Here is a 72089-nt window from a genome sequence, read left to right on the forward strand (position 1 = left end):
ATATCCACTCATCCATCCATCCATGTAAATATTCGCATTTATAATATTAGTAAGATTTACTTTTGAAAACAAGTAAATACCTCACTTATTATTCATATTCACTGCTATGTAAATTACTAAAATTCTACAAATCATATTCGCATACTAATAACATATTATATAGGTATTCATTTCCTTAATTTACTTTATTGTAATTTCTTATGTATTATTGTATTTTGATTTTGCATGATCATTTGTCACGGCACACTGCGAGTGCAGGAAATGACATTAACATAATGTACAGTGTACTTGCTTTATGTAATGTGTCTTGTCACCGATCGACCTTGCCCACGTATGTATGAAAAATAATCTTCGTGAAAACTACGAGCGTGGAGCCAATATTTCACTCTAGAGTTACGATGCAAAAAAGGCAATGTAGTCACGTTTTTGTATGGACATAAAAGTAGGATTTTCCACGTCTAAAACATGCGTAGTTACTAATTTTCGTAGGTAGAGCATCTTGGGTTTGAATAATAACTATTGTGTTGAAGGATATTTTAGTAAAAGTTTGGCAGGAAATATTATAATATTGTAAAATTATCACGCTTAATTACTTTTTTTTTTTGTGAGTTAAAGAACTTTACTGATTACTATTTCGCTTTGGATATATGTATTTATTGTTGGTACTTTTAGTAAACAAGTTGTAATGCATTGTCACTTTTGTAAATAACAGTCATTATAAAATCCATATCACAATGTTTGTACAAAAGGTAAAAACGGATATGTTGATTTTTATCTCTGCTTAGAATAGAAACAGTATTTATATTGAAATTATATCAAAAGTAGTTATTTTGCTTTGTATACTATCTAAAAAACTTGTAGGTAACAAACGATACTAGTATAAAAACAATCCTAGCAGATAAGTTAAAGATGTGTTGCTTTTTAATGGACGGAGAAGGGGACAAAAGGTGGAATCTTATTGTCTTCATATATCTATCCCTTCTCTCGTTTGAGGTTGTCTAATATTAATTTTCGCTTCCGCGTCGGTAAAAGGACTTTAAGGCAAAAAAATTGGTCCTCCCGTGCCGGTTTTTTAACTCTTTGTTCCAGACTGAAACATAGAGTAAGGACTGAAATTTAAATAAGGAATTGATGTAATATAGAATAATCAAGTCATGGACATTTTTAATGTCATGAATTCTTTGTAATTAGAAGAAAACTATTACGTCATCAGTTATTAGTTAATAAACATGAGACAGAAATAGAAAATGAAGGAAACAAATGTCTCGTTTGCACAAAATATATGTACCTTAATGGCTTCCAAGCTATCGACCGCAAACCACTCGGTGCGACCTCTTGTTTACGACCTGTATAGTTCTAGATACTAAATCTTGTCTAAGGACTTTACTCCCACATAAAACTGCTTTACATAAAATTGTTTTTTTTTTTTTAATTTTAGTTTTAAAAAATTAAGGTCAGCATTAAAATACTTAGCGATTTTTTTTAGAAATTATTAGCAAATTTTTTTCATTAAAATCCGTACCCTTAAACCATTAGGCTATTAATTATTAATTAAAGGTGTAATAAATCTTTAAAATGAAATACTTGTTTAAATAATTTTGTGATAATCTCCCTTATTTTGTAGTCAGACTTAATATTGAATAAAATCTTGATAATTATATTATATTAATAAGTATACTTAAGCCGAATATGCCTAATGCTATGAAGAGATTCACAATAAGAAACTTTAGTATTTTTTTACAAAACTGTACATTGTAAACAATTATTTCTGAAGTCTCACGTTTCTATTGTAATTGAATGAAATAAGCGCGTTCCTTGTATTTACGAAGTTCACAATTGTTATATACATATTTATTTCATAATTAAATATTGTTTGCACATTAAAATAACATTATTTCCAGTACCAAAACACCTGAATTTTGAGCAAACCAATTTAGTTTGGTTCCGTGTTAAATCTAAACAAATGAGCATTTAAATTTATAATTCCTTTTCACAAAAATATCTTTTATGTATTTAGAGGTTAGAGTTTAAATATTTTGCCAAATAATCCCCGTAATAACATCGTAAAATATTAATAGTCTGTTACTAGCTATGATACATACATATGTTATAAGAATACTGGTTATTATTAAAATATGTAACATAGGTAAGCTTATCAGAGATATTCTTTTTTTTTGCCTTTTGAGGCACCAAAGAACTGGTATATAACTGTAAAATTTTGTGCGTGCGACCGACTTTCGGTCTACGCTACAGTTGAGTACGACCTTAGTGTGCAACTTATTACAATTAAAATCGTTTAATAATGTTATCTTACTAATATTATAAATGCGAATGTTTAGATGGATAGATGTTTGTTTAAAGATATCTACAGAACGGCTAAACAGATGTCGATAAAATGTGGCATACATATAAAACATAGCCTGGAAGAACAGATAGACTACTAATTATGTTTTTTTAAATTCCGCGCCGAAGGAGTCGCTGGCGAAAACCAGTGTTAAATACATGTTCTAATTAGATGAAGTATGTGGCTAAAAGTTATCGAACTATGTTTTGGGTTCCTATTATTTTTAAACGACTCGTTACTTAAATAAAATTCTTTTGCGATTATTTAATAATTTTTAAAAGAAATTCTGATCAACTTTAATCGGCTAATTCTTTAATTGATTTTAATTATTTTTTGTTAAATTCATAAAGTCTAAGTAACATACCGTTGAATTACATTTCGTGATTTTTAGTCCAAATAAATATTAGCTTTTCAAAGTAATTCAAAGTCAAGGAAAACGTCATAAAAGCTTCAATGTCACATATTTTAGTGTCATCCATACCATACTTTGCTTTCAATATCAAGTAGAAAGGACGACACAAGTAGGTTACATCGTAAAATTGTGAATTCATAAAAGACTTCTTTTAATCCCTTTTTTCCTATAAAATAAATATTTGCATATTATCGTACACATTGCTTATACAAATATACTAGCTGTATACCGCGACTCCGTCTGAGTGAAATTAAAAAAAATATTTAGCAGCCTATGTGTACTTCCAGACTATGTTCTACATCTATGCCAACCTTCTAACAAACATTCATCCATCAAGCCAAACTTTGGCATTTATAATACTAGTAAGATCATCATCATTAGCTCCCTATACGTCCCCACCGAGGGGCTCGGAGCCTACCCTAAGTTAAGGGTGATTAGGCCATAGTCAACCACGCTGGCCAAGTAATAGTAAGATACTTCACGTTATTTACACATCACATGGATGGTCTGAAACGGTACGTTCCAAGAAAATATGCGACATTACTATCATAAATATTTTATAAACTATCTACAATTTAGAAAAATTCTCTAGAATTCTACAGGATGTAATTTTGTTGATCGAGGAGGTCTTAGTCACTTTCTCATTATATTCACTAACCGTGGGTTTCATAGCCCAAAATACTCGTTTAAAACATATTGTTATGTTGTGTCAAAGATAATAACAGAGACGATGATATGTTTAATACAGAAATTTTAGTATCAGAAACCAACGGTAGATGCACCATACAACGCGTTTATCCCAACTCTATATCTGGTTGACATACTTTTTTGGCAAAAAAAAACTTGTATTCCACACCATAAATGGTAACTTGAGTTTAATTTAATTTCTGAGTTATGTGCAATTTTTATGTTAGTTATTGTTTTTTGGTTTCAAATTTATGAGCTATAGTAAAAACTTTTCTTTCTCTCTCTCTCCCTCTCTTTCTTTATTTCTTTCTTTCATTACTTATTGTCTCTTAATCCGTTTGGTTTGTATATTTTAAAAGGTAAAAATTAAGGTCATTAAATTATAAAAAAAACATAAATAATTTTCACGATACATTATAGTGGCATTCTAAGGCCATCAAAGTTGTATATTGCTTCATATCATGCGAGATTTATCTGAAATAATTGCAGTCATATTAACAGCTGCAATTAAATGTTATCAAGTAATCATATCTTATTAATACAATATTTATTTTGCTTGAGTTAAATACGATTATGAATGACCCTATTATAATGTAAGATATGTGAAATAGGATGTTGATGCAAAATATTAATTTTTATTGAATAATTAACCAATGATTTCGGAGACTAAAATCTTTGTATAAAACATATTATCATCCCTATCTTTCATCTTTGACTAAACAGAGATAACGATATGTTATAAACGGGGTTTTTGGTCTAAGAAACACAAGGTAGTAAGCTGAAAGCGAAGTTAATCAATTAAGCAATAGTAAATATTACAGAAAATAGAGTAACAATCTTAAATAAAATAAGAAGCGACTGAGATCTCGCGTTTTAAAATCAAATCAAGTAACTAAAGACGACACTTAACAGCCATACACATAAATACCATACTTTAAAAGAAAAATTTAACATTTCATGGACATTAATAAGTAAAATGATTTTTTAATGCTGATTTAATAATTAAGTTATCTGTGGCCATTATTAGAATACTAATAGATATCCTCATTGTAGCAAGGCTGAGTAAGTCACGGATACACTTAATTAACTTCCAATTACATGCGTAACTTAAGTGACAAAATGCTACGTCACTTGATTATTTCATTGTAGATGCTTTTACTCAGTCGAATTAGAATTCTAAATTAAAATTAAAAAATTCATCATTCGGATTGTTATTTGGCGCTTATTTGTAAATAAAACATTGCAGTATTTTTATTATTTAAAGAAAAAAATAATTAAAAACAATAAACCACGATACGTCTATTTTGGGCAATTTAATGTAAAAGGTTAAGGCTTTATGTAATAAGTATTAATGGTTATGATTTTTTCCATTAAAAATAATTTCACTCGCTTACGTATAATTTACTAAATTTATTTTATAAATTTTTCACATAAAAGGTAGTTAGCTAGTCAAGTTAGCTTGATTAACTAAGTAAGCCTTCGAGCGTTACGTCAGTTACTTGCTTTTATCGAAAAAAAAATGACAATGAAAACAGCAAACGTATAGTCCGGACCGTTATTGTTTATAACGTTGTAGTGTCGGAGAAGACGGTCCTCTGTCGTGATACGTCCCGATAATTCGAAATTTAAAAATTAAAATGTTTTATTAAAATTAATTTTGAATTTCTTTAACTAGCACTTTTTTTAATTATAAGTGTGTTATTTTTTTAAGTTTAAAAAGTGTTTTAAACCAGTGATAATGTTGGGAAAACATTCAAAATTATTTTTCTTTATTTCTTTCTGTGCTCTCATTGTTGCTATTGTATTAGCTTCGTGGGGCTTCCCGAAAATCGTTAAGCGGCAAGTTCAAAAGGTAATTGGTTTATTTATATGACTAACCGTCGGTTTGTAAAACCAGAATCCCTGTATAATTGCTGTCATCCCTGTCATTATCATTAATAAAACAGAGATAACAATATAACCATATTAACGGTGATTTTGATCTCAGAAACCAGCTTTTAATGTATAAAATTATGTCTATTATTTAATTACAAAAATAATGCAAATTAATGAAAGGAAATTAAAACGAAATTAAAAATATTTTTTAATCAATCATGTGATACATTGGCGGAAAGTAAAACACACATATATATTAAAAAAGGGTCTTGACAGACAGACGGACGGACAACAAAGCGATCCTATAAGGGTTCCGTTTTTTTCCTATGAGGTACGGAACCCTAAAAATACCTCTATTTACTTTGCTTCTTTTTATCTCGGAATCCAACATTAAACTCTTGTTTCTACTTAGCACATAATATGCTAAAACATTCATTACGATAGTCAACAAAGTTAGTATAATAAAAAAATGCATATTTTACACATTTAACATGTATATGCTATGTGGCACTTAACATAACTAATTTATGTTACTTTTATACTACAATTAGCTATCGCCCGCGACTCCGTCCGCGCGGAATTAAAAAAATTATTAAATAGCATAGGTGTTCTTCCAGATTAAATTCTACATTTATGCCAAATTTCAGGAAGTTCCGTTGAACCGTTTCTGAGATACTTTCTAACATATACCTATCCATCCATCGAAACATTCGCATTACTAATGTTACTAGCCGTCGCCCGCGACTACATCCGTGTGGATTAAAAGATAGCAGCCTATTTGTTCTTCCAGACTATGTTCTACATCTATGCCAAACTTTCGTATTTATAATATTAGTAAGACACTTCATTTAAACATCACATGGACGGTCTGAAACGATTCGGCCAAAGAAAATATGCGACATTACTATCATAAATATGTGTGCCAAATTTCAGTGAGATCCGTTCTGCCGTTTTGGAGATACCTTCAAACAAACATCCATACATCTAAACATTCGCATTTATAATATTAGTAAGGAGTAAGATTAAGATTCAGGTATCTTATCACACTACCTGTCTGGTAGAATTTTCCGAATAATCTACCATTTAAAAAAAAATCATTCTTCCTGCTAATTTGGGCCAATACTAGTTTTCAAATTTATAGGTTGACAGCAGCACAAAAAACTCTTAACATAAAAGCTTCGATTAAAATTTAGTATGTATATTGTCTTAGCGTGACCTCTATATATTTATATATATGTATATGTACACTACACAATGTCGTCTACAGTTTTTTTATGCCTTTTAACAAAGTAATAATTGCAATTGTCAAACATCTCACGTCTCAGTGATATTCAGATATCTTTCATCTTTATCCTGTAAGTTCGTTATAAATTATGCGACTTTGTTTACATTATTAAATTAAATAAAGATTCAAAATAATTTATAATTCATTTTAATAATAAAGAATTATTTTATTATTATTTCCCACGCATGTGTATTATCACATTATGAATATATTGTAAAGAAATTGTTAAATTACAAATAAATTCAGTATGATTTTATTTTATTCTTTTTAACGAAGGAGTTTAATAATTTTTTTATCAATTGAAAGATGGATTATCTAGAATAAGTGCACTAAGGCTCTTCGAACATAAGACAACGTAAATCTTCAAAACCCGAATAAGTAACGATGTTACCCGCGACTCCGTCCGCGCTTAATTAAAAAAAAACATAATTATTAGCCTATGTGTTCTTTCAGACTATGTTCTACATCTATGCCAAGTTTCAGAAGGATCCTATAAACCGATCCAGACATACCTTCAATCAAACATCCATTCAGCCATCGATCTGACCTCCACGAACATTTCACGACCAAGATAAGATAAATCCGTTTAACCGTTCTCGAGATTTAGCGAGACTAACAAACAATTGAATTATACAGGGTGTCCCAAAAGATTACGTACATAGGAAGGGGGATGATAGGGGTGGTCACAAGGGTCACCAGAAAAATAAAATAAAAATTCCCCTCTGGGTATTAAAAAAAAATAAATGGCATTTTTTAAAAAACTTAAAAATTTTACACCTTCTGGGGCAACTTTAATTTTCTTTAAAATCTTTGTTAGTTGTATTGTTTTTTTATTTCATATTGATAAAGGGTTATTGACGATAACACAATAGCTTTTTTTAAATATAGCAAAATTTGTAGGTCATCGGTTACAAAATTGCCCCAGAAGGTGTAAAATTTTTAGAAGGTGTAGCCTTTTGGGACACCTGTATATACATATATGTATATAATTATTACAGACACATCCACATTACGATTAAATACAATCAATATATTATATTTAATATTAAATCCAGTCTAGGTTACTCCAGCAACATTAGATTCAGGTCGAGGTTGTTACTCCACAAGACACCTTAGGCATCGTTTACATACGCTAAAAAAGTTATAAGTATCAAAAAGATTCTTTCAATTAGATATTAAAAACCAGCAACTTAAATTTTAATAGAATGTATATGTCGAATCGTTCATGTGCGTTTGCCTTTTATTTAAAATATAAAGTCGCTAACACCCGAACCTAATAATTAATCCTTACGATCGATCCGATGATAACTTTGTTTTATACGCCTGGGAGTGCAAAATGTTACACAGATCAGGTTTTTCAAGTTACATTAAATAAGCAAACGGATTAATTATATTAATTGACAATATCTCAGATAAGCAAAAGGTAACTTAAGCTATTAAAAAGTTGTATAATTATTGTAAAATATTCAAATCTAATAGAAGTATTTATTTTTCTTTTTGGTTGGTACTTATCAAACACTAGATGGCGCTGAGTCAAATGGTATTGTATTTCTATTGTTTGAAAACGTAAAAGCACATTTATATTAAAAATTCATGTATTTAATAAGTCAGGAAATTGTAGAATAATAATTATTTAAATTGCAATAATAATGTGGATGAATATTCAACTAGTACTGGCCACCGAGAATGCAATAGACAAACACGATTAAAAAGAAAACAACCAAAGTGAATTAGGCGCGAATCAGATGTGAAAGCAAAAACGTATTATAATAATATTTTGTTTGTGATAATGCAATTTTGTTAGTTATTGTAAATATTAGAGTGTAAACAACAAAACAAAGAAGTATTTATCAATGGTACTAAATTAAATTTATAAACTTTTAACATACGATTCACACAGGTGACGCCGACGTAACTGTTTTCTTTCCATAAACCTTATTTATCTTAATAATAGACGAAAAGTGACGATGTAATATTATAAATAAATACGGTAAAGTTATTCATTTGTCAATAATTAAATACAACATGTTAATATGTAATCCGTAATGCAATAAAACTACTTCTTGCGTAAGATAAGATTAGAATACAATTGTTTATGACTATAAACACCTACATTGTGTTTTTAATGTCGAAAAACTAGTACAAAAACATATTCTTATCCTTCTCATTTAATCAATAACCAATGTTTAAATTAATAGATAGATAACTATGTTATGTTTAATATATTTTTTGATTGATAGATAGTGTTATAGATTAATTAGACTCCACATACGTTGGGAACGCATTGTGAACAAATATACAAACTGTATACATTGATATTTCTTTATATAGATAAAATAATACTGCGTCAAAAGTTAAAAACTAGTTTTAAAGTGATTTGTATTACTTAGTGTTAAGTAGTGATTTTTAACATCTTATTAATACATTGAATATTTATGAGATCATTTGTGTTACAAAAAGTTGTTACAACTTTTTATCGTCATATTGAATCTCTAACCTGTATTTGTTAAGATAAGACGAGTAAGACATAAAAACTTTTTCGAGCTCAATGTTTGAGTATAAGGTCTAAACATGTGCCACAGAATTGAAAACAGACGTCTTAACTAAGTAATTACAATTATTTAATCTATAAGAGAAATGTTTAAATACTTTAATTTGAAAACTAAAGAGGCAGCGACTGGACTTTTAATACAATCTTGATGAAAATCTCCTAGATTTATCTTAATTAAATCTAAAATCAAATTTGATATTATTATTTTCTTTGCTAATGTTCTTTAGCTTCTTAAATAAATAACTCGAACATAACGACATTTGTCCATTTGACATCCATGAGATCCAATTGCAATGAAATTTATTTTGAATCTTTCTTAAAAAAAAAACATTTTGACGTAAAATTCAAATTTAAAAGGTTCGGATTAAATATAAAAAGATCGAATATTTTTCCGGTGAACCTCTTTTCTTAACATATTTTATAATTTATCTCTATTACTACTAATAAATTAAAGAAAAAAAATATGAGATAATTATTTAAGTTGCCGTCAGATAATTATTTAAGTTGTTTACAAGTTGATCTTATAACCTTAAGTAATTACACTCAATGTAAGTTACTTGCAGTTTCCGCGACTTCGTAACTTTGTTTCTACTATTATTTATACTGTCATCAAAGATTATGTTTGAAAACTTTTTTTTAGAAATTTAATAAAATTACATAATATTTTTTCAGAATGTTCAAATCGAAAATTCCTCGAAGATGTTTGAGAAATGGCGAAAGCTGCCGATGCCTCTCACATTTAAGGTCTATGTTTTTAACATTAGCAATCCAGAAGAGGTTAGCGAAGGAGAAAAACCTCGTTTACAAGAAATCGGACCTTATGTTTACAAGTAAGTTAATACAAAATATATTTTTTACTAATATGTCATTTAGTAATTAAAAATTACGTCTTAACTCGCATGTCTCAGTTAAGCCGTACAATGTCTGCCGAAGTAAGAAGTTTAGTTTATCTAAAGATTCAATAGATGGCGTTACAAGTCGATACAAACTAAATTAGAAAACTTCTGTAGTAATATTTATCTTTTCATAGAGAGCCCAAATTTAAATAATTTTATGTTATTGTCTGGATATGTTACGTATCAGATATCAAATAGTTAACCTTTTACCTTATATTAAAGTAATTAGAAAAAAACACGGAAAATAAGCGTTATCGTTAACAATGCAAAGCCAGGAAAAAATCAATAATGCCAACGTCAATTCATAATTGATTCTAAATTAGCTGGTGTTTTTTTTATAACCGATGCGTATCAAACAATTGGTACCAATTACGTAGCACTCGTAATTTTCCATATCGCATTTTAAAATCTAAAATAAATTATATATGTATGGTCAATTACTAAACGAGTACATAATATTAAATTACATAAACATGATTATTGCTTAGTCATGTAAAAAGTTACTTATGTAGTTTGTTTTTAATATTGATATTCTAGAGTGGAGATAAAAACCCTCAAACAAATTCCATATGTGTAATATTATTATGATGTGCGTAGAAAATGTTCATAGCAAGTTGGAAGTATCATAGGTCGAATTTAACTTAGTTAAATAATAACAGTAATAGGAGCGTCGGTGGCTCAGTGGTCTAACGGTTGACTTGCAATCTGCAGGTCCTGGGTTCGAATCCCGCCATGTACCAATGTGTTTTTCGATTTTCGATTTACATATGTACATTTATCCGACGTTCTTACGGTGAAGGAAAACATCGTGATGCAACCTGCACGTATCTGAGAAGAAATTCAAAGATATGTGTGAAGTCAACCAACCCGCAGTGGGCCAGCGTGGTTACTATGGCCTAGTCACCCCTAACTTAGAGTAGGCTCCGAGCCCCTCGGTGGGGACGTATAGTGAGCTGATGATGAGTAACATATTGAGATCTTTATTTTAAATATGAATTTGGAGAAGTCCATAGACTTAGGCCTTAGAATAGAAATGATTGTGTTAACGTGGCATTCTTAAGAAGAAAGTAAAAACTGAAATGACTAACCATTGATCGATTTGGAACACAAAACTTGTGCTGACCCCACATAGAGTTGAGGAGAGGGATATGACGATGATTTTATTTGTTATTGTGTTGTTTCTCAATTCTATCGTCAGATCATATTACTAGTGCTGTTAATATTTTAGAGAATATCGAGAGAAGACAGTTCTGGGTTACGGCGAAAATGACACAATCAAGTACACGCTTAAGAAATCATTTGTGTTCGACGCTCAGGCGTCTGGCACTCTGAGCGAACATGACGAGCTCACTGTTATCAACCTTACTTATATGGTAAGTATAGTACACTACAAACTTTATGGTTGCTCGCAATTTAGAAATGCTGCGCTAAAAACACCAAGCGACCGATCGCAAGACACATCCGCAGTGACCCAACATATGTATAACTGGGTTCCGAAACTATAGAACCGATTTGAAGAATTCTTTCGCAGTAGAGATGGTACACTATCCCAGTGTTCTATAGGCTATATTTATAACTAGTTTTTTTTTAATTCCACGTAGACGATGTCGCGGGTAACTTATAGCATATTATAAAAACATTTAGTTTATGTCTCGGAGTTTTTACATTGTAATTCTTTTCGGCAATTATTGATGTTACGTTTTATTACTTGTCTCCAAGGTAAGCTTTTTACAACCGATACTCGATTTACGACCTATCACATACTGAATCTATGTTTAACACTAATTTATGTCTTCCAAAGAATTCAATTTTTCTGTACACGTGAAAATTTATTATCCGTAATTTTACTGCAGGAAATTAAATCTGTATTAAATCTAACCTTCATCCTGGGATTTGACCTAAAGTCACCTAAAGGTAACCTAAGAAAAACTCTTTGATTAATAATACACATACAACCTTTTCTGATTTTTTTAATACCGTTTTCTATATAACACTGATGGGTCATCTGACCCTTGGTCACCTTTGTAGGTTTATTGGGTGAGTCGATTTTTCGTCTTTCAAGAGTCAAATACTTAAAAAATACTTTTGCCTTTTTACGAAAATCTTGCGACACTTGAGTAATAAATTACCAAGTAATAGATTAGCAGAGATACGAAAATTCCTAAAATATTAAATACGGTAATAACAGCGAGCTCTAAAGCCAAACTATTTGTTTTCAGCGGTAACCGTGTTAATTGAGAATGTATGGATGACAAGCTGTCGATCGCGTCTCCGTCCGCGCGGTATAAAAAAACTGTACATGTAGCCCATGGGTTCCAGACTCTGTTCTGTATTTATGCCATCCATCCATACATCTAAATATTCCAATTTAAAAAAATATAGTAGGACTTAGGATCCTTCAGGAAGCGAGCTTATCACTATCTCAAAGGCCGGCAACGCATCTGCGGTTCCTCTGGTATTGCTGATGTCCATGGGCGTCGTTGAACACCTCGGTGTTCCCGCTGCTCGTTTGCCCCCTTCTGTTATTAAAAAAAAAAGTAAGATAATTATTTCATCATATGATTGTCTGATAAAAGTTTTATTTTTTTTTTAATTTTAGGCTGTAATATTAACAGTGAATGGTATGATGCCAGCTATATTGGGATCTGTCAACAAAGCATTGGAAATATTCTTCGGTAATAATCTAACGGATCCGTTTATGCGAGTAAAAGTAAAGGATTTATTATTCGATGGTATCTTCCTCAACTGTGAAGCCGATAATTCCGCTTTAAGTAAGTATAAATACATACAAATGATTAGTATCAACACATGCAATGCCATTCAATCGTAAGTACGACATTATTTTAATATGTGCAAATCATAGTGGCATTTAACGTGTTAAAAATACATTAAAAACTGCTAATATTCTTAAAAAAAATATCCGTAACGACTAATATTTTTGGTTACTAGATAAGGTAAAGAATTTTGAATCTAAAATAAATGCATAAAATAATGATTATCTTTCCTCTGAACTAGTGTTGAGAGAGTTGAGTTACATATGCAAACTCTTTGATGAACGAAGAATAATCACTCTCCCAAAGAAGTGGCACACTGACCAATAAGAACCTTTGCCTTTTAGATTAAAAAAAAATTGTGAAAAAGAGACAAGACATTCGCGCGGGAAGTCGAAGTGTTAACGAGGTGTAGGAGTGAATTGAATTTAATGCAACTTTCAATGTAAATATCTATATAGTTTTAATATAAGGTTTTTAACAACGTAATAAATGCACTTTGGCCGCCGTACTGCTGTTTATAATTTACATAACTAGATGGTGTTGCTTTATAATGAACTATTAACCTTTAAATTAAAAAAATTCCAGTCGCGATCCTCGTGTTACTAAAAATACAAATGATAATTAATGTTATGTGCATGGGTAATAATACTTAAAGCATGATGCTATTTTGTACATGTACAGTCAGCTGCATTAATATGTATACATTTATAAAACTTTAAGAACTAGTTTACTCCTTCTGTTTCAAAGATATTTGTGCACGTTTCTGTGCGTATTCTTCTGTTAATCATAACATGTTATTAACAAATTAGTACTTTAGTATTTTTGAAACCGAAGACGTAAACAAGTTTATAATGTTTTGTATAATAAGTGTATACATATTTATGCAGCTGACTGTACTTAAATTGTTTTACACAAAAATATCTTACTAACGTTTGATCGAATTCTTCTTTGGCTACGCCTCAACCAAGTCATTATTACTCTTTATAAATAAAACCAACATAATTTATGAATTGGCACGTCGGACAGAAGAGTTATCTTGTTTCCGACGTGCCATATCAGTTTACAGTATACATATTAATCAATTTTTTAAATACTTCCAGGTCTGGTGTGTGGAACATTGCGCGCCAAACGGCCAACTACAATGAGACTCGCGGACGATGGCAAAGGATATTATTTCTCAATGTTTGGACATGTAAGATATTTTATTACTAAACACGTATACCTCTAACACTAAAAATAATAGCTTAAATTATTTTGTGTTCTTTGCTAATAAAAAAAAACAAAAAGCCTGTGACCCTATAACACTCAAAAGAAGAATATAAATCGAATGACACCCTACTTGTCAAAAACAATATATCGTGAGTTTCCGAGACCAAAATATCTGTTTAAATCATTTTGTTATATCTGTTTTGTCAAAGATAATGACAGTCACCATGATATGTTTTATATAGAGAGGTCTCAGAAACCCACAGTTAGTCAAAAGTTAAAACATAAATACGCTCTGAAACCGTTTCCAAACTCATTCAGTCGGTTTAAAAAATAACGGTTATCTTTAGAAAACGCCTCAATTTATAAAAAATAAATTCATAAAACAACCGTTGTTTTTTTTAAATCGATATACGTATATTTTACTACGCGTGGATATTCTTTTAGGCCATACTTGCGTAGTCGTGGTATAAAGCCTTAACAAAAAAGTGGGTTATTGTCAACTCGAACCTGTTATTCATACGATGCAAATTCCATAGTGTCAATGAACGAAACTTATCGCTCGTAACAAGTTTAAAGTCTAAACTGATATATAAACACGGCTGAACACTCACGTATATACGTCCGGTGGCGGCACCGACTAGTTTCTAGCCCATCGGGGGCCCTTCATCAGGATGAGTGGCACTGGTATTATTTCGCGGACGCGGCCCGTCGCTCACGTGAGTGCTTATATATCAGTTTAGTATAATGTCTCACGAAAGTTTGAATAATTTAAGTTTAAAGTCATAAATTATTTTTTAATTCTATAAATATACGAAGAAATAAGACTATCAAGGTAGTTTATTGGCTCACGATTCTTAAAATTTTTATCATACAGCCAGCTACATTTTTTTTAATCTTTTTTGTAATACTTTGTATTCGTGGAAATGGATTCTAATAACTTATTTCTATAAGCTATAACTAATATTTTTCATAGTATTTTCTAAATTTTTATTTGAAATAATAAAATAAATATATCGTAGAGAAACAGGGAAAGTTCTATATTGCTCAGTTCAGTCGCAGGAAATTACGTTCCACGCGACTGCCATCTTTGAACTGTCCGCTTCCATTTTCCATTTTCTCTTCTATACAATAAGTTATTTAAATATCTTAAGCTATTGTAAAATCTACAAACTGCAATTATATGAAAAAGATTCCCTTTTCTAAAATATCTGGCTATTAAATATAGAGATGCTCACAGATCAATTTGAGAATTAAATTCCAAAATTCTGATCGGAATTCGATTTTGCCAGTGTCAATTGAATTTGTAAAAGTCTGATATTGGAATAAGAAATACATTCGAAACAAAGAAACGAGGAAAACGGTCGTTGATTTGATATCCAGCATTCCTATTGTCATGTCCTATTTTCAGAGCTTAGTTTTTTTAACAGTGGTAGAGCGAGCTTTAACATCTTCGCACGAATAGTCCCGGCTCGCCCGGTGAAATACCACGATCACACAGAAGACAGGCGTCAAGTGGAAGCTATTCCGTGTTTCGTTTTAAGAGTGTGCGTCCCGGAGGCCTAATTTAGTCCTCTTTCTCTTCCCACCCTTTTTCTTATAAGAAAAGGATGGGAAGTGGAAGTGGACTTTCCGGATGAGAGGATGCATGGAAAGGGAAGATATTTTCTTTCTGTGCATCCTCTCCTCCGGCGATTAAAGGTAGACAACGCATATGCAATTGCGTATGTCTATGGTCAACGGTCACTTCGCTATTTCAGCGATTTCAGGTGGCCGCTCGCTCGTTTGCCACCTTATGATATAAAAAAAAATAGTTAAGTTACGCATATCATGATCATCAGCTCACTATACGTGTTCACTTAGGTGCTCGGAGCTTACCCTATGTCAGGGTTAACTAGGTCATAGCTAACCACTCTGCAACCACCAATACGGGTTGATTACACATACATTTAAAAAATATATAAATGTTATACTTCTTGTCACTTCCAGTGGAACAATACCCCGCTGGGTCCATTCGATATGGTCCGTGGTACAGAAAACGTGTACGAATTGGGTCACATAGTCGGGTACAAGGACAGACGCACTATGAAGGAATGGGGCGACCCTTTCTGTGGCATGATCAACGGATCCGATTCATCGATCTTCCCACCGATCGACGAAAACAACGTACCTCAAAAACTTTACACTTATGATCCTGATATTTGTAGGTATGCAAACTTTGTAACCCTCATACAAATATTTTTGTTCTAACATATCCTAAGTTTAAACCCCATTTCCACTGACTTAGCCTTACAATTTATCTATACTATACTAATATTATAAAGCGGAAGTTTGTTTAAACGCGCTAATCTCAGAAACTTCTGGACCGATTTGAAAAATTCTTTTTTTGTTGGATAGGCCATTTATAGAGAAAGGCTGTGTAACATATACGCTGCGACCAATAGTTTTTTTTTAATTCGCGATAGAGATGGAGTCACGGGCGACAGCTAATATTTAATAATAGAAATGGTATACCCATTACTTGATGAATTTATAGTCAATCTGCAGAAAGAGGGATTAAAAAAGTTATTGCGTAATATTAATGTCTGCATTACATTTATTGGCGAACACAATATGGAACATGGGGTGGAGGGTTGTTGCCAACATACTTTCCTGCCAAGTGACGTCATCAAATGATACATAAAATAGTGTAACAACGCGCAACATTTTATCACTAGCAAAATGGCCCATAACTATAATATATTTCCTTTAATATTTAGGGTAATAAAGCAATTAATACCCCATGTCAAATATCTATTAAAAAGAAAAGTAAAAAAAAATATCTTAAAAATATAAATGTATTGGTAACAACTAGTGTTAAATGATCTATGTGTAGTAACATTTTGTACCATCTGGCAGATCTTTGTCAGTGGACCTGATGGGCAAGCGGTCGATATTCAACATGAGCGCGTACTACTACGAGCTGACTGAAACAGCGCTCGCCTCAAAGAGTGTTAATCCTTCAAACAAATGCTTCTGTAGAAAGTAAGTTTTATATTTTTTAGTACACACACAGTACAGGATCCACAAAAAAGTTATATTTCCTCTAACTATAAAACCCCTCTCTCCTTAAATTAAAATCTTCTATCGCTTTACTCTTTAGAAATAAGTAGAAAGGATAGAATTTGTGGTTTCTGAGACATTCTTTATAAAATATATCGTCATCCCTGTCATATTTGACTAAACAGAGATGTTTTAAACGGGCATTTTGGTCTCAGAAACCCACGGTTGGTCGATTTTACTTTTAAATTAATAAGTTACAAGAACAATACACTATGAACTTATATAAAACGGCTAAACACTGACGTTTATTCTTCCGGTGACGGCACCGACTAGTTTGGAACCTATCGGGACGCGGCCCGTCGCTCACTCAGCGAAAGGCCGCGTCCGCGAAATAGTACCACTCCCACTCACCCTGATGAAGGGCCCCCAATGCGTTCGAAATTAGTCGGTGCCGACACCGGACGAATATACGTGAGGGTTTAGCCGTTTTTTATATCAGTTTATTATACTCACGAAAGTTTAAATAATTCAATAAACTATGTTCTTACGCTTTCAACTTAAATCATATCTTAAAATCATGATTATCGCATTTAACAAACTAAATAGTTATAAAATATTTAAGACGTAACAACTTTGTTGAATAGTAGTTAGTGAATAAATCCTAACGCCTCGTCTAACAAAGTTTATATAATGATGTTACTTAAAACTGTAAGACGTAATCCTTTGAATGGTCTCCAAAGTCCCTGACAGTGATAAATGTTTTGTTTTAAATATCCAAAGACTTGTGGCTGCGTCAAAATGGCACTGGATGCCAATAATTTGCTAAGTTAATTAACTCGTTTATCAGTCGCGGAGAGGAAAAGGGTCTTTTCTTGTTAATTTCAGATATATATATTTGTTTCTTAGATACATTAGTTCGAAAAATCGTTGTTAAAATAAATTGAATTATTTTTATGAATCAAAATAAATTTAAAAAGGTTATAATATCGTATTTGCTGAACAATGTAAATGGTAGAAGCGCCTATGCTCAGAAAATAGCAAACATGCAGATCTACGATAATTACATCTCAAATTCGCTGCAGAACAGTTTTTAAATGACACAATGAGCAACGTGTAGCAAAAATTTAAATCCACGAGCATTTCATTCAGATCCCGACAAATGTAATAAAAGTATATTAAAATTATAATATAAACTTGTTCCGCGCACTCTGCTCCGCCATTAAAATGAATAAGTCGTGTCGGCGCGCGTTACACTTTAGCAATATTTTAAATTAACGCTGCACTGAACTTTATGTTCTCTAGTTTTATTTTATTTACAGAAAAAACTTATGTCCATGTAGGTTTAGCATTTAGCTATTATTTAAGGTAAATGTATGAGGAAATTCAATACTAGAAAATGCTTTTTAATACCCGATTGAAACAAACATAACATATAAAATTTTATGCAATTTAAATCCAACAAAAAACATATTCTGAGTTTCTGCTTTTTACTTTATTGATGTATTTACTAGACTCACTAATTAGATTAACAAAAATAACTTAAACATCGTACAAATAAAATACGACTTATTTGAAACAATGTTGAGGAAGAGGAAAAAGCAATTTAAGCTTTCGTTTTCAAATTGCGTTACAATCATAAAAGAGAAACTTTTAACTGGTCATAAAAAATACGTTAAACAAACAAAATAAAATTTTATATACAAAATAGATATAATTACAAATTGTAACTCCAAAATCTATCCAATGTTTTTTATTATACTTTTAGAAAATATTGTTAGCTAAATTAGCTAATTGCAAATTATTGTCATACATCCAATAGTCGTGTGTATCTTTCTAAAAGACTATTTTATTTTACGCGTAACAGCTACGATCTAAGATAAGCTTCGATTTATTCTAAAAAGAAAAGTTTTATTAGAGTTTCGATTGCGTGAACATTTTTTTGTATAGACACATATTGTCTCTGTTTTATCCAAAAAGATTGTAAGAGATGACAATATGTGTCAATAGAAGTCAAAACTTACGTCAGATTACAAGAAAAAGTGACTCGTTATCCAGATAGAGAGGGAGAAATAGAACAGTATGTTGAAGGAGGTGCTGTATTCATCCGTAGGAACTGGAGTGGCAGCCACGACGGTTGCCTCCTGATGGGCGTGCTGAACCTGATGCCGTGCCAGGGCGCGCCCGCCCTCATCTCGCTGCCGCACTTCTACCTCGCCTCGGAAGAAGTCCGGGAGTACATCTACTACGGACTCTCCCCGGACAAGGAGAAGCACAAGAGCTTTATATACTTAGACCCGGTTAGTAAATACCAGTACTAGGACTGTCTTTTAAATACATAGGTTTTTTTCTTTTCATTTGATTGCAAATATTTCATTGTTATTTTTATTCGATTGTGTCAAATAGTGTTATGGATAGAGGCTGATTGTGTTTAGTTATATTTAAAAATAATTATTTTATCGACTAGTCTTTTACTTAGTTATTTAAACGATTGAAAATTTATGGACATTCATAATTTTTTGAAATGTGAAATTTTACTTTTGGTGGTTATCTTGAAAATATATTAACTTAAATAACACTTGAAGTAACACAGACTGAAATGCTGTTTGCACGATATTAATCTATTGTAACGTTGACACAGAAATAACTCATAAACATTCACAAAGGAAAACCTTAGTGACAATTTCATCATCAATTCGTTGTAAGCGTCAATAGCCTAATGGTTAATGGTACGGATTTCCGATCACGAGGTCGGGGTTCGAATCCCGCCATTCGACTATTGTCGTAAACCATATCCTAGCACAAGCCTAGAGCTTAGTTGGAATGGTAAAAGAAATATTAGTAAATTTACAACAAAATCTGCTATTTTAAAACAAAAAAAAAATTTCATCCAATTTCGTTACAAGTTATGTCATCATATCATTTTTATACACCCTATATTCTATTTTCTAGTAAATATTTAAAACATATCGTTATCTCTGTTTTGTCAAAGATAATGACAAGGATGACTATATGTTTTATACAGAGGTTGTGATCTGAGAAACCAAATGTATCATTGCATAGTAACATAATATTTATAAGAAATTAATATGTCCTTCATATAAGTTTGCTTAAATCTGATAAATTAGATAAAGTGAAATAAATAAACATAGAACGTATGTTCTGACGTAACTACAAATACAGTTTTACGGAAAACGTGTTTCATTCATTACACATTTTTATACACTTTATTAATAGTCATCGCTTTTTGGGAAAACGGGAATAAAGTAGCTATAACTATTCTAGATTAGATTACATTCATTATAAACGATTACTTTTTATAGTCCTGTTTAAAATTTGATACACCGTTGGACTTATTTATAATCAGTATGTTTTAATCGACGATTGATGATGATGATGGTGGTGATGATGACGGCAGGTGACAGGTGTGGTGATGAAGGGAGCGCAGCGCATTCAGTTCAACATAGAGTTACGCAACATGGCCAATCTCCCGCAGCTGGCTAAAGTGCGCACAGGAATATTCCCTCTGCTCTGGTTCGATGAGGTAACACTTCAAACTTATCCATTTAAAAACAATACCGTGTAGTAGTTCTATATTGATAATTATGGTTATTCTATTCGTTTCGTTCCCAAAAGTAAAGTTTGCGTCAAATCCAATTATATCAAACCCTATTATAATCATTAAGTATAGGTACTTTGTATTAAAATTCCCTTTTTTAATGATCATTTCAAATGGGCAAATCATATTAACTGGCTCAGTGTATGGATTTCATTTAAATTAAACGGGAACCATTTAAACACACGCGTAACCACGTCCCATTCATCTCAATTTACACTTCTCAATAGAATTAGATACGTTTGTAACACCCAAACTGATTGATATTTAAATCGAATGGTTAATTTACTATATGATACTATACTAAATTGCCAATAATAATTAAATTTATATCAAATTTAACTTTATTTAATAAAATTAACATTCAAATATTCACGATATTATATCAAGAATATATTTAAACACAAATAGAGGCTCGATCTTTTCATATAAATGTCTGAATTTAAAAACGTCACCAAAAAGCCGGAAATTGTGCATTATTACAAGACTTACGGTGGGTTTCTAAGACCAAAATATATTTAAAACATATCGTAACAAATAATAATAGGACAACGGGATTTTAGTGCCAGAAACCCACAGTTAGTGAACAAATACTGATTTCTAGGGTGCGGAAATAACTGAATCTATTCAAGAGGAGCTGAGACACTCGCATACATTGCTGGGGTACGTGGAGACTGTCAGGTGGACTATACTGGTGATAGCTTTTGCTGCAGCTCTCATCTCCGGCGTCGCGCTGGCTCGCTCCGGCGCTGTGCCACACTGTCGCAGGAATAACAGCATCAACTTCATCACACGACCTTCTAAACCTACCTCACTCAGCAAACATTGATATTTAATTATGTCTAGAAGAGATAAAAGATTTTTTTGACTAAAATAAAAAAAATATATAAATTCCTATTTATTTTAAGTGTTAAACATAGAAATACAAATAAAAAAACAAACTATTCCAAATCTTAAAGTGTAATTAATTTTATTGATCAAAGTTCAAAGCAATAACAAAATTTAAAGAATGTGCATCTTCTAGTATTGTTAGTTTAGGAAGAAATGTTAGTATTTTTATAATTGTTGTTTTTTGTGCTTCATTGTTCAATCTCACTATTGTTAAATGTTGCCTTAAAGTTTACGTAACTTTAAATCTTTGACCATGAGTTTCAGAGACCAAAATCTCCTTTTAAAATATTATCTCTGATTTATCAAAGATATGACAATGATGATATGTTTACACAGATTTTGGTGTCAGAAACCCACAGTAAATATTTGTTAAATTGACTCAAAATATTATAAGATAGAAACAGTAAATCAAAACTTGGATAACATATTAAGTACATATTTGTTACCGTGACTTTACACTTTTTAATTGTTTTCACTAAAATGCATACAAAACTAAATTCTCATTTCATTCTTCTTGAGAAAACATAAAATAACAATTTTGAAACTCGGTAGTGGAAGCCGACTCTTATGATGGTTGATATATATAGATATATCTATCAGTAAATCTGTTTGTTAGATAACACGACCGACACAATATATTTATTTTAATATAGTTAAAATGGATCAGGGTAGAGATCAATGTACTGTGTCTTACTAGACTAACTACGGAAGCATCATTTGTGTGATTTAGTTATATTTGTTAATAAAATCTATTTTATATAAACGCATGTTTTATTACCTTTATATCGAATTAAATAATACTGTCCAAATAAATGTTATTTTATTTTAAAAAATAAACTGAAATTAATTTAATTCCTTTGTTTTTGACAAGTAAAGGATTCAACGAATCGAATTATCTTCAACCCGCATTCTCTCTTGTCAATGGCGTTTTGTTTTACGTTTGATACATTGTTCAAGATTACATAAGCCCCGTTTCAATTGTACAATGATTAAAAATACGTATAAGAGCGTAATAATTAAAAAAATAGTTAAAATACTTTGTATGTTTGCAAATTTGTTTTAATATAAAAAAAAACATGTTCAGTGCCACACAATTGTATATGAAAGTGGTGGCACTGAATGTGTTATAAATTATTCAAAACAAGCGCTTAACTTGATGACCTTTAAAAACCTAAATCTAACACAGCAATTGATATAAATGGAAAAGTTTTATGAATGTTATTAGGTAACTCCAAAATGGCGAATTTGGATGAAATTTGGCACAGATATGACTGAAACAACGCTATTACTTGTTATTTTAATTCAGCACGAAGTATGTCGCATACAATACGGTATTAAAATAAAAATGAATATTGTAAGTATAAAATCATTTTATTAACAAATTTATTTAGTCTGTGTCAGAGAAAGTTCCCCGACCGCTGGATTCATTGTCGGTGTCCATCTCGACATCTTCTTGTTTCGGCGCTATCTCAGCTACTGACTTTATACAGCGTATTGTATATTTGTTGAAGTCACATCTGAAAATATTTGAAATATATTATATTTGTAATATATATGTACTTCTAAATATCAACCTTTGAATCAGAGTTTTTTTTTACATTAAGAGTAATCCCTAGTTTACATTATGCCAGTACAGTATAACAGTAGGGCTCAAAAATTAAACACTAACAGCGCATGTAAGCCAAATCTATTTATTCCAGGCCAGCGCTACTGGCCTACTGTACTGGTATAATATAAATCAAGCATTTTCTTGTGACTGACGTCATCGGACTTGAGACGCAGATGACGATTAGTAACCTCGTTTAAGAGTAACGAAGCTCAAGTTTTCGGGCTATTACTTAGTAAACCAGTCATAAAAACTTGAACATAATATACAACTGAGGCCGTTTGGTATTATAAGTGAATTCACATAGTATATTTTATAAGTTTAGTGATTCTTTCCATCTGACAGTGTTATCGTGTTTATCATATTATCACACACTTGACCTTATCGCACGTCGGCGGGTGATTGATGCCCAGCTTTATGTAATGCATGCGAACATGTCTCAGGAGATTTCCAATGGTTTTAAAAAAAAATTTATATTACAATGGAGTCCCATCGAAACCCTCGGCAGAAGACAAGCTACAAGTTATCATAAAACTCTAACCAAATATTTAGATTGAAACACTACTCTAATAACTAAAAAAATTTGGTACCCTTATTTTAGTATATATTATCTTACTTTATATGGAATTTGACGTAACTCCGTTTACGTAATTTATGCTTTCAATCGAAACGTAAGATTTACGTATAATGTGCTTGAATATATAATTTTTTTTTATATCATAAGGTGGCAAACGAGCGAGCGGCCACCTGAAATCGCTGAAATAGCGAAGTGACCGTTGACCATGGACATACGCAATTGCATATGCGTTGCCTACCTTTAATCGACGGAGAAGAGGATGCACAGAATGAAAATATATTCTCTTTCCATGCATCCTATCATCCGGAAAGTCCATTTCCACTTCCCATCCTTTCCTTATAGGAAAGAGGGTGGGAAGGGAAAGAGGACTATATAAGGCCTCCGGGACGCACACTCATCAGACTGTACGCGGAATGGTCGTGGTATTTCACCGGGCGAGCCGGGACAATTCGTGCGAACATGTTAAAGCTCGCTCTACCACTGTTAAAATATTATTATTTTCAATCACTTTTTATTTCCTTAATATTTTACTACGGAAGAGATATAATATTAATATGATAAATCTACCCTAATGGAATTACTAGCGGTCGCCCGCGACTCCGTCTGCGCGGGATAAATTAAAAACATTGTTATTAGTCTATGTGTTCTTCCAGAATATATTCTTCCGTTCCAGACATACCTTCAATCAAACATCCATCCATCCATAAATTCGCTTTTATAATATTAGTAAGAAGTAAGATAGAACTCTGAGTGCGATTTATTAAAATTGTAGATTGGGGAGGTGAATAATTAATAAGATATTTATCTTATAAAACAGTAATTTGAAACAATATTCTGCGAGTATTGTTCAATGAAATTTCGACTTAAGATGTTATTAGCGGAAACTTCTTCGAATACAAAGTCAGTATTAGTAACTTTGACTTCCGTAATCTTATTGAATTAAAAAAAAAAGGTTACAAAAGTAAATAAATGTAAGATATTTTGTGTTTACACAATAACAGGAAGACAATTGCTCAATTGAATCAATATATTAGAAATCTGTTTTCATAGGAAACAACGGAGTGGTAGTTTAGTAGTGTTTTTTCGGACCGATTGATCGGTAGGTAGTAGGAATCGCAGTGGACTTAGCACGAATATTTATGAGAATATTTTCGTAAAGTCATTAATTTTTGTAATAAAATTTATGCAGTGGCAAATTGTCGTGACTTTGTGTCAACGTGACGTGTCGCGTGTCGTGACGTGACGCGACCTTCACGTAGCAGCTGATGTGTTACGTAACGCTGTCAGATGATTGACCCCAATTGAAGGAAGACTTTTAAATTGTTTGATCTCTTGTTAAATTGATATATTAACATTTTATTTTATACAAAATAATTTCTTAATGTTACTTCATTAATTTATTTCTCATTTTTCATATTTTCATTTCATGAGTCATAAGTCATGGCGGCATTTTCAAATGGCGGCCATTTTGAATCATTCAAATTCTGTTCTAAAAACCCCTTTATTTGATACTCAGTTCGCATCCTTCATTAAAATACATGGCCGATAAAAACCATACAACTCGGCTGCTTTCTAAGAGGTCGTCCATCAAATCTTTAAAACATTAGTACATATATTTTATTCACTAAATTTACGTGGTTAGTAAGAAATACACGTGATATCTTACTTTAAACCCCCCCCCCCTCCTCACCCCCCCCTTAGAACATGACGTGATGAAGAGATGAACTTACATCTTGCTCAAGTGTGAATATTTAAGAGTGAGGACTTTCTCGAGGGCGAGCAGCACGGTGTGCGGCAGACGTCCCCCGGCGAGGAGGGCGCGCGCCCACACCAGCAGGTGCTCGAGGTGTCGGCTGTCCTGCAGCAGGCGCGCCACGCTGCCGCCCACACGCTCGCGGTACTCCTCTTCCAGGTCCCGCACTGTCAGCTCGACTGGAGAACGTGACAAACATATGCCTTAAATACGATTACCTCAAGCGTAGCATTCTTTTAAACTGTACAAAGAAACATTTTAATTTAGTTTTAAAGTTGATGCGTTAAGTACAAAAAAATTACAAAATTCAATCCATAATCGTAATTTCTAATAATAGCTCAGAGCCACTCAGAATGGTTAATAGTGCGCTAATAGTATATCCACGCTAAGGATAACAACTAAACGATTATGAGTGTGGTAGTAGACATAGGAACTGACTATCAGCTGGTGGTATGGCTTCGACACACTGCTGTATGAGATGGTGCTCGTTGAGCTGCAGCGCGCCGAGCAGTGCGCGGCCCCAGCTGCCCTCTTCTAGAAGACTCTTCACCGCTGCAGGAGTAGACCCAGTCTCCAGCCGGAACGGCCTATTGTACATTTACTATCTTATTAATATTATAAATGCGAATGTATCTATGTATGTATGAATGGATGAACGTTTGTTAGCATGTATTTCCAGAACGGCTGCATGAATCCCGCTCAAATTTGGCAAAGCTATAGAAAATAAAAATGGCAGAACTCATAAACTACTAATTGTTTTTTATTTCGTGCGGACGGAATCGCAAGCGACATCTAGTGTATAATATAGTCAGAAAAACAGTTAAGCGGCTTAACAAAGTGTTTTAACACCGTCGCGGGTGACAGCTGTTCTCAGTACACAGCAAAGCTATAAAATATAAGTTTGTGTGTATGTTCGTGTCACCTGAATGTGCCATCAAGACCGGCGTTCTGAGTGTACACGAGCAGGCCCTCTGTGGCAGCCACTGCAAAGCTCTCTCCGGTCGGCGAGAACCGCACACATTGCACGCGCACCTGCATATAACAATATTTATATTACAATTAAATAAATAAATTATTATTAAATGTATGTAATTATATATTTCGAATATTTTTTTAAATGTTTGCAATTAAATTAAAAAACAAGCGGTACCATAAACAATACATTTTATTTTTAATCTATGTCTATGATTCATAAATTCTTTATTATTTCACAAAGAAAGAGATAATGTGTTGTTATACATGTTTCAGCTATGTAAACATGATGACGAGTGTTACCTCAGGCTTGATGTTCCTCTCGGCCATGTCTCCGGCCTGCACACCTGGCAGCCGCACTCTCACGTCGCCGCCCTCCAGCTCGCCGCGCTCCTCCACCAGCGCCATGTTCCCGAACTCTGACAGCAGACGACGGTTCACCACATCCTGAAGACGAATGCTTTTATATAAATTAATTAAAAAACACCAGTTGATCTTCTACACGACACTAGTCAACCATCTCATTTGATAACCATATTGAGGTGTTTGTACAAAATACGTCATCCTCCATTTTGAAATGGCGGCCATCTTGGATTTATTCATAATACCAGTATGTTTGTGAGTATTGTAGGTTTTCACAAACAAATATGACAATATCGTTTTTTATCTTGAAATTTTTGAAGAAAATTATAGCCTAATTTAGTTTTCGTTATAAACATAATATGAATAATGTAGTATGTTACACTGATGGCATCGAGCGATCTGTTCTGCGTGATGACAAACTTCTTGATGAGCACGGCCTCCTTGACGCTGTAGAGACACACGTGCTTGGAGTTGCCGCCGCCCAGCACGCTGTTGCCGTCCGCTGAGTAGCAGATTGTTGTGAATGCTCTGAAATTAATTAACTAATATTATTTCAACTAATATAAACATCTCATTTAAATTTTGAGAATATTTTTTTTTAAAATTATTTATATGATTCGACCACACCAGAGAACTGTAGATACGTTGTCAGGTTTAAAATGAAGACTTACTTAGATTTGAGTTGTTGTTTAGCGGTGACGAGGTCTGTGTCAGCGCGCCCGGAGCCGAGGTCGTTGCGGCCCTCGATACTACTGGTCTGCTCGCAACTGGTCGCGTTGAAAAACGTTATATTACCGTCCAACGTCGACACCGCAATCTGGACCGTAATAAATAATAAGACACAATTTTCATTGAAAAATACGACTATACATTACATAATGGTTGTCAACTCAGGGGTACTGGGTTCGAATCTCGATGTACCAATGTGTTTTTCAATTCACATATGTACATTTATCAACAAATGTTATGGTGAAGGAAAACATCGTGATGCAACCCACCTGCATTTGGCCAGCGTAGTTGACTATGACCTAGGCACTTGGTGTAGCGTAGGAGCCTCAAAGTGGGGACTCAAAGTGTGATTAAGTTAACTTTATAATAATACCTCTTCACCATCCGGCCTGTATGCGACTTGAAGTGCGTCAGAGGTGAGCTGTATGACCTCGCAGTCAGTACTGGTCTCTATACAGTTCCAGAGACGCACTGTCTTGTCCCAGCTGGCGGACACGAGCCGGGAGCTGGCTAATGTGGGGCTGAAGGCCAGGCTCACCACCGGAGCCTCGTGACCACTCAGCACCTGCAGGTCACAAAGAGGTGAGGGTAGTCAAAGAAAAATTACGCATTGGTTAGAACTATTGTTACTCTATTTTATATTTTAATTTTTATAAATAAAGATTTGTCATTTTTTATTTAAAATTGCCACAGTGACGCATCTGGAGTTTCTAAGTTATAGACCAACAAGGATGTCTGAACCGGTGGGTATAAGTGAAACTAAATTAAAAGAGCTCACTAGCGCCACACTGTCAATGTCAAAGAGTGTCACAAAATAGTGCTATAACTGTCATGCCGCTGCCGATAGCAGCGCCTCTCTCACCGGTTCAGACATCTTTCGATTAAATTAAATATTTTGAATTTATTATTTATTTTGAAATCAACTCTACTGTCTCTAATTTGATAAACTCCTGACTTCGATCTTTCATTTGACACAATCATGAGCAATCACTAAGGTATGGTACTGACATCGAGCAGCTTGCCGAACTTGAGGGACCAAAGGAATATCTCGAAGACATCCTGTCCCCCGGCGGCGCACAACTCGCTGCTGGAGTCCAGCGACACGCACCCGAACTGCACCAGGCTGGGAGACGTCAGTGTGCGGAAGTTGCGGTACCTGGACAAAACATATACAAAACTAGTCATTACTCAAAAATATATACAAATGCAACAACAAAAATTACTATTTTCTAATTTATTATAAGTTTTTTAATTTTGTCACTGTTTTTAATTTTTAAATATTTAGGTAATGAAGTAAATTATAGGGAGCCTATAGTTATAATACTCATTAACCGTGGATTTCTGAGACCAAAATTTCCATTTAAAACATTTTATTACGATTATTTTTACATATGTTTACAGGGCTTTTGGTCTCAGAAACTCATGATAAATGAGCCACAATATAGTTTGCCAAAAAGTGGAATAACTACCACGATTGCTGCCAATTTCAATTCTACCAGTTTCACTCTACCTGCTATTCTTTAAAGCCTTACCTTGTCAAATCATAGCACCTGACAGTGCCATCAAGCGATGAGGACACGAAGAACTTCTTGTTGGGGCTGAAGACAATACTGGTGACGGTGGAGGAGTGCTCGCTGAAGGTGACGAAGCAGAAGCCGGAGGAGGTGTTCCACAGTTTGACTTTGCCGTCGTACCCGCCCGTCACTATGTACTGCCCGTCCGGTGAATACGCCACGCACGTCATGTCCTGCGAGTGACCTTGTTGCTTCATCACGTATTGCTCACCTGGAATAAGTCATAATATATCATTCAAACTCATTTATTGTGCGTTTCTGAGACTAAAATCCATGTTTAAAATATATTGTTACGTCGATTTTGTTAAAAATAATGACAGGGATGGCTAATCGCTATTATAACACGATGATTGGGGGAGGATTGATTACCAATTTAGGAGAGGCTTAACTTACATGGAAATCAATATCAATAATTTTTTTTTAATGCATACTATAATTTGTTAAAACAAAAAATTTCTCCTTCTTGAAGTTGGATAAAAAAAAATGTATTTTATACTAACTCTGCCACTCCCAGACGAGCAGCTGTCCGATGTGGGGGCAACCGAACGCGACCCAGTCCCCCTGCGGCGACACCGCCACGCTGCTGATGCGGTGCTCAGACACACTCAGAGTGTGCACTAAGTTCACATCCGGCATCTCGTGCAGGAAGAACACGCCATTTGAGAAACCTAGTATATTCACCTAATTAATATCATACATCCTTATTGGACATCTGCCGATGTTTATCCACAGTTGCAGATGCGTTGTCTAACTGTAATCGACGGGGGAGTGGACGCACAAAAAGAGAAAGTTGTCCCTTCCCATGCGTCCCTTCCTCCAGGAAATACACTTCTCTTTCCACCATCTTTATAATAATATTTATTTTTAACCTGATTACAAAAATCCATGTAATAGCATTTGAGATAAAGCCCCAAATAGAAAAAAATAAACTAAGAACTTGGTTTGCAACAATTACATACTAGATTTTATGAAGTAGGGTAGTTAAATAAAAATAAAATTTCACCTGTGATCAACATTTTAGTAGCTTTGTGGTACTGCGCAGCTGTCAGCTTCACCCTGTAATTGGCATTCCGTATTGCATCTCCTATGTAATGTCGTCCCAGTTTCGTGAAAACCAATCTCTTTTCTTCCTTTACTTTGATTTCTTCTTTAGTACTTTTCTTATCATCGTCACTCTGCTACAAAACATATAAAAATACAACAAATAAATTATTTTATAACTATGGTAACAACTAATAGTGGAATATGCCAGCAACGACATTTGTTGCACAAAAGAAGTGGACTTAACAGAGGAGGGGACGCATAGGTAAAGTAAAGTCCTCTTCCTATGCGTCGATTAAATTAGGCAACGTCCATTAAAAGTAGGCAACGCATCTGCAATTGCGAATGTCTATGATCTGTGGTCGCTCGGCAATTTCAGTTGGCTGCTAGCAACCCTATAGTATGAAAATGTTATGTTTTCTTACTTTTTTAATTCCTTAATATAAATTAAACTTACATAATCCTTGTCTTTTTCAATAACATTTTTTTCATCAATATCATCTTCACTATCATCTGCCTTTTGCAGTTTTCTTCGTTTTCTATGCGATATTTGTACTTCCGATACAATCAAGTCATCGGGGTCTATACTAGCCTCCCACAAACAAACCTGTCCGTTCCTACTCACAGTTATCAAATCCAAGCTTTTTCTCTCAAAGAATACACCAACAATCTTATCTGTATGTCCTCCTAACGAAAACATGTTAATATTGTCCAAATAGTCAACTGTATAGATTTTCGTTGTTGTATCTTTTGAGCCAACCGCTAATAGTTTTGAACATGTTGACCAGTCTAAGCATGTTACATCATCATATGCCTTTTGATAGACTCTCTTCATGACAAAAGAACGGAATTCACCTGTGTAACTGGTTGGTGCTGTCATTATGAATACTGAAATTTGATTTAACATTTTATTAAAATTATATGACATAGATTTTATAATAATAGCTAATAATAACTTTATAACAATTACAGTGTTGCCATTTGCTACAAATGAAGTTACACATCTAATATATCTTGAAATCTTCTACACAAATATAGTAAAGATAACTTTTTATTAAATTAACTATAATAAATAAATATAGTAATGTCACCTGTATCACCACAACAAGCTGCAAAATATTTTCCATCTGGACTAAATTTGACCGCATTTACTTGCTGTTTGAATTTATATTTGTGTATTACTGAGCATGTCACCAGACTTATCATTTGTGCTTCACCCTCTGAAATCAACAAAAAATGTTTGACATATATTGTTGCAAAATTGCCACAGGAGATTTCTAAAGACTGGCAACTTAAGAACCTTAAACCAGCTTAGAACTCCTCCTACCAATGTTTAGTTCTACTTCTTTCTGGCTAGCATCTTACATGGTGCTGGAGTCTGCTTACCCTTTTTACTTCCTTCCATTTTCTTTTATCCTCTACATCTTTGTTACTGACTTAGCAGTAGACATATATAAATCAGCTTTGAATAGACTTGAACCTTATCAACACCTAAACTGGTAGCTCACAGCTCATGACAAAGTACTATAGCTATGTGAGCCATCAAGAAGCAAGCCTAGTGACTCATAGTAATGCAAAATGTAACCTTCATTGACAAAAATTGTTTATACAAATTGAAATGAGCTGAGCTTCGCATATGTGAACTGTGAGCTCAACTGCACTTGGGTTACCCATGACTATTTTGAAGGCTTGGTACTATTGAATATGAGTAAACACACTTACTTTCATTAATAGCCAAGAGAACAGATCCATTTGGTGAGACATCTATAGCAGTGTAATTGTAATGACTTTCCACAGATAATGTGATGTTTTTGTTTCTGGAAAAATAGTGGTATTTATCATCATACATTAAACCATATTAAAACAACATATCAGTAATGAAAAAAATATATAGATCGTAAACTTTTCTTTTTTTTTCTATTATTTAAAAGACAGTTTTTCCAGCCATTGCCATAAGTTGTTACATCTTTGGTTTGTATGTTAGTAACTTATTTGTTGGTAATACTTATTTAACTTACTGTTTTAAATTGTAAACTGTAATCCTGTTTCCCACAGGACTAATGACACTATTCCCGTCATGACTAAACACAATATCTCCTTTTCTATAGACTGTTCCCAGAAGGTTTTGGAACTGAAAAAAAGTATTTTTTACAGATAAGCTCAATTTTGAAATACTAAAATATCGCATATTACTTTGATGGTCAATATATTAATTTTAGTTGACAGTTACTATTATAAAGAAACAATAAAACAACTTGATTAGAGAGCACCACTTTTTAACCTATTTTAAATTTTATTGGAATTATTTAAGACATGGAAATACTAGTAAATTACCAGGAACTTACCTTATAATTAAACTTCATACTTGCAATCACTAGAATATGAACTTATCATTTATAATTTAAACAGACATGAATGTTAATGCATCTGAGAAACAAAAACAACGTGAAATCCACATGATATTTGACAGCTGACAGTTGACAAATGCTGTTGACAGTCAAAGCTGACATTTTCTCTGACAGGTAAAACAATGACTAAAAAAGGGTAACATTTAATTATTTTCTAACATTCAAAGTATTCTTCCTTTAATCAATGCTCCAAAATAGTATAACTTATTTTATTTTTTATCACTGGTGAATATAAAAAACAATTACAATATAATTTCCTAGCGTAAACTCAAAGTTTACGTCTTCACACCAACGCTTTAAGAACTGTGGCAACTATATTGATTTTTCAAAAAAACATCTTTTTATTTTTTTTTTAGAACATTAACAACTTTAACATTGTAATAGATATTTCATTCCAAATAATTAAATGAATCATAATTTTTTTAGTAGCCATTTTTACTTTTTTCCATTTCTACAGCATTAAAAATTTGAAAAAAGTATTTCAACGATCAATCTGCACATGCGCAAAATAAATCTGCTGGCCAGCGATCCACATCAATGTTGGACGTCACGTCGCTGCGAAATCTCTAGCTCGTGATTGGTTGCGCTTTTCGGAAGTGACGTAACAAAGCCAATCAGATCTTGGGGCATATCGAGCACTGCCTTGAACATCAATCGTCATATGACCCATTCTATCGAGTCTGCAAAGCTTGGGCCATATTTGTCTGTGCTGAAATAGTTCCGTGGAGTGAGTGTGTGCAGATAGTCATCACAGATTTTGGGACCTGTAAATACTCCCACACAACACATTCAAGATGTCTTCTGGGCCAACCGCTGATAGTCCCATCTATGGACCCTTCTTTGGAGTTATGGGGGCGGCGTCCGCTATTATCTTTAGCGGTAAGCATGAAATATATCTTATTTGTAATGGCTGTCTCGGGTCGTTATCGATCTTCAAATTTTGGCACGATAGACATTCTTCATTTATTGATTGCTTATTTCATTGTTTATTGAAGTAACCAACGTTAGAAAATTGGAAACTGGTTATTTTAAGAGTACTAATTATAGTTACAGCATCACCTTGTTTCTGTCTAGACTATACGTAGTTAATTAGTTTGCGTAAAGTATTGATGTTTCATGGCATTCCAGGTTTAAAATATTGGAGGGCGTTACTTTTTCATAAAATGTGAATCATTTATCATGTGACTGATAAATATGTTGGTAGCATTGATATAATACAAGGGAAAAAACCTTTGTTGAAGTGGAATTTCACATTACTCGCAATCCAATTTGAGTATGGTTAGTTGCCGGCTGTAGTATTTACGGCCTTATAACTAAAGCTGAATGGTTGAAATTCATATGATTACGATTTAGCATTGAATGTCTTTACCCGTGACCGATCGAGCGCGTATTCAATGAAAGTAAAGTTAAAATCTTAAGACACAACAAAATTAGAGCAATGTTGACATGGGCGTGGTAATAATTTATGGAATGTTAGATTTGTTCTGGCTACATTGTATAGATTTGACCTATATAAAAATTGTGACCTATTTTCTGTCTACGTTTTGAGCACTGGCGGCGGCGCTACTTGTGGGAAAAATCAATAAGTTGAATCACATGATAACTTCATCATGTGACCAGTCAGCTGCTCATCTTGTAACTTAACCCAAATGTCTATGGTTAAGTAACAAGTCCAAATCATAATTGTTATATCATGAGTAATTGAAAAATCATGTGATTACTTCAAATTTTTAATAATCTTTGGATTATATCTTGATTATCTTACAAATATGTCTTGGACCTATATTACATAATTTTTATAACATCAATTACTTACAATTTAACACAATTAGGTTCCAGTAAATATAACTACACAGCCCTTTTATTATATTCAAGTTATACTGGATTGCTTTATCATTGACTACATACTTCTGGATATCAAGTAGATACATCAATTTACTAAACTTATTGAATAATATGAATACCAGTGGCAATTGCTATATATACCATGACATAAAGATCAATAAGCTAACAGATTTCATAAATATGAAAACCCTATTTTAAACATCACATGACAGAAAATCCCATCTTTAATTGAACTTTATCTTGTAACAGCATGGTGATAGCAAAATACAAATGGATATTGTCTCGTATTTTAGTAAAATTACAGTGGATTTACATACTTTATTCCAAATTTTACATTCATATCTATATTAAAGTTCTCACACAATTAAATGGTTTGGGTGAAGTCTATTACTCTGGTTCTCTGGTGGGAGTATAATCTCCATGTTTATATAACAAATCACATGTGAATCAAATATCAACTTTTAATAAAATAATTAAGACAAAATCCAGCAGATTAGAAAAACTCTTAAACAAATATTAAATATTGGCTAATTTGATGAAAAGATTTAATACATCTTTCATCTTTGGACGGATGGATAGGAGTAAGATATGAAAATGAAGTTTATAACATTCTATTTCATGCACATAATATAACTGAATCTGTCTATTAATAAATATACTCAGATTTATTGACAACCTAAAAATGCATTTGCTAGGATTATACAACTGTCATTTTATAATTAATATTCAGAATAGTACACATCTTTAAAAATTAAAAGATGTTTAACACATTAGTTGTCAAAGAAAAACTATTTGATATCTCTTGCAAAGTTCATCACTTGCTTCTAACATTCTATATCCATACTCTAACCAATTTAAACTATTGCAAATTATATTTGCCTTGTGGGTAACAAGGCAAATATAATCTGCAATAGTCTCTCTGAACTGTGTATATGCCAGCATCATACATCAGAAAACAATTTATAGTTATTATCATAACATCCTGTTTCAAGCCATACTAACACAGTTTTACCAGATCATTAGTTACAACAAAAATTATGATTGTATTTTCAGCGCTGGGAGCTGCATATGGTACCGCTAAGTCGGGTACCGGTATCGCCGCCATGTCGGTGATGCGGCCTGAGTTGATCATGAAGTCCATCATTCCCGTTGTCATGGCGGGTATTATTGCCATCTACGGTCTGGTCGTAGCTGTGCTGATTGCCGGCTCCCTGGAAGCCCCACCTGCGTACAGCCTCTTCAGGTAATTAGCATTTGAAGTCTAGGTAACCTAACTTCATTGCCAGCTTTCTGCCTAACTGATTTATGATAGATATTTTGTTCAGATCATTTTGTCCATTTCCCAAATATAGGCAAATACAAAGATTATAGATTATTTTTCGTAATCTTAGCACTACTGATCCATAACAATAATTTTAACAGTTAGTCTTCACAGGCTATAATATTTCATGGTTGATCATATTTCCTGATATAAGAGGCCTTGATTTGAAAATGTTACAATGACATAAAGCAAGGTTAGAGGAAATTATAGCATTTAAACTTTTTTTTAAATGATTAGTGTCACAATATAAATAAGTTGTTAGACCAAAACAAACTGTGTTGCACACATTTTTCTGACAAAGTTAAACTACCACAGATTGCACTTTAACGCCATTCCTATGTAAATTACAAATTTGTTGCAGTCTTAAATTAGGAAGTAATGCAATATATATTCATACTTTTCTGTTACTTTTAAATGAGTGAAATGATTTTGTAAATTATATACTATTGATAAAAATAGTTTGACCATCAATCAATTCTTGATATGGATATAAAATATGTACCAAGAGATTAGTAATTTACTACTTGCCTACTACTACTCATGAAAAATATTGAATTAAATACATTTTAATCATATTGTATTCCTTTATCTAATATGTTTTAAGTGTTTAATGTACTTAAAATATGAATTTTGTAATTGCAGAGGTTTTATCCACCTTGGAGCCGGTCTCGCTGTCGGCTTCTCTGGTCTGGCCGCCGGGTTCGCCATAGGCATCGTGGGTGATGCCGGTGTCCGCGGCACAGCGCAACAGCCCAGGCTATTCGTCGGAATGATCCTTATCCTCATTTTCGCCGAAGTGTTGGGTCTATACGGTCTCATCGTCGCCATCTACTTGTACACGAAGCAGTAAATCTGTACACACCACCTCGTGCCGTGGAGTTCTACGCATGGAGAATGTTCTCGACGCGCGCACAGGGACGTCGTCGCCGGTAGCGGGGCGTAGAGCTCCACGGCAACCCCATCCTGTATAGTATAACCTGATTAACTTCTCCACCTCTTCGCACTTCTCCGGCGTGGCGTCGCCATGATGCTGCGGTGGCGTCCCGCCTCGAGACCGCGATCTGTATAAATAATTTTTCTATTCAAATTTTTACTATATTGCTTCGAGTCCCAATCATGAGTTTCAAACGCTACCGTGCGATGACGGAGTAATTTATTGTTAAGTTATTTATCTGCCAAGTTTTAATTTGTTGTGAAATAATTTCACGGAACCCCCCCTCGCTCCGACTTGTATGTTTTGCGCGTTTTGTCCCCCCAAACGAATCAAATTACGTCTGACGATATATATCAATTTTAGATTATTTTAGCGATAAGGCGAAACTAATGTACAGTTAGAGTAGAAAATTAAGTCCAAACAAGTTATCTTAAATAATTTATGAACCGTTGAAGCCCCGGGGTACCATGTACCGCTATCTTTGCAACTGAGAATGTTAGGTTGGACCTGGCTTAGTATCGCGCTGCGGCTTTCGGTGTTATAGTGGGTGTATTGTATACTGTTATTGTACTGTTACTATCCATATTGCTGTTGCTAAGTGACTTTACTGCGACCTAAGTATCAAAGCCGGTCACAAACGATGTATTGCCAGGAATCAGTTAATAAACATGATTTGTACATTCCAGATTATTTTGTTTCTACTTGTTTTGTGTTTTATTTTCCTCTACATTTGATATAAGCTTCATGACATACCGCTGTCGTTCTATATTAAAAACTATTTATATACTATAATAGTAGACTTTCTGATGACTTACTATATGAAATATATTTCAAAGTATTTTTATTATGTATACCTCATAGTCGAAATGTTTGAATGATTATAAATTGGTAAGTAAATAGGTGAAATTGTAATTTAGGTTTCATGTTAGAGAATGTTATAATATAATCTTTGGTGTTATTGAATGAATTGTGTTAATAAAATATTTTAAAAATTATTCTAAGTTATCAAGTCTTTATTCTCACACTTTTATTTGAATTATTTTTTCATTGAATAAGCTGACCCTGAAAAACTGAACAATTTTAGCTATAAATTACAAATTTTAAAATTAGTTGTTAAAACTTTATATTTGGATTGGTCGAAAAAAGCTATTATAATAAAGAAATGACAAAGTTAATTTCTGTTCCTACAGAAAAATAACCTAAAGAAGCCCATTGCCGGAAATCTTGTGATACTAACACACCCTTAAATAACTCAGAAGACAGTAACTTGTGATTATTTAGGGCATTGGAATTTTACAGTTATCAAATACACAAGAGCACAAAAGTGCTTGCAATCGATACATATATAAAGGGCTTTATTTGGCTTGGATTTCATGAATACAAGCTGGTTCACATTTTATACATATCCTAATAATCAACGTATACCCTACCTGGAAACCCACTGTTACGACTGCTCGGGTACCTGGGCCCACATCTGATTGAGAAAAGGACGTGCACTGGTTTTCCGCCGCCTCTTACGGCTAGTCCTGTGCGAATTTGCAAGTAGTCATAAATTTAGATGGACATCTAAGCTACTAAAGTAATCTCATATCGGTGATTTTTAATACTTCAGAAACTCATCAGTCACTAAATTTTTTTCGCCACTCCTTGCTCCGCTTTCAGCGCTCGACAACCAGTCGACTAGCATCACTTTTTCCCTTCGAACATTTCTTCCATGCTCAGGAGGTTCATTTAATAGGAGAAAAATGGATTGGAACGGGATAAAATAATTCAAAGTGATAAACGATACAAAATTTGGGTTTGGTGATAGTCAAATACTAGCCGAGTGGATGCAAAATTGATCTGGGTGTCCGTCCCACTCCGAAAGGATGTTTACAAACAAGCCGTACTACATTGTTCATTAGAAATATAAATTGCTCGTGTTAAGTTTGGCTCTGTGGAGAACTCGAATTAAATATCTGGCTATGTTTGTTTGTCTGTAGCTGATCACAGATTAAATTTGTTGACATTGACAGTTTTTTTTATCAAATTCAATTCAACATTGTTGGCGCTTGGTCATTGGTTTCGCTTTTTCGTTTGTAGTTTTATAAAATTCTCGAATAAAACTTAAAATGAGATTTAAACATTACTTGATTTTTACAATAGTGTTAACATTCTATAAAATTGATGCACAAACTCGTGCAAAAGGAGTAAGTAATGTCTGAAATTGTAATCGCCCGGCGATTGTTCCTTAACTTTTCCTGACTGTTGGTTTTTTTCAGCTTGAAGAGAAAGTACAACAATTGACTGATTTAACAGCAAAGAAGTCGATAATATCTTTAAATTACAACCGATTCAAGGATTATGTGAAGGCTCCACCTAGGGATTATTCATTTGTTGTGATGTTCACTGCTATGGCTCCATCAAGACGCTGTGCTATTTGTCAACACGTTTATGATGAATTTTTAGTCGTGGCTAACTCATTCCGATTTTCACAAATTTACAATAACAAACTATTCTTCGGTATGGTTGACTTTGACGAGGGGTCAGATATCTTTCAAATGGTAAGTATGGCTGAGACATTGAACCAAAGAAGTATCAAATATTTCTAGCTAATTTATATTTTAGAACAGTAAATTAATTTGACTAACAAAAGTTTATTTTATGCTGCACTACACACACAAATAAACAATTTCTGTTTCCAGCTGCGTCTGAATACGGCACCAGTAATCATGCATTTCCCAGCAAAGGGTAAACCAAAACCTGCTGATTCTATGGACTTTGAGAGAGCTGGTATTCATGCTGAGGCTATCGCTAAATGGATACAAGATAGGACTGATGTGCAAGTAGGTAGTTTCCAATATTAGCAGGTTCAGATTACCAAAAAAGCTTTATACATACTTAACAATAAAGACACAATAGAATTTTATAATAATAATTTGATGAAAACCATTAAATAAAATATAGTTTAACTAGATGCATTGACTTCAGTACAGTACCATGACAATATTGTGTGAAAACAAGAGTTTACTGGAAAAATGTTTCAATCTTTTACAAAATGTTTTTCAATCTATTACAGATCAGGGTGTTCAGACCACCAAATTACTCAGGTGCAGTGGCGGTTGCTACGCTGTTTGCCCTAGTAGCGGGATTCTTGTACCTCCGTAGGAACAACCTGGAGTTCCTCTACAACAAGCAGATGTGGGCAGGAGCTGCTTTGATGTTCTGCTTCACAATGGTCTCTGGCCAAATGTGGAACCAGATTAGAGGACCTCCATTCTACCATCGCTCAAAGAATGGTCCTGTTTATATTAATGGAGGCTCTCATGGACAATTTGTTTTGGAAAGTTACATTGTTGCTGCTTTGAGTATCCTTTTTAATGGTTTATTTATTCCTCAACTTTACTATGCAAAATATTTATATAATAAAAAACTTTTTTCAAAGCAAAACATCATCTTATAAACTAAATTTCGAGACAAGAGCATTTAATGTTTGCTGCTTTACTTTGATTAAGGTATTAACTAAATGAAAACTGTTTATAGCCGGCCCATAGACTGACCTTGATCATTATCCGTTGCCATGGTTATAACAGAGGTTACTAGCTGACCTTTCAATAACTATTGTGACCTTAATTCAACAAACTCAGATTGCTCAGTGGTGGTGGGCATGATTGCAATGATAGAAGCTGCTGGAGGTGTCAAAAACTCGGATGTTGTCCGATCCCAGGTTGACGGGAAGAAACGAAGATTCCAATCTGTTGTAGGACTTATATTAGTATGTGTGTTCTTCTCTTTGCTTCTGTCAGTGTTCAGAGCAAAGACGCAAGGTTATCCTTATAGGTAAGAATTTTTTATAAGTATTTTTATATGACTATAAATAATTACTTTCATTTTGTTGATAGAATTAATTTTTATGTTACTATATCTTACATCATATTATAAATGCGAATATATGGTGAATGATAGAAGGTATCTCAAGAACGGCTGCATGAATCTTGCTGAAATTTTGCATAAATGTAGAACATAATCTGCAACAACACATAGGCTACTCAAGTTTTCGAAGTCGACATTAAACTAATAACCATTGGTTTCTGATACTAAAATTTCTGTATAAAACATATTGTCATCCCTATGGGGATTTTGGACTCGGAAACCCACACTTATGCAGTTTGTTTTTATGAGAATTTTTACTAATACTTGTTATTTCTTTTGTTGCAGTTTTTTATTTAAATAAAAGAAGAGTGAAATATTTTATTTATATAGTGTGCAATTTCACCTATCTGTTTTTGACATAAATATAAGTTTAAATAAATAAGTTGTTACTTTTATTACGGTCTGATTTATTAATTTTAAATTCTGTATCACTTAATGTATCTCATGTAAAATACAACAAAAACTTCATCCTCCAGCTAAAGAAAATGAAGTTAATTAAAGACAATATAATAAAAATTAAAACAAGTTCTATTTGATACAAAATTATTTTATTTAAATTATAAAACTGGCCATGTATCGTACATTATGGTATACTGAATATTTATATAAATATTGAAACTATACCATGTTTGTGGACAAAAAAATACCTTGGTAACATACCACTAATTAACAAAAAATATAATGGCGATAAAAAGTAAAAATAAAATAAGTTTATTCAAAATAAAAGCAGTAAAAAACGTAACGAATACCGCTCATTAATTATCACACAAAAAGTTTTACAATAAATAAGGGAATATTGCTGTTCTGTTTTTTGGATAATCTTTGAATGTCCTCTTGTACCATTCATGGGCGTGCACCGCGGACTGAATCTGAAACAAGGGTTTCTCATGTTCAATCTTCACTGTGATTGTATTGCGACAATATTGCCTTCCCTCTCATTCTCTTAGAAGAAACAGAGATAGCAATAGTGTTATCGGTAGAAGGTTCGGGCGATCGCCCACTACTTCGCGCTTCCAGGGGCCTCACGTCTTAAGCTGAAATTTATAGAGCAAACGTCGATTTTGCTCAGATTTATCTTACGAACTATTAAAAATTAGCAGTTCGCCACTTAAGGGCCTATATACCTACAGCATATTATTATTATTCTATGTATCCATGAAAATAATGCGTTTTGAGATTTTAATCTAGAGAAAGTAAATCTTGTTCAAACTGACCTGATTACAGAAAACCCAAAAACACATGATGAGCATCGTCCTTGTGGGCGTCAGTGTTGCCAACACAACGTATAAGACGATCTCGCATAGTCTATGCGGACTGGAGACGATGTCGAACATTTTACCGCGAGGTATTTTGTGCGCCTCCGTCACTACCGCACCCGTCTTGTCTCTACGTAAGTTCGCAAGCACCACGTTGCTATTGTACTGCCCGTATGAAGCGAGGAGGAATAGAAGTATGCAAGGTACATACACTAATTTCGTCCAGTCGTCCGTCCATTGGATATCCCCTTTTTGTTCCCCTGAAATGCAGTACCAACATAACATTACTACCTACTGCCTACGATTTTAGTGGGTTGGTAAATTATAGACCTGGTTTAAGGAAAATAGATGAAGATTCAAATGCATATTTATATTGGGTTTCGAATTAGTCGACAAATAGAACTTAGTCAAGCTTTTAGTGAGCTTAGTTAGCTAATTGTAGTGGTCAAAATAGCAAATTAAAAATAATCTCTTTGATTTCAAAGTGTTAGTAAACTTACCACAAAACAACGGCGCTTGTCCAACTGCGATCAGTATGAGGGCAGCGTAATGGACAAAAGCGGTACCGTAGAAAAAGAGGTTGATCTTGCTGGTGCGAGCGAACACTTGCAGCTTGTGCGACTCGTAACAACGTCTACAGCATTGTAACGTCAGCAGGCTAAGGGTTAACAATGCCGCCATTGCTGATACTGGAAATTGAGTCATAAAAAAGATCGGCTTTCAAGACCGTACTACACAATCCTGACACATCTTTCTTGCTTCTAAAATATTAAAGAAAAAATATTTTTGTTTAAATGCTAAACGGGTTACGATAATTTCTTGCGATTAATAAGCGGCAGACTAATGGTTAAGTAGGATCACCAATAGCGGTCGCAATCAAAAACAACGTTTGACAATTACCATGTACCATATTCTAGCACAATCTCCAAGCTTATGTAGAATGGAACGATTTACTGTTAAGGGTTTAAAAAGCGACATAATAAAATGTGATTGCGTGGATGAACAATCATATCGACATACTCACATTTAAAATTGCAACCTTTTGCGCAAAAAGAGAAAGCAAAATTGCTGTCTTAAATATCTTAGGTCGGTAAAAAAATTAAAGGTTCGTATACTTTTCAACGTAAGACAATAATGTTAAGTTATATGAATGTAGTTTATGGTGTCGTGTTTTTTTTTCGATAATATAAAATGCAACCTACCATCGACCTTTTAGCATTCGACAAAAATAATGCATCAAACATAAACAGATATATACGTAAGCGAAACTGTATACCCTCGAAGGCAAACTTGATCCTTGCATAAAGGAAAGAAAACACCGGTCGTTCAAACCGGTCAATGGAAGCCGGTTGTTAGTATTCAACTTTGACTTTGATTGTAATTCGTAAATTGGTTTTATTAAATACCAAATTGAATTAGATCGATAAACATCGGCTAATAAATTTTTCTATGTTTTCTTAATCGATATGCTACACAGGTTTGTTAGACACTTTAATAAGCAAAAAAATGTTTGAGGATTCATAGTGAGAGAAAGTGACTGTACTTTAATACTGTATTTTAGTGTACTTTTTTATGAACTCTCTGAATGTGTACTCTTATTATTCAGAGTTAGAGAGATATATTTGTTTACATTAAGTTTTGTGCAACGAATCGATGTCTTTTATACACTTCTGATAGTGCATTATATACATCAATTCGTAGATATCGTTCAAGATAACTTCTCAACGTAATGCAATCACCGTACGCTCAAGTTCTGCGCACCGTAGTATGGTATCAAGAATCAGTCCAAGATTTGATCCCATAAAACCCTCATTATCATCATCAGCAGCTAACTATACGTCACCACCGAGGAACTCGGAGCCTACCCTAAGTCATGAGTGACTAGGCCATAGTCAACCACGCTGGCCCAGTACGGGTTGGTTGACTTCACAGATATCATTGAATTTCTTCTCAGATATATGCAGGTTGCATCACGATGTTTTCCTTCATCGTTAGAACGTCGGATAAATGTATATATGTAAATCGGAAATAAAAAAACACATTGGTACATGGCGGGATTCGAACCCAGGACCTGCAGATTGCAAGACAAGTGCTTGACCACTGTGCCACCGACGCTCATAAAACCTATTTGTTATTTAACGTTAGTTCACAATTCCAATAAAATAAACATGACATTGTTTGAATTGTTTATATTTTACGTACCTTTAGGTTCCTCGTCTGTAAAAATTCGCGCCATAATGATTTGCACAAATGTATTTGCCGGAAAACTTAGGAAATAAATCGAGACCATGTAAATTAATGTCACAGCACTAAAAACAGCGGAGAACACGTAAAAATGTCTGAAATACGACTTGGGCACTTCAATTGTTTTAAATAATTTTTCATCCTTCCCTTTATAAGCGAAACTCCCGTATCTAAATAATTTAATTAAAAATACTGGCACATGTTCCTCGTAGTTAGTTATAAGACTGCCTACGATCACAAAAGTTATCGAAAAATTTAAAAGTATTATATCTAAAATATTAAACATTTTTAATTGATACAAAGTTGTTGATTTGTAAAACCCGCGCGAACGAATGTGCAAGGCCGTGAAAAACGGTACAGTTTTATTGCATTACATATTATTAAGGTCCATTTACACGAATCAAGTTTCTCGCCTGTTGTATACAATTAAATTTATGCAATAATTGTCTTGTGATATTTAAGGATAGTATCGTATAAATGGTCCTTAAGAGAACAAGGATGTTACGTGTTTGGACCATACAAGACAATTCTTGCTTCAATTTAATTGTATGCAACATACTCTTGTATCTGGCATCGTGTAAACGGGCCCTAATGTAAGTATCACTACGTCGCTTACGATTTTTTTATTTTATTTAAATAATTCGTCTTGATCGAATTTAAAGAAATGATCACAGACTTTAAATTGTAATAGACATGAGACAAACCGAAATTATAAATTCGTATAATATATCAAGACTTATTATTGACTCTTGTAAATTACGTCATGTTTTACCAATTTTTAATTTGTATTTACTGATTTAAGTCTATTCTAAATTGTTTAGGCTATTGTGTGGAACGTCACGGGATCATAAAACATTCGCAACAGCGACCACGATACCCCACTGAAGGCTCTTAAGTCACTGACAACCTTAATTGTCTCTGATTATCAAATAGAACGGAGCCGAAGCGGCAAAGCCCGCCATTTTGTTATTTTGAACCATATCCTAGAACTAGCCTCGAGCTTATTTGTAATAGTTACAAGAAATAAAAGAAAATTAAAAAAAAATCGTTACAATTGACGGACATCGTCATCGCCAGGATATAATCGTGAGGTAACATCGCGGTCGAAATCAACAAAGAACCGTTACTGAAACATTTTGGCGAAAGTTCAAGTGGGACGAAGGTTTTATTAAAAATGGGTTCGATGACCTCTCTTATGTAACTGGCTGGATCTTAATCCAGACTTTATTTTTTTTTGCCAAAATTCGACGACTGGTAATTAAGATACAACTCGAATAATAATGACTTTTCATATGTAATAGGGGGGAGTCATTTTAAGCAAAAACTTTAATTAGACTAAGTTAAAAAATGTCTTATCCTCTGATATTTTGATTTGATATTTATAATTGAATTAATCAGCGAGTGATTTACGTTTATAATTTGTGATTTCATTTTTTCAGGTGCTTCATAATATTGTTGTGTAAAAACAAATTATTTTTTAAAGTAAAGTTAAAATTATTTATTTGCTGTTGGATGAATATTAAGTACCCTTTCGCGAATTTATCACATTTTTGTTTCATGTAGTGCGTGACTTCATAATTAACAGACTTCAAAAACGAGGTGCTAAATTCGTCTGTATGTTTTTTTTAACGTAATTTTTTGTGGCTACTTAGTTTTATGTTGCCATGATAATATAAAACATTAAAAAATTACATTTTTTAAGATAATTTATCGTCTGTTTTAGAATTAAGACGAATAACAATTTCTTTTGTTTTTGGATTATGATTAATTTGTTTAACTTTTGCACGTTCACGGTTATTTCTCATAAAATAATCGTTTTCCCGTAATAAAGTCTGTGAAATTCGTGATTACTTTTCATGATGCTGCATTCCCTTAACAATGGTATGGTATCCTAAAATTAGATATTTTAGTATAATTTTGTTTTTTATACGCAAGAAGAAAATAATTAATTGTGGAATAGCGCGTTTATGAGTGTTCCAAATTCGAAAAAGTAAATTCGCCCCTACCTTAAACCTCGATAGACTATATATAGATTGGTTTCGGAAATTTTCATAGTAAAATTATAAAAATCTTTAAAACAGATATGTTTATTAAAGAAATGTAAAAAGTGTAAATGCATTTTTGTAGATGATAAGAAATAAATCAATGTTTTATTTTTAAAAATAAAATATAATCGATATATTTTTTTATAATTCTTATTCTAATCACAAGTCTAATACAATATTTTTATAAATAAGCCTCTTTTTAAGATATATATTTTTTTTAATTTTAAGATTTAAAATAAATTCGTTAATTATAATAAAGCTGGAATTATTGCAGCTCTGTTGACTGGATAATCTTTGAATGATTTTTTGTACCATTCATGTGCTTGGATTGCGGTCTGAATCTGAAACATAAAAAAAAACATTCTTCATATTTATATCCCGATAAGAAAAACAAACGTTCTAATACTATATCTACACTAAAAAAGTTAGTAACCCTTATACATCTCCGACAGATGGTTTCTGAGACCAGAATATCTGTATAAAACATATCTCTGTCATTATCTTTGACAAAACATAGGTGAGAATATGTTTTCAACGAGGATTTTGGTCTCAGAAACCCACAGTTAGTATGACAGTAACAAATTAAAGTGGACAACTTTCATTTGTAAATACTTTTTTTACATGAAAAGTATAAAATATTATTTTCTTATTTACTTATTAGTCAAAAATTAAACTAACCTGATTACTCAATACCCATAAATAAATGCAGAAAAATGTCTTTGTTGGTATTAAAATTAGTAGTACAGTGTACAAAATAACTTCACACAATCTGTGCGGACTGGAGACTCGCTCAAACAATCTTCCATTTGGTATCTTGTGGTCTTCCGTTACAACCTTGCCGGTCTTCTTGTCTCTACGTAGATTTGCAAAGATTATATTAGTCTGGTACTGCTCATTACAAGCCCACAGGAAGATAAGAATGCAGGGGACTGAGACAAGAGTTGTTCGAGTATCTGTCCAAATTATCTTTTCTCTATTTTGATGACCTGAAATTGATAATATTTGTTTTTAAACAATCAAAATATTATAAATTATTGTAATTAAGTTGCAAAATATAGTAGAACATTATATAGTATACGTTTCATTTATTTTATTCTATTACTCTTTCTTTTCTCTATTTGTCTTACTAACAACCTTTATGATTGAATAGCATTTGCTCACGACTCCCTTAGTGCGCGATTAAAAAAATCTTAAAAAGTGCCTATGTGTGGCAAACTATGTTCTACACCTGTACCAAATTATATTAGGATCCATTGAGTCATTCACATTTCAAACATTCGTATTTATAATATTAGTACGATTTTTTCCCAACAAAAATGAGATGAAAATGATTTGTACCATTACAAAAACTTGCTAATTTGACTTTATAGTTGTAAATAAAATAAATCAATACTTGTGAAGACATTGCAAGCATCAAGGTTGAAATGTTAAATGCAAGTTAGCATTTCATTTGTATGCAGACATGGCATTTGTTAACATTACAAATAATTTAAATTCTATAAAAGTACTGCAATTTATAAATAAATTATACAAACATTTGTGTTAGTTATTTGTTTAGAGAATAGAGTAGAACCTGGATAAGCAAGAGTACAAGAGACTGAGATATTGTTCTTGTTTATAGAGGTTTCATACTAATCCGAGTTTCTTGCTTATGGAGGTCAAGACCAGACAATCAAACCAGTTCTTATTTATCCAGGTTCCACTTTGTTCCTTTCCATTTAATTGAATATCCTTTTCCATTAGTGAATATGTAACATAATTAAGACAGAATTACTTACTGTCTTATGCAGAGTTGTTAGGAATTTACTGACATTCCTAAGTATGAGAAATTTGCACTAAACTAGTACCTAAGTTATCAATTATGAATATCGGCCACAATTAGAATTTTTAATTTAATCTATAATAAGGGAGACCACTTAAACTGTGTGCACTTACCACAAAATAGTGGTGCCTGGCCCACAGCAGCAACTATACATGCGAAGTAATGAGCGATGCCAACTAAATAGTGGCTGAGGTTCATCTTACTGGACTTGGCAAATACCTGCAGGTAGTAAGTCTCATAGCAACGTCTGGCACATTGCACTGCCAGTAAACTCAGAGCTATCACTGCTGCGGTAACACACACTGAAATACATTAGCACACACTTAAATAAACAGGAGTATGTTCTAATATAAGAGTGTTGGTAGCTCACGAGTTAAGCACCTGACATGTAGTCTGCAGATCCTGGGTATGTATTCTAGTTCATTACTACTAGGAACAATCCGACATGATTATGCAGTTACTTAGATTGAAAGAAAAATTTCTAAGCTTAGTTTTTAAACTAATTTGCCTCATTGATTTACAAATATCATTCTATAACCAGATGAAACACAAGACAAGAACCCTTCTAAATAATAGAATTTTTGAATAAAAATTAAATAGAAATTAACTTACCACCGGGTTCATCTTGCTCCAGAAGTATCCTCAGCATAAAAACAATTAAGGAACTAACATTTAAATTGAAAAAATACACTAAAATTGTATAAATCAATGTAGCGACACAAAAAACTGAGGAAAATGAATAAAAGTGCCGGTAATATGCTTTTGGTATCTCTATCATTTGGAGATAAGTCGCACCAGAGCCACGATACGCAAAGCTGCCGTACCTGTACCCTTTAATGATAAAAACTGGTACATGTTTTTCAAAATTATTAATTAGAAATCCTGTAAAAGTTACCATAAAGGCCAAGCCTAGAAAAATTAAATCTAATATGTTTAACATTGTCGAAGGTAAGTTATCAGCTCTGTGTTAGCTCGTGACAATATTCCAAAAGCAAATGCTGTTTGAAAGTAAGAGACTTAACGGCGTATAACTCATAGTGAATACTAGGACAAGAACGGTTGTTCCACTTTTCTTAAATAACATTAGTTTCTAATATAATCAAACCTACTTTACGCCATTCACTTGCACGTGTACCTAAGGTTCATTTTCTCGTATCTATGATCGTATACTTTGACAACTGACAGTGACAATAACAACAACAAAATAAACAACGTCAATTGGGTATGGCCCGTAATGATTTTGACCTTGAGTTGCATCATGTTACCTCACAATGTATCATGGACCTTTATTCTTAGTTATGCTAAGTGTACATTTTAAAAATTAAAGTAAATAAATGAAAAACCAACAACTTATTGCCACTTCAGAACTTTTACCACGTATGTGGAAAAGTCGTTTTTGCTTGCAACATTATCGGAAAATGACAGATTTTTTTTTTAATAATGGAAACACCTCTAACGAAATTTTATACCAAATATAATTTTTTTGATTATTTATAAAATAAAGTTTATGTCAAGATAGCAAAAGTTTTATTTCTGTTTTTGTATTTACTTCAAAATACAAAGAAAAACATAATAGAAAGTGGCAAGTTGAGTCAAGCACATTTAAAGTAATAATTTAATGTTCCTCTAGATGTCGCTGTAAATATAATTGAAACTAAAACCATTGAACACTTTTTAAAATTTTATTTTACCAACAATAAACTGTATGATTGTTATCGATTGTCTATATCAAGTTATTGTTTATAATGAAATCCAAAAACTAATAAAATATATTTGCTTTTTATTTTTTTACGAAAGGTAAAATCATATTTTGCGTAGGTGCTAAATTACACATACGGAAAGTATGGTTTAGGATTTTTCAATAACTTTTTCACTGCTCACCTAGTTCCTGACGCCGGCAATTGTTCCAATCCTTTGCTATACAGATATTTTTGCCCCATTTATGTTTATCATAGAAATGAGGCTATTGTGAATATAATTGTTGTTTAAAACGGAGAAAATAGCCATAGTGGTCATTTACATGATGACTAGCATTGCTTCCAGGTTTTCTACACTAGTGACCTTTTATATTTTAACACGAAAACTGTTACCGAAACTAAAATAAATATTAAGCATTTATTACTTTTGTTAGTTTCGTTCGTATGTTCAATTGTTCGTTTCGTTCGTATGGCAATTTGGGATTTTAAGATACATCATTTTTTTACCATAAGTATGAAAAAATCTAATAAAAACGTTTACAGGAAGAAGACGTTTTGAATAAATTTCTATTGATTAATGTTTCCATGGTTTAATCTCCCCTAAGCGTTCGTCGGGGCGGAATGAGGTCACAAATGAAGTGTCAAGTCGAATGTAACGCCTCGCTTCATCTTATTTGACGGCTTAAGTGTGGCCCAGATTAAGTTTGCGACGTTGATGTCTTTGAGCATAAATATGAAAGACTGTTTAGCATAAAACAAATGGCTTTAGTACCCTTAAGCGAGCAAAGGAAATCGTATCTAATTCGCATTTCCTTTAGGCATATTTAGTTACAACTATCACCTTAATTTTTTAAAGTTGACTAAGGCAGCCCCTTAGTGGTTTCTCCAAGTTTTTTCAATTACAATTAAACGATTGTTAGTGTGACAGCTAGCAAGCTTGTAATCTGTTTACTTGATGTTACGTTGGTACTGTTATCTTAGGACAAATGTAATAAGTAATGAATTTTTACATTGCACCGCTTGGAACGATGGAAGGGAGACGAATGTAAAGAGATAAAGTCACCGCGTCATTAGACTACTGCTACTAATCTTCTTTGTCATTTCCTTACCTAACAATATTTTCGCCATTTTTATGACAGGTCAAGAGGAAGCTGGTCGACACGGCCGCTGAAGCGTACCAGGACAAGCACGACCTTCAGTAATGAAGAATACGAAGATGACAGGTCAATATTCGTGGAAAAATTACTGTAGTAGGTGCAAGGACTGTTTAAAAGTCTGAAGGTTTAAGTCCTTTGTTATACGTTGTATATCTCATTTATGTTCATCTTTTAGTTTCTGAAATACTGAAGGTCGAAGGTATGAGGAGAAACAATTTTAGACTGAGTTGATTCGCGTCCATGTTTTGCATCTACGACTTTGTCATTGTCATGCAGCCACATTTGTACCTTTCGTCAATGTATTATACAAATTTGGTTTCGTGGTCGAAATATCAACAAAAAGATTATCTTCATATTAAATAAATAAAATAATTATAACGAGGAGTCATAGATTAGAATAATGATCTCACTTCTAAAGCAAATACGGGGGCACGTCGTACGCTTCATTTAGCAATTACTGACACCCTCACTTGAGACGGATTTTAATATTTATAAGTGCTCGTGTGGAACAGTATATAATGAAGAATTTCAACCCCTTTCATCACATTCACACCAGGTGAGTCGACGAGAAGCTACCAACAGCAGCAAGGTGAGTTATGAATTATAAATTATACCGTTACATTGAATATATTGTTACATTCATTTGATAACCATTTACAAATTACTTTTATAGTAAATTGTAATCATCATTGGATCCAGGACCTTGGCTGTCTCAAGACTATTATTAAAAGTTTCTTCAACATTACTATAAGCTGCATCATAACGCAGTTGACAACATTCCTGAACTTTTTTTGCTCAATTCTATGCCGCCCTCTCCTTCTCCCCTGGCTTGGTGTAGCCAAAGAATTCGTTCATACTTTATTTTTTAAATAAATTAAAATAACAATTTTATTCCTAAATTTTACTTGGCGTCAGTCCCATCTAAGAGTAGGATCCCTGGACTCATATAGCATCTTCTATAACTTTTTCACTGGTTTCTCTAATATCAACATCACATTTTATCGATTCTACGCTCCATATATGGTTCTTATCGCAGATGTTTGACTATACATTCCAGATGAAATTCATAATTTTTACACTCGCCTCTTGCCTGGTTCTGACCATGTGCTATGCGCACATCGGCGGTGGAGCATCGCTCCAGAACATCAGCCCTCAAGTCTACTGCGGCAGATCCTTGGCCAGAGCTATGGCATTCCTTTGCTTCGAAGAAGACGGTTTCGAGAAACGATCTGATGTTGGAACTATGTATGGTAAGTTATCAGTTTCCTATACTTGGATACCAGGATGCCAGCGTTTTTATGGTTTGATAACGAAAATTGAAGTCACCATTCTAAAATTGCAAAAAAATTCCTATTAGATGCTAATCTATGATGTATTCCAGGACAAGTTCTGCCACCGTATTACAAAGACCAAGAGGTCCAGATGAATCTGCCTTGGGCCGGCCGGGCACGGAGCCTGTCACTTGCGGCCCGCGGCAAGCGCACCTCGGGCATTGTCACGGAATGCTGCGACAAACCTTGCAGCATCAACGAACTTCTCAGCTACTGTTGAATCTTTACAACAATGATATAACTCTTGCGATCCATTGTTATTTACTTTATTCTTATATAATATAACATTATTCGCTTAAACTATGTAACCAGCTATTTATATTATTCTAGTAATTAAGTTAAAATAATTGTACATTCTACCACTATTAAATTCATGGAAAAGTTGCTTCTAAGATACCTATGTGTTTCATTGCATTCCTGAGTGAATACATAATTCTAAAACACACCATCTTCTTTTTAACTTGAATATTAATCATGTTTATTAAACAATGTTTTGTTTACATTTAAATATTGTTTACTTGTTTGAAAATAAGATCATAGAATAACATGACTTAAGTTAGCTGTATGCAACACAACGCATTGTAATGATATCCGTATGTTCTGAAACAATAAAGAAGTAATCACTGATCCGTTATTATTAGGTCTAGTTGATATTCGAATTTTAGTTCTTATAAAAAACATGAAATAGTTTTCCGGATCTCTACCTTTTATTTTTTTTGTAAGGTGCAGGAAAACTTACATTTTTTGATCACCCTGTACAGTTTGTAGAGGTTGATTTATTTGGTATTTATTTTTAATGTGGAAGTTTGTAATAATTGAGGCGATTTTCTAAGAATTTTTTTTAAAGATACTTGCATCAAAAGAGACTTCACATAAATTAGAAATGAATATTCTCTCAACGTTGCCAAGAAACTAGAATAAAATATGAAGCTCCCGAGAGTTTTAGTTCACGGAAAGCCAGGCTACAACAATTTACACTAAATCCCGCAAAGTCTTTGTTAACATCAGTGCTTTGACGTTAATTAAAGCATCAACACGTAAGAATATTCTCCTTGTTTACGTCAATTACGCTGAAGGAATGCGTAATAAGTAGCACCCTCTACCATAATAACCAACGAAATCTTTTAAGAAAATAATATTTTAACATCCATTGCCCGTCATTTAGCAGTACATTTAACTACTTTCATACCAACCCAGCAATGAAACGTATACTATTTGATATTTTGATAAATTAAAATTCAAATAAGTGGGATAGTTGAGTTAGGTAGGCGGTGTCAGTTGTTGGCATTCAAGTTACGATGCACTGTAGACGCTACCCGTAACCAGGGGGCACGGATTTAGCATAAAGTTAGCGCTCGGCGTCGCGTTACTACAAACGAGCTTTTGGAGCGCAGCGCTAACATTTTTTTTTTAATAAATAATTCAAAGAGGTTGAAACTTAGCTTCGAGTCGCTTAATGAATTGAATTCGAAAAATCCATAGGTATTTGTATCGCTTATTTTGTTTGATTATATAAAATGCAATGTAGAAAGAGTACGATTCCAAGATTTCGTTTCTTTTTCTTTCGAATTTTGCGCATTAAAAATAGATTTGTAAAAATAAAATATAAATTTGAAAATGACCTACATAAGGCTTATTTGTCTGTGTAATTTATTTAAAGAGGAAATTAACATCTCTTACGTTTCCCGCAACATTTAAAAAAAATAACGTTTAAATTTTAACATAAGATTTAACTTCCAACTAAATTGTAAAATCTTTATTACATTCATTTCAGCTTACTCGTTACTATTTAAATCTTTTCAAATAGTATTTCACGCAGGTTTTTAGTTATTAGTGCATTCCAGTTGTGTGCGGTCTAGCATTGAATACTTGCATTCGCGTCACGAAGTGCTGAGCTGCTTGTAAAGTTTCCTTCATTGCTCTTTCCAACATTCGTTTCAACTCTTTCGCTTACATATAACTTATATTCGCGTATTTAGACATTTTATTAACTCTTTTCACTTGTAATGTGTACTTTAAAATGTTTAAATTTGTAACTATAATGTATAGAATACTAGCTGTTGTCCGCGACGTCCGCGCGGAAATAAAAACATAATTAGAAGCCTACGTGTTTCTCCAGACTATGTATGTATGTTCAACATTTCAACCGTTCAACCTTTCTGGACATACAATGAACATCCATTCATCCATTCATCTATACATTCGGATTTATAAAATTAGTAAGATAAAATAACAACAAATGTTTGGTACTAGAAACATGTTTAATTCGGTCATCCTTCGTAATATTAGAGATAACAATGAAATTAAGTTTTACAAAACTCTACAAAATATTGTTACTTTTTAATATTGTACAGCAAAATAATAAATATGTAAAATCTATTTCAATGTCATAATTCTTGGAACTTAGACATAGAAACTCACTAAAATAACGCGACAGATTGTATTCAATATTGAAATCGGAATAACATGTCATTATATTGTGACAGGGTCGTTATGAGGAAGTTTTAATAGGGTCGGCGCGGCTGTGGCGCCGCCACTCGTGCGGACACTTTTAATGTGTTCGCTTTTATACTGGCAACCCTGTAGTCTTGCTTTGAATGCATGTTGATAAATAACCTAATAATCATTCGAAATCAAGTTTTGTTATTTAGTAAACATACGTTCTGGACCGTTTTACCGTCGGTTTCCGAGACCGAAATCTCCGTTCAAAACATATTGTTATCTTTTTTTTTCAAAGATGAAAGACAGGGATAATTTAGGTTCCTGAGGGGCGCCAGCCAACAGACGTACCACTTTAAGGGGAGCCAGACGGATTTTGTCACCTCGACGCCCTAATACGGCCCTGTATACGTTATCTGTTTCGTAAGGCAGAGGGGCAGAGATTACAAATTTCCGCGGTTTTGGTACTATGTAATGAAATTAATATTCTTATCGTTTTTTCTAGTTATATTAATAACATTTTGAAGACGTTACTTTCATTACTTATTAAAAATTTTTAGTTACAAAATATTTAAGTTTTTATTTATAAAAGTAAAAAAATAGTATTAGAAGATATTTTCGACATAGATATACGTAAATGTCGTTGGTCAACTCTCCAGTCGAGTGGGGTCGGTGATTCAACCGTGAGCCGAAAGATTCAAACAGCTAAGGGCTGTGCAATTACCTAGCTTTTGCCGCAATATACATACGCTCACTGAAAAACTAAATAACAGCTTTTGACAGCCATTAAATAATCAAAATACTGCTAATCCGTACCTAACACTTTAATAAATTGCGATTTATAATGATTTAAAAGAGATTAAAAATTGTTGTAAAATTCAATACCTATACAATCTAACTATTAGAAGATGCTAATGTAATTATGTTATGATAAATTAAAACTAAATTTTTCTTTATAAATATTATACAATATTTATAAAGAAAAATTAATGGAAAATTCTCCAATTTTAGCGCAAATAATTTTACTATTCAACTAAAATAACATCCCAAACATATTAAATTAAAACCATTGAGTGTTTACTGTAGCTTTTAAATGTAATTATACGCTGGCCGAAAATTCTATTAGTTTGAAAACGACATCTATTTAAGTGTGAGAATAATAGAAACGGTCTTCCCTTTGCTGTGGAAACATTTAGGAGCAAACACGAAAGGGGCGTTCCCAGGTGACGTCATGTAACAAGACACGGCTGACGGAGGGAACTGCTTTGATGTTCTCTCTGACATTTTTTTGACAAGCCTTTAGAATTATCAGTACTACGAATTAGACCTCGTTCTTGTGTAAGTGAGTTTTATAGGTTCTTTATCGCAATGGATTAAGTTTAAATGGAGATTTTTGTGGAATAAGCGAATCCGATGATCTAAATATTTCTTAACTTTGAAGTCGAAATGTCAATTTAGAAAAGAGTTGATTTTTTAAAATGAATCTTTCTGATGATTTATTTGACTGTAAACATTTAACATTTTTTGTCAATAATTCTGTTTGTCGTTTAAATTACCTATTTTTCAAAAAGAAGGGGGTTATTAATTAGTCTATATTTTTAATAGGCGCTTAGAGCCGTTAGTCTGCTTTTTATTTCAATTATTTCGAATTAATATATTTATTTGAAACATGATGAACATTGTGTTATTTACAGAGGTGTGAGAGTAATTAATTATCAGGATTATGTACTGATTAAATTACATACAAGATTTTGAAATGAGTATAATATTAAATAGTTTTGTTTTGTTAATTGAATCTTTGTGTTAACAGCATTCTATTTAATGTGTGTTAGTTAATTATATAATAATTACTTAATTTAAGAGTAGGTTTATCAAAACATACTGTGAATTGAAGATAATTTAAATTATACTAAAATAGGAAAGTTAATATGATGAATTTCACCTTGAAGTAAATTATATAACATGTAACGCAACTATAACTATTTAGCAATTGAAAAATATAATAACTTAAAAATATATACATAAACTTATTATTGAATTACTTAACTCTATATTAATTATTAAGTGACTAATTAAATTAAAATAATATAAATTATAATTAAACTAAAATATTGTATTTACTAATTATACTAAAATATTGTATTTATTTGAAACATATTAAAAATGTGTTTAATATTTATTTACGTTGTGATTTGTTTTGTAATTTTTTTTATTTAATTCTATTATAATATTACAAACTTCATCATAAAATATGTTATTGATAAAATTCTGTAATATTATTTTTCAATTGTCAAAAGATAATTTACCCTCAGGAATATCATTGTTAACGTTATCTGGTTCATGCAAACATTCCTTTGGGAATTACTTTATATCAGAATTGATAAGGTATTAATAGTAATACACAATTATATTAAAATTTAAATTGTGATACTTAAATTGTAATCACGCTATCATGATATGGGTTATTCCTAGATTTTAGAGAAAATAATGTTTTGGTACAAACTAGCTTGCAAAGGGTAACGCGAAGAATTTTATCTTCGAATAATAAGAAATTATTTTCACGCATATGATTTTAAAACCTGTATTCAAATGAATTCTAGATAAAGATAGAAGCAGTAATATTTACAAAATAGATTTGTGCCGTGTGTTAAAGTTTTTGAAACGTTTTTGTTGTGATTCAAACTTAAATGGCCGTATAACTGCCGCTAATGAAACATTTTGCAACTTTATATTTATTTATGATTTGAAAAAGAAATGTGTCTTTGAAATAAAATATAATTTTACCATTAAACAATATTTCAGACTTTAAGCTTCTATTTTATATGCACCTATTTCAGTATTCTTTAAACTGTTCGAGTTAATATTTGCTAAAAACGTTAACTCTAATTACGATGCTGTTGGTTCGCACATTGTTTGTTTTACTCGTACAAGTTGGCAAAGGCTTGTAGCGTTAAAGTTTTATGAAATCAAGTTCCATCGGTAAACCACTCTAGACGAAGCGAGGAACGAAGCATCACAATCTATGGTTACGTCTGTGTCAGAAGCCAAATGTCTTTCTCTTTTTTGTTGATATTTATTTCGCAAAATTTTTTTTTAATTTTATTATATCATTATAAATTCGAATGGATTTTAGTTTTTTAATTGAGTAAAATTTATTTAAAAATCTTACTTAAATATTTTAAATGCGAATATTTCGATGGACGGATGGATGGATGTTTGTTTGATGGTATTTTTTTTTATATCAAAAGGTGGCAAACGAGCGATCAGCCACCCGAAATCGCTGAAATAGCGAAGTGACTGCTGCCCATACGCAATTGCATATGCGCTGCCTACGTTTAATCGACGGAGGAGAGGATGCACAGAAAGAAAATATCTTCCCTTTCCATGCATCCCCTCATCCGTAAAGTCCATTTCCACTTCCCATCCTTTCCTTATAAAGAAAAGGATGGGAAGGGAAAGAGGACTAAATTAGGCCTCCGGGACGCACACTCATCAGACGAAACGCGGAATTGCTTCCACTTCACGCCTGTCTTCTGTGTGGTCGTGGTATTTCACCGGGCGAGCCGGGCCAATTCGTGCGAAGATGTTAAAACGGGCTCTACCACTGTTAAAATCTTTAGAACGGCTTAATGGATTTTGATGAAATTTGGTACACATGTAGATCATAGTCTGGAAGAACACATAGGCTACTTTTTGAGTATTTTCTAATTCCGCGTGGGCGCAGTCGCGGGCGATAGCTAGTGGAGTAATATTAACAAAATACCGGTCGTTGATTTCGATCCTCGGACAAACTTTTTTAATTTCTGTAGATAAATAAAAAAAATACAAAAAAATAATTTTCTTACTTGCTATAAAGGCTTTCTTTTTTTTGTCAGCATCTTATGCTATTGTAAATGAGTTGTAAAAATAACTTTTACGAAGTAAATTGTTGTCCATAAAAGAATTAACGAGAGCAAATACAAGTTTGCGGCGAGTTAAGTTCGTCCTACACAAACGCTGCTCCGAGCGTAAGTTAGCGCGGAAGTTCACAAACTTTGTTAAAACAAATGTTAGCTTTAACATAGTTACAGCTTTATCTAGCGGATTGTTTTAAAATACTAATGCGGTACATATACAATTATTTCCATTAGCGCAACTGATTTATATTTTTTATTCATAAGAAAGCTAAAATAACTTCTTTAACTATTTTATAATACGGAACATAGTTGAAGTTTGATAAACTATATTTTTATATTTAAAAGAACGTTTTACGTATATTTATTATATAAATTATAGTACGTTATTTTAGTTAAAGTGCTTTCTCTTAAATATCTCTGTGAGATAAACTACGTCACGATCCGCGAATCGGTAAATTGATTACTCCAACTTAGAAACTAGTATCCCATACGGGGCCGGGAGATACTAAAAGCAACGTTAAATGTATTTACTTTATACTTTTGTACACGAAAATAAAATAAAATACCATCGAAAGATATATCCAAGTGACCGGACTGAAATGTAATATTAAGGAATAAATATTTGTATTTCGCTTTTCATTTTAGGTAGAAAAAAGTTGCATAATACTTTCTATAATAGGATGGGCGATTGCTTTGTTGAAGTTACGTGACACCTAATTCTATTTAAATTGTTAGTTCTTATCCACACCACCGCTACAAACCGTTGACATCGGCGCCAAAATGGCGACAAAGAAATACGCACAAAATACTACGTCGTATAGCCTGTCCATTTATAGACGTTAGTGTTGCATAATCATTGCCCAAATGTCAGGTGTATAGATAAGATTACTCTTTGTTAAGGCGGTGGACTTGGTATGATTTAGTACTGAAATTGTGATATTTAATTTTTTTTATTTCATCCTCCAACAATGTATATTTAAAATTATTTTTATATTTCACGTTAAAATTTTCCTATATTTTGTGATAAAAAATCGTTCATTAAAATTCATCGTAATTTAATAGAGGCAGCTCTTCTAAATCCACCTTATCTGCGCCGGCAAGAAGTTTTCAATACTGACAAACTTAGCTCCGAGGACATTATTATTATTTTTTGTCATGCGACCGGTAATTAATAACAGTCTACGGGACCCAGCTGGTTTTAAGTTGTTTCTTTAGTCCGCTTTCTTTTTAGACAACAAAATCGTTTAATTAATGACTGTAAAGATTTATTACTTTACAAGACAAATACAGTAAAACGAAGAGATTTATGGATACACTAGTTTACCGCGTAATAACTGTGAAATTATAATATGGATTGCAGTATCCATGAACCCATGAAATGTTACTGGAGTGCACTGGATAAGGGCAGCTTGAGACCTTTCAGATTATTGATTGGTTTTTGTTTTATGGAGCGCTTTTTTATCGAAGTAGAACTTAAATTTAAGTCAAATATTTATATCGAATGAAATTAATATTAAATACAGACATGAAGTAGTAGAAATATCGTACCAAAAAACGTATAAGCTTTCGTATACAAGCGGAACGTATTGTCCCTCGTGACGTGAGAAACGCGTTAACAAGAAACAAACATTCGACGGTTACAGCAAACAAAGGTGCATCGCTCAAACATCGTGTTTTGTTAAATTTGCTTTTGGAAGACAACGTGTTGGTACACTTGTATTTTACACATCAAAACGTCTTTGATATTTTAAACAAAAGACATGATAATGGGTCGGAGGTAGCTAAAATACACCGCACGTTTAAATATTGCGCTAGGATATTGTGATACAGAATTCTGTACACCCTGAGGTGTAATCGCCTCGTTAGTCCAGTAATTTTAGTACCAGCGCTGCAAGTATATGGGACACAGTATTACATTCTTAAACCATAATTCACAGTACCATAGTGTGGTATAAGGGAATAATTTTGTATTATTTTAAAGAAAATCAGCTATGAACCGGTTCAAAAGTGCATATCAAATATATTAGAACCATTGAGCTTCGGTTCAATAATTAATTTGGCATTTCACAGCTCTTCGGGATGTACTATAACTATTTGAGTCGACGAGCAGTGAGTTGGATGGTGACTAGCAGTTTGAAGCTTGAAACGCAAATCATAACTCCATACAGGTCTAAATTGAGCTGAGCTGCGATCCGGTTCACTGATCTGCATCATACATGTTAGCCGCGAACTGATCTGCAGCTTATAAATTTTAGTTGACGTTACCAATGTCTAGTGTTTACAAATTGATCGCAGTTCTACAGCTGCTGGTTGACAAATGAGACGATCGGCACGCGAGATGACTTCATTCATCACAGGTGGCGTTGGCATCGCGGTTATAACCTGTGTTGCCTGTATTGTGTTGATTCTGCCTCGATTTCTAATTCGCAAATGGAGTGTATAATATACTACAATACAGTAATATTATATTTAGTACGCCAAAGATATAAATAGGGTTTCTGTAACCAGTAGTTATTAGAAACGAATATCGAATGAAAATTGGTCTCCACTATGAATTGCAATGAATAAAAATCCTGTTCGCACTATTTTATTTTCAACATTTTTTTAAAATAATTTTATGTTAATTTTTATTAATACATATAAGATTTGAGATGAATGTTCACTTGTGTTTATTTTCTTTAAAATTCTCATGGTAATTCACAACAATCTTTGTAAAAGAAAAAAAAATCAGAGGCAATAAAATAGTGATTTATATATTTCTGAAGAAAGTAATCACAGCTTTTGTATAACTTCACAGTCAATTTAAAGTAGCTATTCCTATTACTTTAATAGGTTTGCTAAGAGCCAATTTACATGGAGAATAGTTCCCGGTAACAATTATTGCGATGCTAAGTGAGACGATCATTTTATTCTCAAATTATAGTCATAACTATTAACATTGCAATCTGAATCAAATAAAACATTAGCCTTTTATTTAAATAAGAAGTTATTACATAAGGAGTACGAGTGATATAACCGTGTGTTGCCATTGTGGATATTGCTACCACTTTTTACACATTTTTCAGCAGATTAACAAAACTTACAATGTTAACTCTTTTAGGCCCTTCGAACACAAGGATACGTATATCTTCGAAACGAATTTCGAAGAATTCGAAACATTTTTTGTTAAATTTACTAATATTTCTTTCACCATTCTAACTAAGCTCTAGGCTTGTGCTAGCCCGACCCCCGAACCTCGTGATCGGAAATCCGTACCCTTGACTTGTTAATCTTGAACCGCGAATAGCTGGCGTAACTACATTAAATGAGATTTTTACTATTGTTTTTAATTTTGTGTTTATATTGTCTCCTTTGTCCAAAAATCACAAATACAATATTTTAATTTAAGATGGAATTATACCACTATGTCACTGCGTAGCAATTTAGTCGTGTAGGCTTGCCGGAGGCAAAAACAAAGCGCGCTCTAATTAGAAAATGTGAAATGATGCCTTTGAACCCATATTATATTATACCACGTACGTAATTAACTTGTTAAGTGAGGTATCAAGTAACTTAATTACTTAAGATACTACGTGTATTAACTATATTATTAACATACATCGAACATCTTAGAAACTTATTTTATTCGAACACAAAGAAACGAGTTTATTATTTTTAAAGGCCAGCAATACATCTGTAGTTCCTCTAGTGTTAGGGATGTCGACGGTGACCACTTTATTGTTTACGCCGCTCCTTTGCCCCAATCTCATAAAAATAGTATTTTTTTTAAATCAAAAGAACATTTTTGTCTAATTTATTACGCTTTTAATTATATTAATATGAAACTAACATAACAACAAGATTTTATTATCATTTTTAAAAAATAATTAACGCTACACTGACTCAATTAAATGAAACTTTTATTAAAAAACCTTATTTTTGTCTATGATTTTACGAAAGATAATAAGCGAGATGATAAAATGTTTTAATACAAGTATTACGATAATGAATACTTATATTTAAACTAGCTGTAGCCCGCGACTCCGTCCGCGTGGATACATAAAAAAATTTAATATATATAGATAAGTTAAATAAAAAGCAGCTCTTCAAGGCATAAATTCGAAAAGAATAAATAGTATCCTATGTCCGTCTCCTGGTTCTAAGCTACTTCCTCACCAATTTTCAACCATATCGGTAAAGCCGTTCTTGAGTTATAAATAGTGTAACTAACACGACTTTCTTTTAGAATAGATAAATAAACAAAACAGAACGTTAACACTGCGATGGTCGATATTAACCCTTCGCTAACCGCCTCCAATGAAAGCAAAAGTATGCAAACGATCAACTAGAAATACGTGCTTTATCAGTACTGTTTGGTGTTTATTTAAGCTTTGTAAAGGCTTTTTCACGATCGTGCATTTCACTTAACCAACAGCTATTTACAAACCTTTCTAGCTTGACTACCTTTTTTACTTAAATAGGTCAAAGGTAACAGATTAAAAATTTACAAAATTGACAGATCGTCTTGGTTGATGACTTTAAAAAAATATATTATATAATCGTTATTATTAAAAAAAAATTAAACAATGTTTCAAATACACTTTAGCTCAAACATACGTAAACATTTTTAATTCGTGACTATAAATGCCGGCGCGGATGTTTAACAAATCATGGCTATTGAAAACAATATTATGGGCTAGACTAGTTAAATGAATTCTTGACTAATAAATAATTAAAATACATACACCGATAGTAGTATAGATATTTATGATGAAACATACATTCACTTTTACGTCTAAAATATCCTTCACCGGCGTTCAAAAGATTAAAACACGTGTTTAAATAAACAGTATCTTTTTTGGGGTAATACAGTTCTTTATCTTTATTCAAAATGCCTGAACCGTCTTAATATTACATTAAAAGAAACTATGCGAACAAGATAGCTCAGCTAATAAGTTTCCTTAATTTTATTTTACTTACAAGTTCCTTATTAATGTTTGTTCTTTTGAATAATTAAACCTCGATAGTAACAATTTATAGTATGAACTTTTCAAATTCATTTCTCTAGAAATTTTATCACTAACACTAGAGTAATAATTTAGAACTCTTTAAGTACTTTTATTTGAAACTTATAAGGATTAAAAAAACTTCAGAACTCTTTCTGTGTTATCTAGCTTATTTGAGTTACACTTCGTAAGATTGTGGTCTTATTTCAATAGTTGTTGTAATCAGGATTGTTAATTATAATTGATAATTCGTATAAAATGCCCTTTATATAATTTTTATTATAACTAGCAGTTGTCTGCGATTTCATCTGCGCAGAATTAAAAAAAAATAGTACATAATAAATATAGGCTATGTCACCCGGGTATAGTGTAAGCTACACTATACCCGGTTACACTAAGAGTGAAAGATTTTGTCAAATTGGTTTCGTAATTTAAGAGCCTATTGGATGCAAACAAACAATAAAATATTTCTTCTTTATATTATTAGTAAACTAAAAGCTATGTGAATATTTATACTCTATTTTGACATCACAAAATGACAAAAATAAAACGATAAATAGTTTTCTATTTTATATAAATCGGTCTATTCGTTCCGCCGTTTAGTTAAACAGTTCGACACGCGATATTTAGCTAAGGCAAACTTGTAAATTCACTTTAAGAGTGAGTCACGGTAAATAACCCGAGGGACATACGTGATGCGAACAAACGACAAACTCTTTGTTCTACTTGCATAGTAGCAAATTGTTTTAAACGACTTCGTAGAAAACTAAAGAAAAGCCAACCTTGTTACAAGAACGGACAGTTAATGTTAAGTTATAGTTTTAAAATCGCCATCGATGTAAAATACAATGGCATTTGTTAAAAGTAGTGAAAGAATATGTTGAGATCATATCCAATTTATTTAATAAAAGTAAACAAAACAGTGCAGTTTATTCAAGAATGTATCACTGTCCGCCAGCTCCCGACGAATGTACCATTTGTATTGTCGACCGGCGAAAAGCTCAAGATATACCTAAGGCTTTGTTCACACTGCTCAATAAACTTCTTTAATACATTCATTATATTAAAAAAATGTTTACTCATAGTTCAGTTGTTAAAACCCTTTTTATGTAACGCTTTTTGACACTTATGTTACGGCTTACCTTATAGACTTTACCTTTGTGAAGGTGGAAAAAGGTTTTTGCTCTCTCCTTGATCAATCGGTTACTTGTGATAGCCTAATTTCAGAAAAAATAATTTGAAATTAATCATAAATTTATACCGACTACACGTGTTTATACCCTAATATGTTACAAACCATTACGATATTTCAGAACAGGTGTAGCTGCTGCGCTCTTACTTTAATGTAACAGAATAAATCCTGTTTTCGTCGTCAATTCTAACACATTCCAATATTATAATACACAACTATTTACAATAAAGAAAGTTACTTGTAATTGCAATTTAATTATTAGTGCCACACTTAGAGTTAATAATCCCTTAGTAAATATTCTCTTAACTCAAACTATACTTACTAATTAACACTTAACGATTATTCCGTTGGAATGTTTTAACTTTGTGTAGAAAGATACTCAAATAATACAAGTGGTAAGGTGGTTTAAGTTGGAATAATACCTTTTAAGTGTTCAATGGTCGCGCGCGGAGGCTGGACCGTAACATAAGCACGCTTTATAAGTTAACTTAAGTGCACTCAACTGATTGCGACAAGCACACAAAGCGCCGCTGAGTGCAAGCGTAAAATATCTCTCTCCTTGTTCTCGCCTCTTCTAATATATTTATTTAATTGAGTGAATTGTCTTTTCTAAATAGACATTTCTGTATTTGATTTTTTTTCAATACAATTTTATGGATTTTAATTTAGGTGTTTTCAAAGTCGTTGTTTGTTATGAAGGTGAAAAACAAAAATTGGAAAGGCAAGAAAAAATATGAAAAGCTTCATTCAATGTTTTGTTAAATATGAAGTTTTGTTTATTTTGCTCTTTTGTTTATTGTTAATTTCAATGAAATTAATAAAATGGGAGAAAAATCTAAAAGAAGATATAATTTTATCCCAACTTGATGTTTGTAAAACTAGTGAAATATTCTCGACATAAAAAGTTTGCGGACCGAGCGAGCGAACTTTGCTAAAGCAAATGTTGATTTTAACATTGTTCTCGAGTTTGTTAAGAACACTCAACAGTTTGAATAATCTGATTTTACCACAACAACGGTTAGGTATTGTGATGAAAATTTTTTTTTTACTTTAATCTAGTACATTTTGTATCATATAATTTGTGCAGGAGGAGGTAAAATTTTGATCGTCTTCCCCATCACACCCATTTCTCATATAGTAATTATCGAAGGGAAGTGGTTTTTACCCAGGAGTGTTTATATAGAACGAGAAAATATCGTCTTTTTGTAGTTGCTCCGTCTATTAAAAGTAGACTACTCATCTGTAACCTATTACCTTCTATTTTTACGAAATTAGATGGCCGCTTGAACATTTGCCACCTTTTAGGATATGTGTTTTTAAATCTTTTATATACTTATCCATAAAATATCTATATATTTATTATGTTATGTAATGTAGTTACTTCTGTTGATTTAATTATATTTTAAATTGTACATAAAAACTTAATTGCATTCCCACTTAATATCAAATTGGCAATTGTACTAATGTTCATCTAATTGCCGATACTTGGAACTTGTATTTCCCATAACCATCGATTACTCGCAATAATCGCCTTTTAACTACGGAAACAGGCGCCGTTAGTTAGATCCATTTCCTTGATGAAACTCCCGCTAACTTTGTGGCTTGAATAAAACCATAAAACTGTTTGCTTTACATTAATTATTTGTTATAAAGATAGCCTATAATGTAAGTATGTTTATGTTTAATCTACTGTTAACAAATTATTTTTTTATATTTTATATAAGCAGATTGTTGGCTTATTTACTAATACTTCTTAAACCATATGATGATTGCTAGGCAAACTAAACTAAAAGCTTTTCTTATGATATGTTTCACCACAATAATGGTGGATTTAACCCCACAACTAATGGCGTTTAACCATATAGCTCTACTACGTCGTGCTACGGGTACAGTGCTACGAAATTCGTATGTCTTGTCTGAAATATGAATACACTGTGCTTCGAAGTGTCTACTTTGTTGAATGACATGCAGGAGTCGGTGTCTAATTACAAATAAACATTCGTCGTGGAAACACAAAGGTGTTTTGTGAACGTCTTCTGAATTGTTAACGCCTTGTGTTTCCTACTCATACTCTACGAAGACTTTTCGTCACAAGTATAGACGAAACGTTTATGAATAAATTAATGTTTATGCAAGGAAATTACATTTAAAATAAGTTTTTATTTTTATTATGTGAAGTTTAGACATTATTAGTTAGAATCATTTGGTGTGAATGACGCGCTTTCGTTACCAAAGTCAAGTGTCAGAATGAATAGTGAGGGGACATAAATGTCGATGTTTTAATAAGGCTAGTGTTGCGCCAGTACACCAGCACAGTATGGGATTTTCTTCGTAACAGTAGCAACTAGATAATAAACGGTTATAGGTGTTAAAATTAATTTTTCAAGAAAATATTGAGACTTAAAGAGAGAAATTGTGTAGATGAGTATAGCTTTTTTATAAAATTAAATTCAGATAAAATAAATATGATGTAAATGATCTTTACGATGTCTAGACTCCACTTCCAATACTGAATATATTTCTTATATCGTAACTTATGAGATAAAACTATCAGAAATATAATAACTTAAGTTTTACCGTAGAATTTTGTATTTAAATTATAGATATTAGATTAGCGAAGCAGAGAACTTTTTGTTTTATGATATTTTATGAAACTGATAACCATATCGTCTAAGTTGTAAGATGATATTCAGTTCTTAATTTAAAAATGTATAACACAATAAAACTTTGACTTGTTTTTTAATATTTGCCCCAATGGAATTCTATATATGGACAATGGTAACTTCGCTATATTCATAAAGTCAATTGCCCACTTGTTCCACTATTTACTAAAAAAAATATAACCTAACCGTAGTATTCCACTGCTAAGACGTGTATACACATTGTCATTGTATTCAATTTGATAAAACGGAGACTAGATTATGTATTAATACCACTATTAAGGCAGTAAATTCTACAGTAATTGAATCTTGCTACAACTAGAAAATAACATGAGTGACAGGTTGCACATTCCCACGGGTAGGGGGCAGCAGTTACTGTCAGGGACACGTGTGCTCTCGCAGCCTGTTTGTTCGTCATTTGCATGCGGTTTGCGACACTTTTTATTACATCTGTGCGACAGCTAACACTATTGTTTTAATGCAGTTTTTCCTTTTATGAACTAACCTGTAATTTGTTACTAAGAGTTGTGTTTTGTAAGATTTTATATAAAATTACGATAGCTAATGTTTTGATTAATTGTCTCTCAAAGTTTTATTAAATCTACATATTTTTCTATTGAAATAGTCTCTGAAAGTATTATTTTCTTGTTAAATAATAAGAGGACATAACAAATAATTATTTAGTATTATACGTTAAGTTGGATTTGTGGTCAAACAGTCTGAGACAGTTTTATTTCCCTAAGGCAATGAATTAATCAAATGGCCTGTAGTTATGACAAGGACGTTGAAACATCCCCCGAGTTTGTAATTGATGAGCTCGCCTTTTGTTATTAAAATATCATTTAACTTCATAAAACATTAATGATCTGACAAAAATATTAATAAGTTACATCTAGCATTTACAATTATGAAATAATCCCAGTTAAAATAAAATTATTCGACGATTTATTAATATTGTGATACAGAGAAAACATAAAAGGAATATCGTTTCTAGGCGACTGTCTTCTACAATTTACTATTGGTAATTTATTTAGTAAAGGTCAACATTTCGACTACAACTTTAGCGCACGTTGCAACCTTATCTAAACGAAAACTCGCGTAATTTACTTGTAAGTAAAGTCCAAACAACAAACTATTGGGTCGTACGTGCCGCTACCGAGCGCAAACGGCAGCTCCAACTTTGATAGTTGAAAATTATTTAAAAGGAATAAACGAAGATTTCATACGTGACTTGCTTTTTATGCTTATTACGATGGTTTACATCGCTTTGTGTTTAGTCTGTTTATTCACTTATGACTCGTAAATATTATAGAGTCAAAGGATTTATATAAATATTTGTTTTTAAGTTATTAATATTGTTTAAAAATTAAAAATTCTTATACCAATTTCGTACACGTAATTGTATTTGCGTTGCTGTTAACGAAAAAACTATTTTTTAAAAATTTTCTCTTTGTGCCTGTCCGCAAAGCCTCGTTTGTTCCGGATAATCTCCAGAACGGCTGGACTGATTTTGACGGAACTCGGCCAGGAAGGTAGCTGTGCACGTAGGCATATTAAAGACTACTTTTTTAATTGAATCTAAGTCGCCGCTATGTATGGAAAAATATCAATATACGACAATAATTTAGTTTGAAAGCTATCTTAGATGTGTGTTTTTTATCGTTTCCATCATGAGAAATCTTCACGCATTATGAAATTATTGTAATTTTCTTTAATGATTACTTAGGTAATAACGAGGAATCTAAAGATAATGAAAATAATGTTAGTGTAATAAAGCGTAGATGCAAATATTAACAATATTTTGTTTTTAATTTGTTCATAAACTTGTTCGGCGCGCTTTTTACGAGCGTAGCGTAAAAAGCAATTAATATAGTTTTAAAATTTACCCTTTACCTCTTTCTACGAGCTAGATGTTACGCTCTATCTAAAATTGCTTTTTAATTAATAAAATAGATATTTTGTATTGTAAAAGGTGGAAATCAAGCAAACGGCCACTCGAATTCGCCGAAATAGCGAAATGACTATTATCTTCCTTATTTACCCTTTCTTATTTACTTCACGCCTATCTTGTATGGACCTGATATTTCACGGGACGAGTGGGCCTATTGGGAAAAGGTACTAGTTGAGTTGTAACTCTATGTTACATATGTTACCAGGTAACTAGAGATATTATTTTTCTTATATCATAAGGTGGCAAACGAGCGAGCGGCCACCTGAAATCGCTGAATTAGCGAAGCGACTGTTCCCCATAGACATACGCAATTGCATATTCGTTGCCTACCTTTATTCGACGTAGGAGAGGATGCACAGAAAGAAAATATCTTCCCTTCCCATGCATCCTCTCATCCGGAAAGTCCACTTCCACTTCCCATCCTTTCCTTATAAGAAAAAGGGTGGGAAGGAAATTGCTTCAACTTGACGCCTGTCTTCTGTGTGGTCGTTGTATTTCACCGGGCGAGCCAGGCCAATTCGTGCGAAGATGTTAACCTCTGTTAATTTAGAGAATTGACAATTATTTGTACCAATAATTTTGGAACCCACAGTAACTATCAAAAGTGTCATTTAAATAGCCTACATTTTCTTTATCATGATATGAATAAAATGAAATAATACTTTAAGAACTATATAATGCCTTATTCCATGCTACTTACACGTTCAAAGGATTTATGTAAGATATTTATCTGTTGCTCGCGACGGAGAAAGCCGCAGATATGAGACGTTTGTAGTTAGCGGCGGGTAACGTTTGTAACACGATTCCCACAGGTTCTGATATAATGCTGGCCACACACGTTAGACTGTGCATAATTTAAATTTTAAAGGCATAAAAGAGTTTAATAGTGTTCATAGTCATAACGTTGAGAATTCTAAACTTTTCTAAACTAAACTTTTATAAACTTTCATCATCAGCTCACTACACGTCCCCACCGAGGGGCTCGGAGCCTACCCTAAGTTAAGGGTGATAAGGCCATAGTCAATCACGCTGTCCCAGTGCGGGTTGGTTGACTTCACACATATCTTTGAATTTCTTCTCAGATATGTGCAGGTTGGATCACGATGTTTTCCTTCACAGTAAGAACGTCGGATAAATGTACATATGTAATTTGGAAATCGGAAAAAACATATGTGTTACATGGCGGGATTCGACCTGTGGATTGCAAGTCAAGTGCTTGACCTCTGAGCCACCGACGCTCTTTTTAAAGTTTTCTACTGTCGGTGAACTGTTACATTTCTTATTTAATTTGTAAATCAATTTTCTTTCCCGTTACATATCTGAGTTTGGGCCTTAATAATGGCATACCTCCACATAAAACCTAACGTGTGTGGCCGGTATTAACAACAAAGCTTACACATTTATTTCTAACTTTGAAATTATATATTTAATCATATTCTAGTTACAATGAAATAATTAATTTTCTGTTTCATTTCTAACAATTGCGGTTTTACTGCGGGATTAATGTTAAATTGGATGTGAAGATTATTTTTAAAAATACTTCGAATTTCTATTTGTTTTATTATTTTTGAATTATATATTACAGTGAAATGTTTTTTTTTCTTTTAGTAATATATGAAAGTTAGATTAATTTATAATTTTAGCCAATATTTCAATGCAATTCAGATATTTTCTATACAAGGTAATTCCCGTGGGTGTCGTTAGTGTGTCGTTAGTTATTATCGGTAACACAATTTAAATGTTGTTAAAATAAATTTTTGTTCTTGCTTTATTCAATATTTGTTTTACATTTTTAATTTAGCTGATTAAATCAGAAAATAGAAGGATTCAACAACGCCCTCTATTAGCAAAAGCATGAAGTAAATTAATTAGAGAGAACGCACTAATGTGTTTATTACTAAATTCTAATCCTCGTTGATTACACGAAATCAATTATCTGATAACAATTAAACTTGGTTTTGTGCTCGAAATTGTTTCAAACAATATTCCCAAAGGTTCCCCAATATTCCTACCAGTCAAAGATTTCTGTGATGACTATACTTTCCTTAGAGTTTGTAATTCCTGAATTATAAGCGAATCCATTTAATATTATTATTATATTCTGTTGCTTTTTATTTTTTTTATTGTAAAATATTAGCAGATTTTTTTGTAAATTTACTAATATTTCTTTAACCATTCCAACTAAGCTCTAGGCTAATGCTAGGATATGGTTTACGACAATAGTCGAATGGCGGGATTCGAAACCCCGACCTCGTGGTCGGAAATCCGTACCCTTAACCATTAGGCTATTGACGCTTAAAATAAACTTTGAACAATCTGCAAATTTGTAAACGTAATAAAATTACGTTTACAAATTCAGCCAGTATATAGTTTTTTAATTTAATTGTTGTTATTAAGTTAAGACCGCAAAATCGACATTAATCAAAATTGTAATTAATCAATTGCATCATCGTCCGTCAATCCGATCTGTTTGAGAGTTTGACATGAGCAATTTGTCATTGCCCATTAATGACGGACCAATGACTAATCTATGTAACACTAGCTGTCACCCGCGACTCCGTCTGCGCGGAATTAAAAAGTACTTAGGCTAGCCTCTGTGTTCGTCCCGACTATGTTCTACATATATGCCAAATTTTAGCGAGATCTATGCAGCCGTTCTGGAGAGACATTTAAACATACATCTATCCATCCATCCATCCATTCAAACATTTGTACAGCTAATGTTTAATAAATCTTATCAGTTGTGACAGTTATTCAATAATTTCGTACGAAATAATAAATGCAGACATTTTTATATGTTTAA

General features: G+C 32.9%; 6 protein-coding genes across 6 annotated transcripts; 4 read left to right on the forward strand and 2 right to left on the reverse strand.

Annotated features, from left to right (window-relative positions):
* Positions 1-4994: 4994 nt before the first annotated feature.
* Positions 4995-21545, forward strand: LOC106113515 (sensory neuron membrane protein 2). Its single transcript, XM_013306329.1, has 10 exons — positions 4995-5295; positions 9827-9984; positions 11279-11423; positions 12650-12821; positions 13925-14016; positions 16020-16237; positions 16929-17054; positions 19183-19369; positions 20488-20613; positions 21290-21545. The coding sequence occupies exons 1-10, from the start codon at positions 5182-5184 to the stop codon at positions 21512-21514; spliced, it is 1563 nt and encodes a 520-aa protein (XP_013161783.1). The 5' UTR covers positions 4995-5181; the 3' UTR covers positions 21515-21545.
* Positions 21546-22931: 1386 nt separating this feature from the next.
* Positions 22932-32709, reverse strand: LOC106113443 (periodic tryptophan protein 2 homolog). The gene is made up of 17 exons (XM_013306204.1): positions 32537-32709; positions 32210-32322; positions 31914-32008; positions 31283-31411; positions 30649-31079; positions 30154-30328; positions 29651-29818; positions 29109-29361; positions 28585-28732; positions 27950-28141; positions 27519-27664; positions 27228-27375; positions 26788-26931; positions 26435-26544; positions 25951-26099; positions 25490-25691; positions 22932-23093 (listed from the first exon to the last, which is right to left on the reverse strand). The coding sequence occupies exons 1-17, from the start codon at positions 32552-32554 to the stop codon at positions 22964-22966; spliced, it is 2751 nt and encodes a 916-aa protein (XP_013161658.1). The 5' UTR covers positions 32555-32709; the 3' UTR covers positions 22932-22963.
* Positions 32710-33275: 566 nt separating this feature from the next.
* On the forward strand, positions 33276-37694 carry VATPc (vacuolar H+ ATP synthase 16 kDa proteolipid subunit). The gene is given in 3 exon segments (NM_001312457.1): positions 33276-33478; positions 35498-35687; positions 36408-37694. Coding segments are annotated over 3 exon segments (483 nt in total). The 5' UTR covers positions 33276-33393; the 3' UTR covers positions 36616-37694.
* Positions 37695-38752: 1058 nt separating this feature from the next.
* Ostgamma (oligosaccharide transferase gamma subunit) lies at positions 38753-41009 on the forward strand. Its single transcript, NM_001312448.1, is given in 6 exon segments — positions 38753-38888; positions 38961-39242; positions 39384-39524; positions 39758-40046; positions 40326-40518; positions 40897-41009. Coding segments are annotated over 6 exon segments (999 nt in total). The 5' UTR covers positions 38753-38810; the 3' UTR covers positions 40913-41009.
* Positions 41010-41313: 304 nt separating this feature from the next.
* On the reverse strand, positions 41314-49225 carry LOC106113359 (uncharacterized). The gene is made up of 8 exons (XM_013306084.1): positions 48591-49225; positions 48092-48280; positions 46835-47142; positions 46408-46497; positions 44070-44430; positions 42368-42556; positions 41826-42127; positions 41314-41480 (listed from the first exon to the last, which is right to left on the reverse strand). The coding sequence occupies exons 1-8, from the start codon at positions 48916-48918 to the stop codon at positions 41388-41390; spliced, it is 1860 nt and encodes a 619-aa protein (XP_013161538.1). The 5' UTR covers positions 48919-49225; the 3' UTR covers positions 41314-41387.
* Positions 49226-51318: 2093 nt separating this feature from the next.
* Positions 51319-52515, forward strand: LOC106113421 (bombyxin A-2-like). The gene is made up of 3 exons (XM_013306162.1): positions 51319-51421; positions 51890-52082; positions 52214-52515. Exons 2-3 carry the CDS (start codon positions 51890-51892, stop codon positions 52381-52383), a joined length of 363 nt encoding a protein of 120 aa, XP_013161616.1. The 5' UTR covers positions 51319-51421; the 3' UTR covers positions 52384-52515.
* Positions 52516-72089: the final 19574 nt, after the last annotated feature.

Source organism: Papilio xuthus, unplaced genomic scaffold (genome assembly GCF_000836235.2).
Source record: "Papilio xuthus unplaced genomic scaffold, Pxut_1.1 DF828258.1, whole genome shotgun sequence".
NCBI classification, from domain to species: Eukaryota; Metazoa; Arthropoda; class Insecta; order Lepidoptera; family Papilionidae; genus Papilio; species Papilio xuthus.

What these genes read in the sequence shown, in the direction of transcription:
- LOC106113515 (XM_013306329.1), top strand. Translation starts at nt 5,182, where the DNA reads ATGTTGGGAAAACATTCAAAATTATTTTTCTTTATTTCTTTCTGTGCT. An exon ending in ATCGGACCTTATGTTTACAA is followed by an intron (nt 9,985 to 11,278) that starts GTAAGTTAATAC and finishes TTAATATTTTAG; the next exon opens with AGAATATCGAGAGAAGACAG. An exon ending in GCTTTATATACTTAGACCCG is followed by an intron (nt 19,370 to 20,487) that starts GTTAGTAAATAC and finishes TGATGACGGCAG; the next exon opens with GTGACAGGTGTGGTGATGAA.
- LOC106113443 (XM_013306204.1), bottom strand. An exon ending in AGAGGAACATCAAGCCTGAG is followed by an intron (nt 26,545 to 26,787) that starts GTAACACTCGTC and finishes TGTTATATGCAG; the next exon opens with GTGCGCGTGCAATGTGTGCG. An exon ending in TATTCACACTTGAGCAAGAT is followed by an intron (nt 23,094 to 25,489) that starts GTAAGTTCATCT and finishes AAATATTTTCAG; the next exon opens with ATGTGACTTCAACAAATATA.
- LOC106113359 (XM_013306084.1), bottom strand. Translation starts at nt 48,918, where the DNA reads ATGTTAAACATATTAGATTTAATTTTTCTAGGCTTGGCCTTTATGGTA. An exon ending in CAATAATTCCAGCTTTATTA is followed by an intron (nt 44,431 to 46,407) that starts TAATTAACGAAT and finishes CGTTCGCGCGGG; the next exon opens with TTTTACAAATCAACAACTTT. An exon ending in TTTGGGTTTTCTGTAATCAG is followed by an intron (nt 41,481 to 41,825) that starts GTCAGTTTGAAC and finishes CCCTTGTTTCAG; the next exon opens with ATTCAGTCCGCGGTGCACGC.
- LOC106113421 (XM_013306162.1), top strand. Translation starts at nt 51,890, where the DNA reads ATGAAATTCATAATTTTTACACTCGCCTCTTGCCTGGTTCTGACCATG. An exon ending in TGATGTTGGAACTATGTATG is followed by an intron (nt 52,083 to 52,213) that starts GTAAGTTATCAG and finishes GATGTATTCCAG; the next exon opens with GACAAGTTCTGCCACCGTAT.